This window comes from Anopheles ziemanni, chromosome 3 (assembly GCF_943734765.1).
Source record: "Anopheles ziemanni chromosome 3, idAnoZiCoDA_A2_x.2, whole genome shotgun sequence".
Lineage (NCBI taxonomy): Eukaryota > Metazoa > Arthropoda > Insecta > Diptera > Culicidae > Anopheles > Anopheles ziemanni.
The window spans coordinates 67,743,245-67,815,333 of record NC_080706.1 but is presented as its reverse complement, the minus strand read 5'-3'; the positions used below and the strand labels follow the sequence as shown (position 1 = coordinate 67,815,333).

At 42.9% G+C, this 72,089-nt stretch overlaps 4 protein-coding genes across 4 annotated transcripts in view; 1 reads left to right on the top strand and 3 right to left on the bottom strand.

Annotated features, from left to right (window-relative positions):
• Window positions 1–15,656: 15,656 nt before the first annotated feature.
• LOC131285325 (uncharacterized) lies at window positions 15,657–45,806 on the bottom strand. The gene is made up of 4 exons (XM_058314179.1): window positions 45,710–45,806; window positions 45,517–45,533; window positions 16,235–16,706; window positions 15,657–15,676 (listed from the first exon to the last, which is right to left on the bottom strand). Exons 1-4 carry the CDS (start codon window positions 45,804–45,806, stop codon window positions 15,657–15,659), a joined length of 606 nt encoding a protein of 201 aa, XP_058170162.1.
• A 13,936-nt stretch (window positions 45,807–59,742) lies between these two features.
• Window positions 59,743–61,194, bottom strand: LOC131285324 (zinc finger protein 493-like). The gene has a single exon (XM_058314178.1). The coding sequence runs from the start codon at window positions 61,192–61,194 to the stop codon at window positions 59,911–59,913; it is 1,284 nt and encodes a 427-aa protein (XP_058170161.1). The 3' UTR covers window positions 59,743–59,910.
• Window positions 61,195–64,127: 2,933 nt separating this feature from the next.
• On the bottom strand, window positions 64,128–65,034 carry LOC131285322 (leucine-rich repeat-containing protein 40-like). Its single transcript, XM_058314177.1, has 2 exons — window positions 65,015–65,034; window positions 64,128–64,944 (listed from the first exon to the last, which is right to left on the bottom strand). The coding sequence occupies exons 1-2, from the start codon at window positions 65,032–65,034 to the stop codon at window positions 64,128–64,130; spliced, it is 837 nt and encodes a 278-aa protein (XP_058170160.1).
• Window positions 65,035–71,576: 6,542 nt separating this feature from the next.
• The window catches only part of LOC131286600 (uncharacterized), a 2,324-nt gene continuing 1,811 nt past the window's right edge, over window positions 71,577–72,089 (top strand). The window contains exon 1 of the mRNA XM_058315578.1: window positions 71,577–72,089. This exon is cut by the window's right edge and continues 119 nt beyond it. Within this exon, the coding sequence (XP_058171561.1) occupies window positions 71,889–72,089 (201 nt within the window). The 5' untranslated portion in view covers window positions 71,577–71,888.

Sequence of the window (72,089 nt, the reverse complement as noted above, 5' to 3'; positions counted from 1 at the left end):
GTGAGTGTGTGTGTCAATTCAAACCCGGGAACCCAGGTAGGATGGGTTATTTTATTTTTGGATCGCGTTCAAAAACGGATTTCCGACGTGAGAACGATCCAGAAACCCGTAAAGGGTTTGGGGGTGAGAGCCTTTTTTTTGCCCCGCAAAATGAAAATTGATCCGGGAAAACGCCCGCAGACAGCTGGCTGGACCACGTCAAGGCATCCAGGCATTCGGGTGCCAACAGAACAAATATGCGAGTGTGTGTGTTTCCGTTGAAAGATGTTCCTTTCGATTGCTAATGGCGTATTCTGGCTGGCAGTTGCGCTGGGATTTGTTTTTCTTTCATTCTTACCCGCACTCACACACACAAACACACACACATATCATGGTCTTCATATCAAAAGCATGCAGCAAACGAAAATTCGCCAAATTCGATTAAATGTGTCCATTTGTGGAGTCCGCTTGTCCATGAGATACCGACCAGGCGGGTGCTTTCATAATTCGCCAACAGTGTTGGATGAGCTCTGCATGCATAAAATCCCATCTGCAATGACACACTCCACACACCCGCAACGGGAAGTCCCGTGCAACTAATTCCTCCTCCATGCAGACTATTCGGACACATCCGGTCCGAAGTTTGAAGCGAAAAGGTACAAGGCACACTTTCCCACCTCGAATCGAAATTATGCAATTCTCGCAGGACTTGAGTAGTGGATGGCAAGTGCAACGTTCCCTCAATGAACGTGTCGAAGATGAAATATTAACGAACATCATCTGGAAAGGGAGGGGGGAAACAACGAGTCATGGAGGGAGGGGCCCTAGCCGCCTACAGATACTGTCGCCAGGAATGGCTGCAGCTGGACATTCTACTCGATTCGTTGGCTGAGAAAGAGAAAGGAAAAAAGACAACACAGACATCCCCCCCCCCCCCATTTTCAACCACCGTCCTCCGTTTGGAGAAACACGAAATTGTGTTGTATGCAAATTTAGCAGTCTCCACAAATGGGTCACCCATCCGGCCGGATGTACGTGGCGTGCCGTTTTTCCTCAGATGCTCAGATAGCCCGAAAAATGCTTCCGATGGAACGGTTTTTCCTCGAGCAGAGCATCGCATCAAGGGAAAAACACCGGTTTTTGATCTCGAAGAAATTCGAAAGGAACGCCCAAAAAGCAAGCCTAATGCAAACAGACATCCGGTTTCGGGGCGTGCGTGAGTGGCGAAACAAATTTTCCCAACTCGGAGGACCCGGCGTTTTTTTTGTTGTTATCGGATCGCTTGGGATCGGCACGCGGGCATCGGCGCCAATAATTGTGTCCTTTGGTCTGGTGAAGAGTAATCGGCATGATGACAACCTTTGCCCACGGTCGTCGCCAGCGATAGCGAAACCATCCTGTCCCACAGAGGCAAACGAGGAGTGCGTCACGAAAGCGAAGATAAATACACATTCCAAGTGATCTATCCTCTCCAGTCGGCTCCTCAGAGGGTATCATTTACGAAGTGGAGGGAAAAAGGACCCAAAATGAGTTCCAAAGCCCGCGAACCAGCCACACCACGAACCTGCGCTAGTGATGATGCTAGATTCGGATGATTGTGTGATGGCGTAAATTGAAATTCAAATCAAATTTTCCTTCCATCCAATCCCTTGCTCTCTCTTTTTCTACAGTACCATCCATTCACACGTCGTTTTCCATGGTCGATCGTTTCTTTTTTCCTACCAGCCGACGCCCAGGCGTACTTTAGTGTGAGGAATAGTTATACGCAAACAGCGATCATCGCTAACGAACGGTAAAAACGTGGAACGGAAAATGTGGAAGTTTTCACCCTCACGAAACCGGGGAAAGGATTACGCCAGAAGCTAGACGCTATCATTACAGCGACTGGAAACCGACCAGAAAAAAGGAAGAATAGGATGATCTATTGCAATAATTTGGTTCACGGCGAATTCCAATACTTTTTCTCCAACACACTATCGTATCATCACCAAACGGCGCCGTCTTCGGCTGATAAAATATTGTAGTGGTAATTGGATTGCCGTCGAAGCGTTACCATGGCGCATGTGACAAATTTAAAGGTGATGAAGGAAGTGAGGAGAGGTAATGGGAGTGGGTGGCAAAGGAGAAACAAATTTAAACAGGACATTTCCTGCGATAAATTGCGGTGTGGAAAGTCCTAAAATTTATGAGCTTTGGAATAAATGGATTGCCCTCACAAAAACAGGCCAAATTGTGTGTGGTCATTATTAGCGGGAGTAGAGTGCTTGAAAACTGTTGAAGAAGTCATCGTCGACGCGAATTACTTTTTGTCTTACGAAACATTTCCCAATTCTAAGTATGTCTGTGGTTTTAGGTTAAATAAATTGAAATTCATCCTTATCTATAACGTTTAGCATATAATTTAAAATACTGACAGAACAAACGAGCTATTCCCTCGTGTATTAATAGCTTATCTTGCGCGCTTTGTTGCGCAACCGTATGGGTGTGCCTCCTTATGTTTAACAAAATCTAATTTTTCGATACATTGCCCTACTGTAATAGAATGGCGTTAGAATGGATTAACCATGACATCTTCCGTGGCTCGATTTGTATCGAAAAGAACGAGAAACAAGTCCACTTCGAATAGGAATATCAATCGTAATTCGATTCGCTTCCAATACATATACTCCAGGTGACAGCTGTCAAACTGGCAAAACCATATTTAACTGAGGCGCGACCTAGGAAAGGTCGTTTCAGGTGTGCCTCTTACGGAGGATGGTACCTCCGGGAGCGGGAAGCACAAACGTTCGCCTCCGTAACGCTGCGTTACGGATGAAGAAGGACGAGCCGAAAGCTTACTTTCGCTTCCCCTTGCAAAAGAGGGGAGATGGAGGGGGACCACCATGATGGCACGTGAGCAGAGCATAGCGTACTAGGACACTGGGAAAAGCTTTACGGCTACAGGGAAGCGTTCGTTTCGGTCATAAATTTGAGTTGAGAACGGTCCTGCTCGTGCTGGAGCTGTGGAGTCCGCAGAGGACACACTGAAGGGAACGGCAGTAAAAACAGAGCGAATCCCTCGCCTGTGTGCTGGTGTGCGTTAGTTTGCGCGTGGTGGTGCTGGTGTATTTGTGGGTGCTCGCCATGCTGCCCAAGTTTTAGTACACAACCGAGAGCGTGCAGTTGTGAGCCGTCGTCCTCGATATTGTCTACGCCGGATGCTGAGAGAACGACTTGCCCCCCGGGGGTGTGGAAGCAGATGAACAACGAGATGACAGGCTGGCTGGCAACGACTTCTGGGAGCCACGTTTTTATGGTATTTGTGCACTCTATTACTAGCGCCTATCCGCACTGTCGCAGATGTGACGGATCGCGAGGCAGAAAGAGAGGGCGATAAAAATCCCTCCGCGGACGGCGTTTGTGCGTATCGAACGCTTTTCATGAATATTCTACTATTTACAACTTTGACACCTCCGAAACATGTGAACCGAGGGACGGTATCACAACAATCTCTCTGGGTTTTTTTTTCGATAAGGAACGATTTGCTGGTCCAAAAACGATTGCGTAAAGCACGAGAACAGAGTAACATGGAGAACACATTATCCTATTTAGGGCACGGCACATCACTACCGAAAGTGCTCATCCACATCAGCAAAAATCCTTCGCCAACTGCTGTTGTGGAGAACCCGGCGCTCGAGATATCTAGAGCTAGGCTCTTGCGATAGACCGCGGGATATCTGTGTCAAGTAAACATCCGGGAAGAAACAAAATATTGTCTATTTGACCAGGAGATACCGAACCGTGGGGAACAGAACGAGACAGGCCGGGCAGGGTAGAACGAGCACAACAGAGTGAATCTTTACGAACTGTCAATCGATGTAACACGGTGTAAAGGCGTTCTTGTACACACAACGATTTGACAGTTTTCCACTACACGTACTAGGTAATGTTTTGTCCTTTGGTATTTTGTTATCAACTCCAATTGCTGGAAAACATTCTGCTACTTGCGTGCACGATCACTGTCAATCAACTTGAATGTCCATTTCGTTCGCTAAGAACGGGAGATTTGCTCCAGAGTCCAGAGGAGTTGAGATTACGTACACACCCTATTTAGCCCGTGAATTTCGTGCCTTCATTTTGACAGCTATCCTTCCCAATCATTTTCTGTACACTAAGTTGATGAAATACCACTAGTTCTTAAACTTCTCAGAGTACTTAAGAATAGTTCTGGCATGGACAGGACTTTGAATAAACAGAACCCTTTATCTCCCAAATCAGTTCACATCGCAAGGCAAACCCCGTCACACCTGGGAATTGCAGGGTTTACGGCACAACACCAGACACACGTACAGCACACAGACACGGATGCACACGTACACACGCACACACGCACGCACTGTGATCGCGGACCAGCGAGTGAACCGTTGTAGGCGTAGGCGCCTCCTGAGCCTCTAGCAGCCGGATTTTTCGGGACCCTCCGATGGTGACGTCAGTGCTCCAACTGAGCGGACCTGGACTGATGCGGTTCACCAGAAGCCTACCAGCCGACCAACAGCAGAGGACAGAGACTAGCACAACAGCGCTCGGCAGCTGCGAGCAATGGCACCACGAAAACGGTCGCTACAGCATCCACACAGCATCCACCGCAAAGGTTCGCGAGCGCACAACGACTAGGACAACACAGAAGACTCCGTTCCGGAGATTTGGTGCGAGCTCGAATAGGTGAGAGGGAGCGAGAGTGGGCCATTCGGAAGCGGGTGAAAAGGAGATGGAGCGACTAAGAGATTGAAGGGAGCACTTGGGCTGCGGGATACGAATCCTAGATATCGAGCCGTTTCGTTTTCCGGTCCGGTCCCGGACCTCGGTTTCCCGCGGCACACGTTCCACACGGGATGAGAGCGGTTTGTACACGGGTAGCTGTGTGTGTGTGCACTACGCCAGTCCCCGCGCAAGGAGCTCGTACAGCGTCCGGTGCTTGCCTGGGGATTGCTTCTAGGAACCTCTTCAGCAACATCCGCTGCGCCATGTGGAGTGCTCTTTTGTTGTAGCAGAAGTGGAACGTTTCTAGCACATTGAGAACCCCTCTCTCGGTGCCTTCCACCAGGTCCCACAGACCCTCCTAACCACCAACTCCTGGATAGTCCTCCAGGACCGCGCGGAGAGCAAACCGCCCCAACAGACTCGAGCACGCTCCACACACAGAGAAACCGCCGAGGCTCTGGGATCGATTTCCTCCTCGGGTGCTCGAGCTGAGATATCTCTGCCACCACAAAAGCCAAGCAAACACACACACAAACACGTACACATACACGCGTCGTGGAATGTGAGTTTGGCTGAAGGCAAACCGTAGGTCAACATACAGAAAAAACCCGGCGTGCAAAAGGGAGGCAACGAGCACGATGACACGACGATGACGGTTCGTTGCCTCTCGCTGTCGGATGGTTTCGATCTGTTTACAGTTGCCAAAATAAATTCTGAACCATGGATGGAGGAATGGCGCAAGATTTACGGAGCATTCCTTGAGAGGAGTGTATGAGAGGTGTGGAAGTATTCGAGTTAATCTGGAATTGGGAAGTTCCAGGTGAACATAGGCTTAAGGAACAATAATGCTGATACTGCTGATAGCTCTTTTTTTTTTTTTTTTTTTTAAACAAAACAAATACCTCCAAACATACTATATCTGGAAAACTCTTCAACAGTACTTTTAAAAACGATGTCGCATTGACAAAATTCATCCAATAGATCAATCCATCCCGTGAAGGTGAGAAAGCTGCATGACAAGCATCGGCAGGGAAACCAATGACGTTTCGTTTTCATTGCCGTTCATCAAAGCTCACCGAAGAGCATTGTTGGAAATAAGGTCAAACGCACACACGTGCTTGGTGAAGGGCCGTGGAAAAAGCACCGTTAATTTTCCCCATGCAGGAACATAGAAACGACGGTTTCTCCTCCTGAGCTAAAGCCTCTCCTTCTCATCGAACATCGTGAGATAACTTGCTCGCCTGTTCCCCTCCATCCTGACCCGAGCCGAGGACAAGCGAAAATGTGCCTGTTCGGGTTTTAGCATCGGGCATTCGTTCTACTTCTAACCAGCCGGAAAGCGTACAGATTATGGGTTGCCTTGCGACCCCTGCAGCTTCCATCCGGTCCGGTGAGCGTTGGTCTATCAGATCCACTGGTTGAAGGTCATTCGTTGTTCTAATTATGCAAGCTTTACACAACGTTTAAAAATACCCAGTTGGAGTGATTTCTACAATTCTAATTAAATGTCTTCCAAATGTCTTATTCCATTGGGTTTATTCAAATGAGGATTAATGAGAAGATCTAAAGCTATTCTTTAAAAACCTCCAATTTCTTGTCCAGGGCTTTGAAGAAAACACTCCTTCTATTTTGCGAGATCGGTCTGACCGATAAAAAGAGATCGACCCAATGCCCAACCCTTATTCTTGAGGACGCGTTTCGTATTCCAGTTAATCCTTTCCGCAATCAATCAAACTGCGTGTCCGGGAGATTTTGGAAGGAAGGCTAGAACCCGACCCCACCGTGGGAGGAGGTATTCCGATTGCTTTCCAGAATTCGGCGGCCGGACCGAAATCGACATTCCGCGACGGTCGACCAACAAGAAGAAAGAAAACAATCCCCGAGACCATAAACAAGGATCAAGTCGAGCCAAGCGAAGCGAGCTTATCGTCGAGGGGGAAACGGTGGATGGAGATAAGGATAACTCCCTCTTCCTTTCTCTCTCTCACTCTCTTCACGTCCGGAAGGAACCAACTAAACCCGGGAATGCAAAGCGCGAAACACCGAGTGCCCTTTTTGTGTGGAGCGGATTCGAAACGATCCGTGGCGATGTTCGGGATGGTTCTGCGCAGGTCCGCTGTCAGCAAATCCCACCAGGTAACGCACTGAACGCCAAAAGGGCACGAGCAGGCGAGTGACCTAGAGCACGGTCACGGTGAAACGAGTTGCGTTAGCGCGACGGCTTCCCTGTACTCCGTTGGAACAACAGCGGAAAGTGAAACGGAACGCCAGAGAGTGCTGGCGTTGCGAGGTTGGGAAAAAATGTTGGGCAAGGCCTGGCAAACTTTGGGCGAGCGTGAGCTGTGAGAGTGAGTGAGTTACGAGCGGAGCTTTTTCTCATCACACGAATAAAAATGAGAGACAAACCCCTAGAAAGTGGGGAAAAAACCTAACCATCACACGATGCTTTACCTTTGGGAAGCAAACATGTGATGTGTAAGGTCAACAACAAACCTGTTTTAAGTAAGAAAACATCGAAACCCTTTCGGCGAGCGTTCGGTACCCGGTGGATGAACTTGAGAATGAATTTTTAAAACACTTCAGCCATCTTCCAATGAATCATGCATGAGCTGGCGTGGGGAGGACGATAAGAGATACACCGACCGGGTGTTAGAATGTGCTTTGTCAGGAAAAGTAGATTGAAACGGAACGATTGCACACGAGCGGTGAACGAACGGCGACTGACATTGAATTTTTCGTTCGTAATGAGTGCACTTGCAAACCTCATCCACTCCGGTTGAAGACTTAATGCATGTTTCACAGCATCATTGCATTCTTAGACAAAGGATATTGAAGAGTTAATGTTCCGAATGAGCAAGTGTGATATGATTTTAAATTATTATGCAAATCGATATCGAATTCCCAAAAAGCCGTAAATGAACAAAGTTGTAAAATGGCTTATTTAACACGTTGACTGCCAAGCGTTTTTTTTAGTACAATCGTTTTTAATTTAATTTGTTTATAATATTTATTAAATCAACAATTTTTGGGGGCTAAGCAAAAACTTAGATTCCCAAAGAATTGATATGAAATATTACAATAATTTTTATGTTGCATTTTCATTTATTCATAGGTCGAAAACTTTTTAGAACGGATTTTTGTTGTCACCCACTTTTGGATGACATGGCAGTCAACGTGTTAAAGACATAGTTTGAGTATAAACTTGACACGTTCCGTACCGCATCACCCAAATATGGGTGACACCAGTAACTAGTTCTAAAAACTTTTTGACCCATAAATAAATGAAAATGCAACATAAAAATTATAATTATTTTAAAAACAAGTTATTTAAGAAGCTAAGTTTTTGCTTGGCCTTCGAAAACCATCGGTTTAACAAACATTATAAACAAATTTTAATTGAAAATATTGTACTAAAAATTGTGCTAATAAGCAACGTGTTAATAATATCTCCAGAATATGTTGAGAAAAAGATTTACAAACGTGGTACAAATGTTTCCTCTAAATTACAAGGAGGCAGTCATTTGTCGTATTCAAAGAAAAATTCCTTACGGAGACATCAAAATAATGGAATGGAAGAACGAAGCAAGTGGAAAGATACTCTAACCTCAAACAGATTTGCTCCTCGTAGGGCGGACTTACCCTCTTCAGAGCACTCAATCCGTACCCTTTTGCTTATGACCTTCAGTTGATCACTTTCATCTATTTAACCCCACAGAAGAACATGGTTGTTGGCCACTTTTTCTGCCTTCCTCGCTTCGATGGAGGCGCCTGGTCGTTGGTGCTCGAGATGGAGACGCATGGTACTTCAGGCCCAAGGAACGGGTTCAGAAATCGGCATGACTTTCCTCCCCCACCCCCACCCAACCCCCGACGGCTGACATGCTGCCGTGTGGTAAATTTCGTGAGCAACCAACTTACTACGGGTGGTTGCGTGAGATGGTGCCGTTTCGTGGCCGCAAGAAGTGGGAAAAGCAAATCCAGGCAGGATTTTTATCCGCCCTCCGACTGCGCGGGGGGACACGGGCGGCAGGGGGTAGAGGCAAATAAAAAAGGGACTTCATTGCTGGACTCCGACCATGTAGTATCCCCGGGGTGTATAATTGAGCGAGTGGGATGCGAAGCAGCGGAGAGAAAGCTATAATGAAGTAGCGAGAGCAGCAGCTCACCGGACAACAGCAGGCCTCCGGTTTCACGCCACGCTGCTACTAACGATCTTAAATGAGGCCAGGCGAATGAAACCATCATTGTTTGGCCGAAGAGCTGCGCTCCATCCATAAACGAAGGGCTGGATGAAAGGATAATGTTACCAACGGTTCGAAAAGAAATGACCTACTAACAGGGCTGCTCCGCATTCTGATTGCATCCGAACGAGCAACCGTGCGAAACGAAGCGTTCCGTTGAAGAAAACTCTACCAGAGTATCGTTAAGCTGAGTAATTAATTTTCAGAAGGCCTCAGGTTTTTTTTCGGAGACATTACATGAACCATCAAAATACTAATGAATTATTCGAAGTAATTGCAAGGAAAGCATAAACGGGATACTGAAACAAGCCGTGTTTTTTGCTCAACTCATTTGAACATTAAAGAAACGCTAGCTATTTAAACTTTACAAAATAATGGTATCACTTTTAAATTACTTCCTAAAGCTTATACCTTCCACTATTACGCTCCTCAAATTACAAAGATGAACGCGTTCTCAAGCCAATCTACAGGGTCATTTCAACTAAAACATTGTTAACACAGGCAGTGATATAAATTATATTTTTTAAATAATTATAAAACAACTAAAATAAATGTAGTTATTGCGGATACTTGAAAAGCTAAAATAATGATGTTTGTAGATGTTTTGTAACACTGCATCGTAAATGTAGGGAAGGTAGAAATTAATTTAAATTACAGGGATTTTCAGATGATATCATAACAGTAACTTTATAATATCAACTGCTACGATTCTGCTTTCAAGTGACAAAGTTATAATAAACATGATTGCGTTTTAAAATCAACTGATGCTGTTGGAATATCATGTGCTGCAGTTGGAATAAATACTGCTACTGTTATGATATCATCTGAAAAACCCTGTATTATTCACAAACATGAATACCTTCATTGCAGAACCTGTTGAAAAAGCTATGAAATCCTACAGCTTATAGGATATAGCTTAACCTCTCAGCCCGGATTTTATAAAACTGTTCTGCAGCTGGAGAACGGTTTCATTCCGGTTCGTCAGTCTGAGCTAGGCTTAGTGGCTTAGATATGTTTTCCAGTAGGGAAATTTGGCTTAGGCCGTAAAAAGCCCTGGTAACCATGCGAGTCAATCAAAAAATTAATCTTTTTGCTACGAGAAGTCAGATACGCCCTCATTTAATGCTTGGCTAGAGGGCCAGGGAGTGCAGGGAGGATTAATGCAACGTGCGGAAAAGTGGCACTAAAAATCTCCTCTGTACTCCCACAATGACAACTGGCGGTTACCAACCGGATATTACCGGAACTGACGGGGGGAAGAGGCATAAAACTATTTGGCCCAATGGAAAGGAATTATGATTCGTGCTACATACTGCAACCATATGGAAATGCGACGGCTTCCAATTTCAGAGGCGCAATGAATTCCTTCCTGGCAAACCCACTAACCACCGTGTTACACGAATGGCTGTGCAATTATGCAGATAATGAAAATAAGTTCCGACTGCCCGAGCCACTTTTGCTTTTATGGAACGCTTCAGCACCGAAGGGAAGCACCACAATGGGCTAAGCACTCCGGCTCTGATGCTTACACTGTCGTTGTTAATGCACAAATTTAGACATTTGGAAAACCAGAGGAATTTAATGTTGGCCATTCAGCTTAAGTGGTGGTTGTAAACTATATAGCTTTTTTATAGAGTGTCAAACAATTTATCTCGATTGGTCTGTGAAGGAAGCTCTACAAATGGCAAGTACAATTAGACGGAGATATTTTTTTAAAAATTTCAACTAGTCGTGGGAACAGTTGACTCAAAGAACTTGAAGAAGAAAACAAAATTAAACTAACTTCCCAATACAACCAGAAAAAAGGACATGAAATGGTTGACCATACTTACCCTAGAATAATGAAGAAAAGAAATCAGTTCATGTCTTACCTGAAAATAAATAAAAACAAGTCGTTAGCTAAACTGTTATGACATTTCATATAAAACGTTTTATTGATATTTCTGCAAAATAAAATAATTTTGAGTGGAGTGCAATCATCGTTAAAGTCGTGTACACGACAGCAGCACTTCATTTGTTTGTTTTTTTAATAACTCCAAAGTTCTCTAGAAACAGACGAACAAGTGACTTGTTAACTTCTGTTTTTGACAGTTCGATTACGATAGTGTCGGAAAATGGCGACTAGGAAAACCACACGACCGTCCTGAACCGCTTTCCTTCCTGGGACGAATCAATTCTCTCAAAGGGTCCACCACATGAGGCATAAGCATAACCCGGCAAAAGCATAGCAAAATTCAATCAATCTCGCACGTACGTAGAGTCGCAAACGTGAGTGGAAAAAGAAGTTCAAAACACACCGAATCAGTATTCTAGGTCCGTGCGTTCGTGGTTGCAAAGGCACGGGGGGGCTATTTTTTCCGTTCGCAGCAAAACACTTTCCGGCGGATCGAACCCGAACCCTAGACCGGAGGCGGAAAAGGTATAGAAAAAGGGATAACTAAATTACCTGTAAAAGGCCGCACGGTTAAACGGACCGGCTAATGAATAGGTGATGGGCGCCGGGAGGTCGTTCATCAGCAGGAAAATGGGAAATAAACGCACACCCCAGCCGGACAATTAAAATTTAAATTGAATTTTTCTACCAACCGGATGCGGACGCAATGGGTCCGTTGTTTAGCCCGTGGTTAAGCGCACAAAATGGTAGAAAATAATTTCAACTTCGTAAAGTAAGTGTTTGCAATACGATGGTGAGAGACTTATAATTGGAAAATAAGTTTAATTATTATTTCAAAACAATTTTCATTTTGTATTGAATGTAAAAAATTAGGATGTCATTACTCGAGAACAAAACATAGAACCCCTTGAACATTGAATCCCAACACATTGGAAGGATGAAAGAAAGTAAAAGAAAATAAACTGATCATAAAGTGCATACAATGATTTCACATCAACAAGGCATAAGCTATGCATTAACCCTTTCTCGACCAAGGGAAATATTTTTCCATTCTACAAAACTCGTAACCGTTTGTTCAACTACTATCCAACCGATACTTTTGAAACGAAACATCAAAGAAAACATTATATGAAATGCGGCAAATGTCTTTCTGAACGAATAAACAAAAAAGAACTATCAAAATTTTTTGCTCCAAAACCAAACCATTCGTGCGTTCAACCAACACCAACAACTTAGTATTTGGAAAGTGTTTTAGACTTGATGAATTTATTATTTTTTTATAGAATTGGCTAAAATTTTTTTTTTAGATTTTTGAATATGCAATTTGTATTGAAAAGCAAATAAAAGAAATTCTAATATCATAACTATACTCGTCATTTATTTACTTTTTTGGTTCATAGGGAATAATATTTCCCATAAAATTATAACAAACCAACACAGACTGCTAGGTTTTTCTGGTGATATTCTTTTATTTTACACGCTAAACAGCCAAAATATTGTGTTGTATGACCAATTCTAATCTTGGATAGCTTATGGTCATGAAAGGGTTAAACAAAATGTAATCAATGTCAACAACCGATGCGTAAACCATATGAAATACCTAACTGGACGCATGCTGTAGTACACTAGCAACATATTTGCAACACTACACACATTCACGATTTCTCTGAACAAATTAAAACCACTCATTCCTCTCAACTGGCACCCGTTTATGTATTTCAATGAGATGCAGGCAACAACCCTGCTGATATAGACAGCTAATTAAGAATGCATTATTGGTTTTCCGAATGCATAACACATCGAACAGGAGTTTTACCGAAGGCTAGAGGCTTCAATAAGTCATTCTGTTTTAAATATGACTAGGATAATTGAAACTGTCATTCGAAGATGCAAACAAGATAATACAAATACGACCAAACTAATTTTCGTTTTCAATATACAAAAACTGTATTACACACAGTTCAAAAGAATCGTACAAATATTATTTATTCCAGACGCCATCCAATCTTGGTTTTAATATCATATGGTGGCTAAAGTGGTAGCTATTTTAATGCACCATAAAAAGCCAGCGGTAACGTTGTTTGTCCGGCAGCTCATTTATTAGCTCAACATCAAACAAACAGCCCGATTAATGCTGTCGTCGTGCGACCGAAGTCACGAGTCACCAGAGTGCTTCATCCGTGAGGACGTTTTTGGAAGAATTTACGTAGACCAACGGTTGTCAGTGACCTGAGCTTCCAGATGAGAAAGCTCATCAAAGTCAGAGTGTACCAGGACCTGGCTGCTTTAGTACTCAACCGTTTTGATTGGAACATGAACTATGGCGAGTGTTAGTACCCAGCTAAGAATATAAGAATATGACAAGTTGATGCGGGCTTGAAGATGGAAGAAAGCTGTGCAGCATCTCTCTGGCTACTCTGGCGCAACGAGAAGGGGGTAGGGGGGGATGTTGGTGGATCTGCAAATCTGGAGCGCAACATGAAAAAGGCGAGCATTTGATGTTTGCACAAGGCAGGCAGCAGGGAAGGATTCGGATTTGATGGCCCGTTTGCGATGCATGACTGAAGGCAGACGGACTTCCGCACGGGTACATCATACAGCTGCCCGTCTCTGTCCTCGCTGTGCATCGCGCCACCCAGGATGCACTTGATTCGCTATAAATAACGGAACGCGCGGCGGATGGACGGCCTGGAACATGTTTACCATATTCACCGCCGCATCCCATATTCCTTCAGCGCTTTCAGCTCCAGACACTGCAAGCTCTGTTCGGAGGCGCGAGTTGCAGCCGGTGCCCCCTGGGAAACACCCTCTCCACCGCATCGTGACCGGAAGCGCAAGTCAAAGCCCTGCCCGCCGGTGCAGGGCTGGAAAAGCTGCTCGCTTCGGCAACGGGTACGCCTTGTACATGTCGTGGCGTGGCTGAGTGTTATTTGAATATGCATAATGGATGTATGACGGCATGTTTACAGGAAATTTAACAGAAGATATTTCAGTTCATACCACCCTCCGCCGGGGGGTGTTCGTGTGTGTGTGTGTGTGTGTCTGTGTTCGTGGCACACGAAAAGCGCCCATAAAAGCCAACATTATCCGGGCTCAAACATTTTTCCCCGCCGGTGCACTCGCCTTCATTGAGTATTATTGGAACGGAGCAGTTCGTCCTGATTAGCGTGTGAAAGCCAAAGCAGCGCATCAGGTTCCCACGGAGGCAGGGGATCCCCTGCTCGGTCGGATGGGACTTGTTGGACGTTGTTTAAGGTTAGAACGCGTATAAAACACGTTCCCACACGGGAAACTTAATTCCGTCCGACGTAAGATATATCAATATTTGTGCACTATAGCCTGCATCCTTGCGGGAATGAAAGATAAATTTATATTCTTTAAGCACAAAACGGTACGTTGTCTAACATTGAAAATAAACTTTACGCCAATACACTCCGACAAAATGCATTTTCTTCGAAACATGCTGGAAACGCGGCACACTGCATACGTAACGAGGCGAGTAATCTGATTTAAATTCATCTTCAAACCAGCATGAGCTGCAAGTGAGCGCCAATCGATCTCCCCCGGAGCCCTCGTCGGGGAAAAGGAAAACACGTTGACACATCCATACACTCCCATGGCGCACCAGGACCGATGAGCGTGTAATCCTGCCACTCGGAATGAAATGTATCCTTCGCATCCATGTCAAATGTCCCGAAGTTAGTTCATCCGATAAGTTTGCCGAGACGAGATTGATATAAAGTGCACGGATCAACGATTAAACGACTGGTGCGCGCCGGAGAAAGGCGACAACGAGGACGGCGACGCGGGCGATAAAATTGCAAATGGAGTAGAGGCGTCTTTGGCGCCCGTGGTTGGTTGGGAAACGGTGTCACTGGATGGAAGTTCGATGGATACAGTGAGGGTTGTAAGTGTAAGCTGAGATTGGCGTATGAAGTCATAGCGAATTTATATTTTACAAGAATATTTACTAACATAATATATTTTTAATATAATAGATCCTGCTTTGAAGCAGTTAATGAAAAAAAATGGAAAGCATCATTAAAACTTTAAAGTAAAAAACATTTACACATGTTTAGAGTTTGAGATTGCGTAAGAGCTGATTAGAAAATTTATATTTGAACACTATATGTTGAATAGTATATCGAATGTGTGCCTAGTTAGTTATAAAGTTGGTAAGTGACTTGATCTAGTTGTTGAGATCGACTTTAAAACAGTATAATAAAACATCGTCTGAAGGTGTTCTCCACATACACAAGTAATTGTGTTAATGGTTGGGTTAGGTAATTTTTAAAACTTTTCGCGTGATTATAACTTGACGTCGTTTGATGGAAAGTAAGGTTTTTTCATGTCGTAGAAAGATTAAATTAACTTTATGGATAATTTGAAAAGACATTGAACAGATGACAGAACCAGAATTAGAGCACGAAGATGTTAAGTTAAATTTGATTTAAAATACAAAGGGAACTTTGAAATAAAGGGGAAAATAGACAGTTTGAATGAAAGTAAACACAGAAAAAAATAAACTAAGCTGCTAGATTTAACACTAGAATCCAATCATTTTAATATCTCAAAACGGCTGAAAATAACGCCAATTCCCATAGTGACGTATCCCGCATAACGCATAACGCTTCGAAATGGTCGCGTACGAAATAACGGAACAACGCACAGCACGGAAACAACCTGTGTAAAATTGTAAATTGTAAAAATCCACATCTTCAAGGTCAATTTGGGGCGTCATTTGTTATCTTAAAAATATGAAATTATTTTGTTGGTGACCTAATACATAAGTTGTACATAAGTTATAGCGCATACTTTTTTTCTGAATTTATATGATACATTTTGAAAAAATAAAAGTTGAAAAGGATTAAAATTCGGTTCACATCGAGTGGTACATCAACAAATTAAAAACGCCAAAAGATAGTCAACAAATTTACTAAAAAGTAACAGTCTGAATGTGAACAGTGAAAAATCTTCAAAAATATTGAAGTTACAGGTTTTTTAAAAGACGGGTCAAAATAACCCTTAAAAAGCAACCGGGCTAGATTCCAAAGCAATGTATTCTAGTGTTAAATGATTTGGATTGTTTAGGTCATGTCATGGTAAACAAATTGTTTTCAAAATAATGGCTTTATAAAGATAAGTTTTAAATGGTTCTTATTCGATTCGTTTTATACTTGTCCGAAACTAATAAATAGTGTTCAACAAAAATCCCTCACTGTAAATCGGGATGGAAAAGCAGTAACTCTTGTTGAAGCAGAGTTCCACTACCGTACGTTAACGGGAATTGATTGGCTCGATGTCAGTCGGGAAGTGAGTGAGTGCGTGGTGGTCTGTTAATGCCACATACACACCTCCCGATCCCTCGACCCACACCTACCTTCCGTATCGTAGACGTCCATCTCGATGGACTGTGAATGGCAGTGTTGGTACTGTTGGCGCTGCATGCTGTTGCTGCTGGTGCTGCTGCTGAACAGCTTGCACTTTTCCTTGGCCTTGGCGAGCAGCGGCGAGGTGACGGTCGCCGGAGTGTCCCCGCTCGATCCACCGGATCCCGCCCCCGGATCGCTACTCTCGATGGAAGCCGTCGTGAACCGGGGCGTCGCGCGTCGCCCGATGAAACTATCCCGCGCGGACCGTAGCAGCCCACAGCGCTTCGATGGTTCGCCGCCAGGTGGCGCCTGCGACTCCGACGATGGCGATGATGACGCAAGCGATAATGATGACGCGTTGGAATGGGCGGGGGATGCGGGGTGATGGTGATGGCGATGGCGGAGATGGGGATGGTCCCGGCGGCAGTGGCGTGCCGCCGACGCCGCGGCGGTCCGCTCCCGTTCGCGCTCCTCCTCCTCCTGCCGGCGGGCCAGTTGAAAGAGTAACAAAAGCAAAAGGAGAAACACTAGCACCAGCGGTGGAAGCGGAAGCAACAATACTACTACCTTTACCGCACTGACACACCGCCGATATGTTGTAGTACAAGGAGATTAGGGCTCTGCTGGGGCAAGGGAGGCCAAGGGATGGGCAGGGAGTGGATCTGCAGGGTAACGAGGGGTAATGGTGGTGAAGTCTCCCGGAGACAAAGTCGGCAGTGCTGCTCCGTTCGAGGTACGCGGAACGCCCAGACTTCAGGTGGTCCTCAAGAAGAACTCTGGAAGCAATCGGCAGAGGATGGCTATAAGCCGATTGTTGTGGCTGACAGCGATGCGGGTACTCCACGCACGGCAGGTGATTGAACACGAGCACCACCGGTGCTATATACACTCTCCGGAACCACTACTATTTGTGCACTTGCAATCTGGAATCCTGTAACTCTTCCACAACCAGGGACTATGGTGCTAAACCGAGCCTTCGTTTCCTACCACAATCGTCACGATCGTAACGTATGGTGTTGCACTTGGTATGCACCAGCCTTCCACAACACATGCATGCAGATACACACTTTACGGTACTAGACACACACACAAACAATCGCTCTCGAGGACCACAATATTTCACTTCACCAGGGATTACGGCGGGATTTCCGAACCCCGTGAGCTCCTTTTCCGTATTGTGCCGTACCGATGGTGAACTTCGGTTTTATTCTTTCCGAATGCAATAGACTAACGCATTCCACACAACGCCGATAGTGTTGTCAACTTTCAGACGCTACACTTTTTCTCCACCCGCGCAGCAGGACAAAGCCAATCCTGTCGTTAACTTTTTCGCTCCACTATTTTTTGGTTACGCCTGGAACATGACTGGAACTTTAGGAGAGATTTCATGATTTTTTCTTGTTATTGCACAATTTTTGCTTGCGAGAACTACATCCAGTGCTCGTTATTTCCTTCCTACACGGGTTTCGAACATTTTACAGAACTTTCCACTTTCGGTTCGGATTAAGTTTAACATTGTTCGTCCTATTCAGTGGTATCCCGCGATGAAGAATGCATTTGTACGAGTTTTTTTCGAATCAAAGTTTTGCTCGAGGTTTTGCCAGGCGTCGCGAGACAACTGTCAGCGCCATTTGTGTCTCCATTGAAGTGCTTCATCGATCTTTTACATCATTCTTTCTTTTACATCATCATTTTGGTGCATTTGAAAATCATGTCCGAGATGTTCCACTTGCACTACAAATGTGGAACTTTAACATCGAATTTCGGCTGTTTCCTTAACCGATTTTAAAGTTATTTTATATTCTCTTTTCTCTCTTCACTTTCCAGGAAGGAAGGAAGAAAGGATCAAATCGCTTTACCAAGTCCTATAGACACTATATGAACTTATTCACGATGCTCAGGTTGGGTGCACTCAGAAGTACCAAGAAGTATGATGAACAGTATCTTCGTGGTAGTAGTGATATGCAGATGAGAGGGGACTGCTTTTCAGATTAGATTTCAAAGAAGAAAGGTTCAAACCGTTCAACAAATGTAGTTAAAAAATATACTAAAGTACAATCGTTGGCAATTTTGAACAAAGGTTATGAGCCGTAAAACGTATAAGCGTATCAACTGGTACAAATTTGTTATAATTTTTTTTTTCAGTTAAGAAATAGTGTACACTTATACAACAATCAGTTATAAACAGTTTGTTTCAAATAAAAGCATGGTTATGTTTCCAGTTTAACTAGATTGGAAGGGACAGATGCAACTTCGTTTGTTATCATTCTTTTTTTGTTTCCATGCTTTATATGCTTTTTACATATCAATCAGTCCCACAAGAAAAGTTTGCAAAATTGAACACTCGATTGCAAATATTGTGTGGGTGCATGTAAACGAATGAACCCTATCAGCGGGAGTTTTGATATGAATTGAATCATTCTTTGTTTCAATCCCTCATTTTCAATATGATTATATCATGATTTTCGGTGAAGCTTTTGAACATGCTAAATTCATTCGACGGAAAGCCAAAAAAGTAATAAACGATTGCCATAGTGTTTTTTTTCAAAAATATGTGATGTTTCTTCGTATTTGGCCAGACATGTGCGATAATTAATATTTCAGCAAAATTTTAACGATATTTCACCGTGAAATATTTGCAAAGAGCTCAATATTTCTATGTTTTTGGATAAACTTGACCGTGCACATTCAGGTTCAGCTCACTGCGTCATCCATCCAGTTATTGAACGGTGTCTCAATAAATCCACTTTCTAATGAATAAATTTGTCATCGAACAAACCAACACCCCTTTCCGCAAACCACACAAGTCCGTCTCCTTGCATATTGATTTTCGAAGAGCTGATCAACAAGCACACAAACAACTGGACACACACACGCACAACGCACCGCATTCCACTATGCTAGTTTGTTTTTCTCAGCCGGGTCTGCGAAAAAGCACAAGTTTTCCCTGGCTGGAGTTTCCCATCGAACCGAAAACTAACCGAAACATACCGCAACCAGGCTGGGGAGGGAGAGGAGGGGGGTTCCGCCGGGCGGACCGTATCAAATTGCACATTTTTATTCCATCATCTATCACTATCACGAGCCGCACGGTGAAGGTACGCACGACCCCTGCGGTGTACGAAGCGTGTACCGTTCCCAGGACACACATAATGTATGCAAAGGCATACCTACCTACACACACACACACACAGTCACCGTGCTGCCTCCGGGGTCGGGTCAATGCCAAGAGCGGCGAGCGGGAGAAAATGAACTGTTTTGCTGGCGGCCCGGCAGGAAAAACAACGTTTCACGGGCACCCGGTGCCGGCGGATCACCTATTTGTCCTCCGCAATCGCACATTGTGCCTGTCTCCTGTATCGATTCAACAAAAGACGGCTGCGGGACCAGGCGAAGGTCTTCGGGCGGGCCGGCCTGACTGGCTAGAAAAGGCCATCGCTTGCGCGCTCAATTATGTATTCCTTGCAGGCAAGCTGTTGTTGCTAATATTGCCACATAAAAATAGTCCAACCTCCTACGACTGAAGCGTCTGCTGTGGAGGGAGGGAATACGGGGGAGGGAGTTGCCCAGGAGGACACTTTTTACAAGTTTGTCCAACAAATAAATTCCAAACTAAAACATCAACTCTTCCGTCGTCGCACGGCAGCCGGAAACGGGGCTACGCCTATCCTCCGACACTTCTCTCACACCGAGTTTGTGGAGTTTGTTGGAAGGTAAAGTTACCTGACGAAAACATCACGAAACTCGTTCAAGCCCCGTTCGGTTCTGCCTTCTGCGAGCGGACGATAAGCATCTCGAGCCACGTTCTCGAGCGCGCAATGACCGATTAACGATGTGATTGCTCGAGCAGGTCAAGCTCGAGCTCCTCCAGAGTTCGTTAACGGCTGGGATTTGCAAAGCGGAATACCAACCCGGCCCGAATACGTACGGATCAAGCTAAGACTCGTGGAAGACTGGCTGAATTATTCAGCACGCCACTCACGACATCAAGCGAAGCCGACGGATCCAACGAGGCACTTTTTTGGCTTCAGGTTGAAGGAAGTCGTAGAGAACTTCGGGGGAAGGGTGCGTCTATGGAGGGATACTGACCAGCACGGATTTTATGAGACAATCAACGACTCAACGGAGCCAGAATAGAAAAAGGGAGCTACGGCGTACTAATCATCTCATTTCCGGACCTGATTTTATTCGTTCGGTTCGATATCGACAATGTCTGCCGACAAGTGTTTCAATATAGACCAACTCTCGACAATAGATTGCAAATATCTGAGATGTGCGCACAAGTATGACAGCATGAAATAGTGTGCCGATATCAGGCCAGTGATTCAAGAAATCGACGTCAAGCAATTCATACCAATTAGAACTCCTCGATAAGATCCTGGCGACTTTCAGGACGAGGACTGCATGTCGACTCAGGTTCGTGCCATTCGCCACGATGGAAATGGAACTGTTTCCGGTACCGCCACCATGCAAGCACAGGCACGAACGCGTGTACTACATGCAGTTTCGCAGGCAGCAACCGTCGTCACCCCGGGGCGGCGGCCATCATCTGGTTTCCGCTGCTGAATATTAATGTGCCTGCGAATGGTCCTGCGCTTCGGGCGATGAAATCGTCCGATAATGAAGCGGATTGCCGGAAAGTCCAAGATAGGGTAATGGTTGCTTCATACGGCCCGCTGTAGCCAAGCGTTCGTGCACGCAAACCCGCGCACGGCCTGTGTTAATGAGTTCCGTGTGCTTCCACAAACGCTGCCCCGCTTGGTCTAACCTCGGCCTGTCAACAGGTCCATCGAAAAGGGGTCGGATAGGCAAGGACAAGGATCAAGACGAAACCCCGAGCTCCCAGAGAGGTTCGTCAGTCCGGACGGCGATGGCACGCAACTCGCCCGTCGTCTTCGGTGTTTGACTTTGGAATGATAATATTTTTCACACCGATCGGGGAACTCCAAGACCAAGTCCGGGGAACTCCCACCCAAGTACCGGGCCGGCTTGACTGACGTGGATCTTAATGACCGACACACGCAAAACCAGTTCACGGGCGTGGAAAAAATGGCTCAAGGGTGTTTCGCGGGAACCTTCGCCCATCACAGTTCTCTGAACCGTCGCTTCCGTTCACTCCACTTTAAGAGCTTCGCCAGGAGGAAGTAGAAGTCGAGCGTTGGCGTACGGTTGAGCCAACGAAACAGAGCTTTAAGGCCAGTTTTAGGCCCCCCCCCACAGAAAAATGCAACATTTGGCACTCGGCCCAAAAGCGCGGAGGAGTTCGCGCGTGGTAGTGTTTGTCTACAGGGCTGGTCTTAAGCGGCTGTTCTGGCGATGGAATTTATGACGCAAAATACACGCCGCTGTTGTAGCACCAACAAATTGCTTGTTAATTCGTTGTTAACAGCAGTTTATTAACTTGTTGATGTCACTTGTTGTTTTCGTACGCTTTGATTTACGCTTCCATTCGTTTGTCAACAAATCATCCAGGATCATAACTTAGGCTTAGAACTTTTAAAGAAGCCTAAAAGCAATTCAATCCTCCAAGTCCAAAGAAACCATAGCAAAAAACTTCCACTTTAGAAACTCATGTGAGGCAAAGCCGCGAATGGGAGTCCTTCTAGCCTTGAAGTAATCACTCACCAAGACGCTCATTACTAGCCTTGGTTGAAACAAATAGAAATGAGTTCTCGTATATTCCTTTCGCGGAGCTGATTGCATGCGAATGCCTGATTAGAAGACGATGTTCCGGTAAAAGCCGTCGGCTCTAATCAATATCGAGGACGCCAGGTTTTACCACAGCTCCGTTTCGCTTCGCCGTTCCCCACGTCCCCATACCGTGAAGGTGCGTTTGTTGGTGTAGGACGCTTGTGAAAATAGTTCGAAAGAAGCAGAAAGAAAGTGCTCTAGGAGCTATAGTAACGGCGACGCTAGAAAGTAACGGCGATCCCGGCCAACTTGGTCAGAACTGTGGCCAACTTTCCTTCCTCTCCCGTCCCCCCCGTCCCTCACCCACCGAGCCAACTAAGCCCAAGGTCCAAGTGTTGAATAATTAAATAAGTCAATTAGTATTGAAAATTGATACCACGGTACCCACCGGCTGGCGGGACGGGGTGCGGTCCACGGTGGTGCCACGGACTGCTTTTCCTGTCACTTCGGGTTACGCCAGTGGCATCGGTTCACGAACGGGAACCACTGCTGGGTTTTTTTTTCCTCTTCCTCTGGCCTCTAACGCCCAAAGGCCGCAAGCTGAAGCTTTCCAATCCATGCGCTCGCCGATCCGAACGATAGTGGTTCACTGGTCGGGGGTTCGCCTGGGGCCACCGGGAGGTGTCGGAGAATTCTGGGAAATGCCACAGCACCCCCTCCCCCTCCTCGTCCCTCTTGACCCCACCCGAGGCTAAACCATGGACTGCAAAAGCACAATGTTGTAGTGGGTAAAGCTGGCAAAACCCATTGAATAATGTTTGTTCCCACGTGCAAACGGACGATGGGACGATGCGGAAGGTGGCGGTAGTAAGGGTTAATTTGAGGGACTGACTTCATTTTTTCCTGCTACTGCCATGAGATTGGCGTTGGGGGTAAAAAACGTTTTTTTTTCCTTTCGCTTTTTTCACTTTACACCTGCTGCTCTTCGATTGGTTTACTAACATTGACACAGTGAAATTTAATCCTCTACGAGAAATACTACTTATTGCATGCAAAGTAGCGCCATAAAGCATATTTTCTCCTCTGGAAAAGAATTTTAATTGAAAAAAAAAGTTTGCCTCTTTTATTCGAACAACTAAAAGGAAACTTACTTAAACATTATATGTCCACGATAAACTAAAAAATGCAATGAGAAAAAAATCAGAATAAGAGAAAATTGTTTCCAACCGAATAGAAGTATGCAAAAAGGACAGTATGCAGAAGAAAAAGTATGCAGACAAGACAAATTGTGTACCAAGCAAACACTCGTTGGTATTTTACCGAACCAACCTTCTTTTTTGTTATTCACGAATTACACTAAAACCAACAGTTTAAAGCTCTTCCGCAAGCGATTACATGTTGTGTAGCCATGATTTGGTTTTTTGCATCTCCTCCCCGGGTTCACTTAAAAATAGCGCCAACATTGTCCTTCCGTTATGTTTCTATCATTTGTCCCAACACGAGCGGAAAGTGAAATAAAAAAAAGTAGCAAAACGCCTTCGGAGCGTTGGAACGGAGTTTTCTTACGGACCAACCGGAATGGAATCTGACAGTAACACGTACCGGGCATAAGTCGATGTTCCTTCGTTCTCGCTCGCTGGAATCGCATTTGCCAAATGTTTTGCATAAATTGCACCGGGGTTTTCGCTCGCGCCGAGCACATCCTCCGACGCGAGTGCCGCCGCGTTCTAGATGTTCGCCAGCCAGCCCGGGAATGGCGGAAGTGATATTTTTCGTGATCGTAACATTCTGACGTTTAACGGCCACGTGCCACGAGCGGGGAAGAGATAGTTTTGCAAATTTAAAGAGCAGAAAAAAAAACCCCGTTTGAGTGGGGAAGACAATGTGGCACGAATTTGTTGAATCATTGAGTACCTTTTACGGGCGGTTAGGAAAGTTGATTATTATTCTCTACGATTTTAATGTCATGGAACGAAGCTCCGTAGACAATTGAATTGGTTAAATATTTCAGGCTTGTTTAATGTTATTTTTTAAATGTTTACTTCAGTGGATATCGTTTCATCTTTTGCTACGGCTTATCATTCTTCTTTCACAACTTTCATTCCTACTTAATCCATATGAAATGTTTATTTTACATTTTTGAAACTTGAAAGTAGTTCAAGACCAGTTACCATCTGCCTGTTTCCGCAGACAAACTTTCAAACAAAACCCCCCTGGGGAAAAGTGGTAAATCAAAAGAAAATAACATTTCCATTTTCTATCAAGCAACGGGTCTCAAGTGCCATCGTCTCTGCGCACATTACCAACCGGTTCCATGTTCCCGGCCAAGAAATATTCCACCACTGAGGTGCACAATTTTGGCTTCGTCGGTGCCTGCTCCGCTTGCCAAACGACGCTCGGGGAAGATCGTGTTTTCTTTGAGCACAAAATCATCGCACTCGAGCCCGTAAGGCTGGAATAACAATGCAAACCACCACCACCATCACGACCGCCAACTACTGGTGCACTTGCAACCGAGCTCCGGGTGAAACTAGTTCGCAGATTGTTCGGGCGAATTGAAACCGTTATCGTAACGGAGAAAGGGAAAAACCGGAAACATTTTCCTGCTTAAACAAGCAACACAAAGTTGCACAGAGCGAACGCTTTTATTTGCGAAGGAGAAAAAAAAGTTCGCTTCGCTGGAATCTCTTCTGTTTAATGGATGCTTGATTAATATTTGATGCTGAGATATTAATAAGGGTTGATAGGGGGTGCCGGTGATCCAAGCACTTAGCTGACAGTTTGTAAAACGCACCCGTGGAAAAGGATGCAATCGATAAAAACAATCACAGAAGCTTCGTCCGGCGGGACAAAAATAAACCTACTTCCGATAATGGTTCTCGCCTATTCCTTTATTTTTATCGTTATTGTTATTGGACGCTTTCGATCGATAATTTATCAAAAGAGGTAACCCATCCTCCCAATCCGTCCCATCCACTCACTGGGAGGTGAGGGAAAACTGTGGCATACATAGTGGACGCTGCAAACTTCTCATTTCAGTGCGTTCTCACGGCAGGAACACGGTAATGGGTTTTCGGGAAGCGAGAAAGGTTGTTTCTTTCATCCTTCTGCTTGCCACTCTGGGTCAGTTGTTGTCGAGAATGTGTTCATTTTTCATCCTTTACTTGCGCAACCCACACACATACACACGCGCGCACAATGTTGAGCCATGGCGTCGCAGCGGAAGCAACTCGAGCGATGCCAGGATTTGGTTGCACGGGAAGGTGGCCCCAAAAATAAACTTTCCAAGCTACCGGTGGTTTTCCGCAGCACCGGAAAAGCACCGGCTCCCAGCTCCGGCTCCACGGCGGAAGCTTAACTAGGGACGGGGGGCGGATTCTGTGGGTTGTTTCTTCCCTCCGAACATCCCTTTCGATGAGGAATGAAACATCAAATTAGATTTATTGTAGACTATCAATTTTTTATTCATCCCCGGGATGTAACGGGGCGCTTACAAGGGTTGCTTCCGAGCCGACAACATGGGAGAGCAACTTTCATCAGCCTCGATCGAACAACACACACACACATACACACACCATAGAGCGAATGAGATTTTGCCCCGGTGCTGAAACCTTGTCATGTGTGTTTGACACCTTTGCCCCTCGAGGAGGCCTTTAGCTTTCGACTCTGTTCGAAGGAACGAACAGATAAAACGATGGCTCGATGCCGAGGTTTAGTGGTGTGCGAAGAGCCAGTGTGTCGGATGGCTGCAATGAATTCAATTACAAAAGTTAGTTTAATTACTGCTACGGGGTTTGAAATTGAATATTAATGATGCCCAAGATGGGCCGCAAACTGTTGACGTGTGGCAGCAAGGGGGGGAGGGGGGGAGAAGGATGACGGTGAATTATGGCAATTTTCTTACTTCAAGCCAATAATAAAATCCAGTGATTAAATTATAGAAGTTTATTCTCGGGCAGCAGTAAAATGTGTACCGAGTGCCTATCAATTGGGAAAATAGAAAAGTTTCATTTTAAATTTTCATTTGAAGGAAAAACAAGGTTCCCAATTGCTTTCAAGGTGAAGCAAATACTATCGTGTACATCTCGAGCAGGGAAAATCAAATGAAGCAGCGCAAAGTACACCCTCAAACACATTTATTGGTGACGTTATTTGCATTTCGTCTCGTTGACGTTCGCGACTTTCAACGTCATTTTGTGGAACCACGTCACGAGCCATCTTAAATGGTTCTCTCTTCGGAGAAGGTGCACGGAAAGTGTCCTTGGCAGACGGAAACAAACGTAAGCAAGCGCAAATACCGAAACGGAAGGAGATGAATCGCTGACGGAGCTTCTCCATCGGCCAATACGGCAGGACGAATGTCAGCTTATCCTTTTTTGATGAATTGAAGCTGCTCCTCAGCGGCGCTGCCGTACATCGTACATGGCTTGACCGACATTTGGCAGGTTTTTGGGTTTTCGTTCCCATTTCCGAGGCCAGCTCGTTGATTTGCGTTGAAATGTGACACATCGATGGGAAGGCGAAGTTGTCGCTTAAAGGATATTTAATTGGTATTTTGGTAAAAGAAAACCGAACCTTGAAGAAAACTTACACAAGTTGAAAATGGACCACATTTTTTTGTTCAAAGAATAAAAAGAGAATATGTCTTATGATGTTTTTTTCTTGGCTCTGAAGAAAGCTTAAAAGATGAAACAAAACGCTTCACCATTCAACACAACTTCAGTACCATTTCACAGAGCAATATTTCTGCTTGAATTATGACGCCCGGCGATGTTTTTTTTTCTCCTACCTTGGATACTTGTTTTTTGTCCCGCCAGAAGCGAGACGCCGCGTCCAATCCTCATTAGCTAATTAAAATTCATAGCATCTGCTCGGGAGCAAATGCAACATTCACGTAGCAGTTGGAACCCATCCCCCGGGGAATGCGAAATTCGTCCGGACATGGTGCTGCTTATTGTGTTTTTTTAACGTTGTGAAGGATGGAAAATAGCCACACTTATCGAGGCCATACCCGAGTGGGATGATGAATAAGCAACTGAAAGACATGAGAGACTTTGCTGCTGTTTTGTTATTCACGTTGGATAATATTTTAGAAACAATTCGCTTTGGTTGCCTTTTGATTGTAATTTTTAGAAAATACTTGCAGTAAACATAGCAGTTAGTAAATTGGGTAAGATGTAGACATGACGCAATTACTTCCGCTCCACAAATCTTCACCACAAACTCTAATGAAAATCAAACCCCAATTCGTGTACGGCTTACCGGTGGAGGCATTCGACCTTAACCGCACGCTTGCATAAGCTTTGGTGGTAAGATTTAACGATCGGTTCGCCGCAGAACGCACCCCTTCGAGGCGATCAAGGAAATAACGGACGGCCCCCCCACCCCACCCGGGCGAACGTGCTTCAATTTAATTTAATTAAACGTGACCCTGCTGCAGCAATCGGTAATGCAGCTGAAGACGAGCCGGGCAGCAGTGGCGACATCTCGTCAGTGTGAGAAAACAGGCCCTTGACAAAACGGCATAAAGCGCTCGGGCGAAGTTTTATGCACCATTTGGAAGCCACACCGAGGGAAGCGGAACGTACTGATACCGACAACAATCTAGTGCGAGAATAGTTTGAGCCAACTAATATCAATAAAAACAAACCCTCACACACCCAGGCAACCACAATTACTCCAGTCGAAATGGCGCTCTAAACTCAGCTGATATGCTACAAGCAATCGGATAATGGCGCTAATGAAAAAGCTCGTTGACACTGATCACGTTCGAAAGCCTGTGTCGAGTCCAAGTGCTGCAGTAAAACACTTTACACAAGAAACCATCACATGAAAAAACAAGCAGAAAACAAGAAACAGTTCAACTTTCAAGTAATCAAAGAAATTCAACTTCACATTTACACTTTCAATTAGAAATTGTAGTGCTTTTCTTTGGTCTGTCATTTGACTATAGAGAAACACATTGAAATTATACACACTGTGTTTAGACCAACAAGTTGTAAGACCTATTTCAAACACCATCCACAAAAACTGTTACACCGGAGCGTAGGATCGTATGTCCTGCTTCATCAAGGATGCACATTCAACTGAACTGTGAGGCAAAGAGTGGAGTGATTTGAGTGTATCCTGTTCACTAAATTCCTGGAATCTGTTTTCGCCAGTTCAATGCTTTTGATTTTAATGTTTTGTTAATTATTGTATGAACGGTTGGTTTTTAGATTAAAGTTTGTCGTTCCAAAGCACCAAAACAAAGTAGTACATTAAGGATCGGTTTTTAAAATCCAAACAACTCGTTGCCGCAGATAACTTTAAACAGCTTTTACACTGAATGCATATAGCAACAAGTATTTTAAGCACATTTAACAATGTTTCTACACTGCACAAGAACGGTTTGAACTGCTATCGTCCGTTCACGATCCGACTTTTCAAAAGCAAAACTGCACATTCCTCTGTTTTCCTGTTCGTCGACACTCACGTTTGCAAGCAGTAACTCACGGCGTTCTGGCGTGATAACACACACACACACACCTATTCGAGTGACCGAGAGAACCTTCCGGCGGTTAGGGGACTGCTGCCGTCGACGGAAACTTTCAAACTGACAGCCACTGGCAACGTTTGACGCTGGCGAGGTGACGAGGCGACGATCGTTGTACGGCGCTACGTACTCCGGGAGCAGCAAGGATATTGCCATCCTGACTGTATCGTTGTTGCTTCAACGAGCCACCCCGAACGTTATGCTGCGGCTTCACATAGACACACACACACCTACAGCAATCGGACGGAGCACAAGTGTACAGGTTGTTTGTTTTTTCGTACATTAAATTAACTTCTGCACTAAAGTTTACAGACAGAACCGGGTGGAAGGATGTGATTCCCGGGCAAAGGTGAGAGGTTATTAACAATCGTCAACAGTGTTGGTTTCGTTCGACAGCTTGCATAACATAATATTTTTTTGCCATTCCAAACGTGATCATTTGATAATCGTTACACCACTTTAACATTGACCGGGACATGCATACATTATAGCGGTGTGGTGTGTCAATATCAACAATTGATTAGCAATCAGTGAATTGATGTTTGATTATGCTGTTTTCGCGTTGAAATGGAGAGATAAATTATTCCGCTTATTTCTACTTCGCTTGAAAAAATTCATTTCAATGTGAGCGATAGAAGCCATAGAGGAAAGTGGCAGATTAATTAACAAAATAGGGGTTTAATAACTCCAATGTAAATTTCCAGCTAACAAATAAGTTCCGCTATGCAGCTCAACCTGTTTTTTCAAACTGTTCACGTCTGGACTAAATTATACTCCTTGACATGGATTTGCCGCAAAATGGTACCCTGGAAACAAAAGCGCTTTCGACTTCCGGTTCGCAGGATGTTGAACGACAATCCGCTCTCAAGCGTAGCACCTCCCAGGGGGAGAAAAAGCAAAAACCACCCTCACCAGTCCCTCGAAATGCATTTTACGACAATTGTTTTCCCTCGCACAGCTTTCCAGTTCTCTGATTTTTTTTTTCTCTTCCAGTTTGCAGGATTCTTTCTTCCGAAACCCTTTTCATTAACGCGCAGTTTGTTTGCCCGCAGCGCGTTTATTCTTGCACGGCAAACACTCGGTCGACCGCCCTCTTTGGCGATGATCGTTCCATTGCTGCGGAGATGCAAGTGGAAGTTTTACCTCATCAAGCGGGAAAAAAGTATTACTGCGCTAACCTCAACTACTTTACGTTAAAAGATAAAAGGAAAGTCTCTATTGTTGCCCATCATGAAAAAAATAACAAACCACCGGGCGCCTCCATCGACGGAAAAATATTTATATTTTATATATTTTGATTTTATTTACGAAAGAAAAATTAAATCTACTAATGACATTTCGATTGATGTAATTGAACCTCGGTAGAAAACCCGAAAGGATAATGAACGCGGGAAAGCTACAGCCAATATTGGTCGATGGAGGCGCCTGGTCGTTCTCGTGATCTTTCAAAAGCGCGGAACACACGCACGCTCGTATACAACGGTGCTTTTGCTTCGTGCAACTGGATGATAAATTCACTGACTGATTGCCTTTCAGACCGGTGACAGCCAGCAGTGGCGAGGTGCATTAGCGCGCCTTGGAAGTGCAATGTGTCGCATTGGCGGAACGATGGTTCTAGCGGACGGGGGCAGGAACGAACTCCCCCCCTATTGGAAAAACCGTAGACAGACAGCACACGATATTCCGATTTGCCCGCAGAAAACCGGCACTATCACGGAACGATTAAGCGAAGTCACGAACACGACTGCACGGGAACGAAACCAACCGCCAAAACCCGAACCGAGCAAGCCGCACACACGCCAGCAACCAGTGCTAAACCAGAACTGTGCCTCCAGCGCTGTGGCTCGAGCGCGTTTCTACGGGTTTTCCCACCTTGCGCAAGGCAGGCTATGACGACACTCCTTCGCGCGTTGCCCCATCCGCCGTCCGCCCCGATCCACGTCACGTCGATTCGCGACGTCATCATTCGCTGCCTTTCACCCGCGCTTCTTCGCGAGGAGGGTTGCGTTGTTTTATTTCTGCTATTTACTTTTGCACCTTTAACTTCCAGCTGCGTGGAAGGAAGAAAGGAGCGGTGCGGGGGGGTTGGTCCGCTTGATTATTACGTTTGTGCGATGGAACTGGTCCTGGCGGAATTGGCGAGAACGGATTTGTCGGGGATCGATAGACCACTTTCCGCGGAAAGCGATTGTTCGAAAGCCCCCGCTTAAAAAACCCGCTGGAGAATTTTCTACTCGCTTCGAACCTTCACGTTCTTCCATGGCTGAGTTTGAAGATCAAATTATTTTCCTTTTTCACAAATCAGCATTAGATTTCTCAACAATCACACGTTTTGCGAAAGAAAACCGAAACAGATTTCCATCGCTCACACACTCTTAGCTCTAATGCATCACCGATTTTTCAGAAAACTTCACAATGAAGTGCAAATAAATCCATAATCCACGTCTGATTCAAACACGATGTTCAATAGCGGGAAGCACTCTACTGTAAAGTGAAGTCCTTTCTGACGTAAAGATAATTCCTCGGTGCGGGTTGTCTTTCGCTTGTTGAGTAAGGACAATGTTTATTCATCCAACTTCCAACACCACCCAAAACGCTTTGCCCTTTACCGACTCACGGTGGACACTGATCGACAAAACCGTTCCTTCCGTTTGCCTTGTTTGGCCTTCTCCCCCTCATTCGAAGAAGGATAATCCTTCATTGCTTCACCGCGCCGCAGTTTGTTACCATGTTTGGTGAGACGGGTAATATTCTCTGTCATCAACATAAAATATTTCACATTTATGTAGATTATTATTCGCAACATTTTTCCCGCGCCATAGGACATTGGTCATAGACGCGGTCCAATTTGAATGGAAGGGAGGTGAATTTAGCATCCGGTGGATAAAGGAACGTCCCACAAACGGAAGCGAAAAGACCTCGGTCTTCTTTCATAAGCAATGTCCTTTGCGCTTATGCGGTGACTTATTTGTATATATATCTTTCTTGAGACGACCACTTCGTCACTTTTGACTTTTCAACAGCTTCTTCCTCGACCGCACTCACTTTCCCCTTTCTTACTTGGAATCAACCGAACACTCGTAACGAAAAGCGACTTCGAACCGCACTTCACACCGGTCATAGTACGACTGATGGCCATCGGCGGCGAGGTCGTCAGCGACCAACAACCACCTACAAATTCCAGCTCAAACCGTCCATCAATCGTTCAATCTCGATCCAGTGCGGTCAAGCCAACCGTCGGTGGTTGTCAACGCTTTTTTCCGTTCCATTTTCCATCTCTACACACACCCACGGGCCGGTATTTTTCGCCCTCAATATTTTCCCCTCCCCAGGTGGGGCCGGAAGGTGATGGCGGGGGTTGCAAACGCACCTTTATTATTGGCTTTCCACGCTCGTACGCTTCAAGCTGAAGGTGGGAAAAGCCCGGGAGTGCTAGAGGAAAACCAAAAAGGGATGAATTCCTCGGGGTGAAAATTTATATTGTAAAAAGGACTCCCCAGAAGGAATTTCTTCCCATTTCCATAAACTTCTACTCAGGGGGGCGGAGGGGGGGGGGGGGGGGGTTAGAATAATGAAGGGTTAATAGCAGGGGCATGCCGGTGCCGGTGATTGGAGTTTGATGGGATTTCCCATCCTGCTCTCCGACGTGGGCCGGGATTTAATGGGATGTGATTAGCATGTTTTGAGCCCGACTCCGGAATGCAGTAGCTATTTACTGTAGCCGAAGATTGTTGTATTTGACAAGAGGATAAAGTTGTTTCATGTTAATCTTTCATAAACTGTTCATGCTATACTGATTATAGGTTTATGCTTTGGGTGAACCAAATAAAATATTGAAAAAAATGCATTTAAACCCCTTCACAGTTTCAGTGTTTTTGGAGATTTTTTTATGATTCATGTCAATACTGTGTCAAATTGGGTTTAATTGTATCGATTAGTATCACATAAAGGAATAAAAATGCAACATTAAATGTATTTAACAATCGTTTATTCTACCGTCCTATGGTAATTTTCGATTAAATGGATGCATTTGTCAATAGCTTTCGTAGAAATAAAGGGTCGTTAAAGCAAGACAAACGATCGTTACTCACTCAAACTAATTTCAAGTTTCAAGGTATATGAAAATAAGCAATCGTTTATTTTTAACCATCGTTAAAATTGAACAAATAGCTATGTGATTCCATCTAATGTATTTTTGAAGTAGGTGCAAAACTAGTTGAGGAAGTTCATTTACAAATAATCAAAAACCCAATCACACCTTACATCAGGGATGTCAAACATACGGCCCGCGGGCCACATGCGGCCCGCAAGCACATCGGATCCGGCCCGCGACCCCTTTGAAACAATACATCGAAAGTTTGGATCTTTGAGTATTAGCTATTGTTTGAATAGCAAAATGTTTTTTGTTGAATTGAATAAATTGAAAGAGAATTGAACGAACGTCAATTTCAACAATTTCTATAAGAAAGTGATATACAACTTTGATTCACATCACGCCGATATATTGCGGTTGACAAGCGAAAAGATTTCCCACAGATTTTCGAGACAAGCGAATAAATAGTGTTCCTACAAAACAAACGTCATGAACTACAAGAGCATTCTATATAAAATAACAGATGTGGAACAATAAGTTAGCTGTAGTAATAATGCACATTTACTTTTTTTTTAATCTTTACCAAAATGCACAATACTGTTAAAGAAAATTTTACGGCTTGGCTCGCGAACCTATTTTGGGGCAATATGTGGCCCGCGAGGTCAAACGAGTTTGACATCACTGCCTTACATTATTGAGACTCAAAAATTCGGACTGTGTTAAAACGATTAAAAACAGTAGAACATAGCATCGTTACACAAATACGTACAACTACATTCTAGTTGCCCTTCTTTTGACACAGCAGAGGAAAAGATAACGATTACTTCCTGTTCTTGGTACGAAGTTTACACGCAACCAAATAAACGAGCTCAAAATCCATCTATTGCCAGCCATGATACATGACATAACTGAACCGTTTTTTAAGGGAACGAAAAACTCCTTTTTTTTGTAAGCCACATCGACGAACGTGTCGAGCGTTTCATGCGCACCGAAGGTTAGGCAAAGGGCTTCCCGAAATCATCCAGGCCCGGCGACACATCGGTATTGGGGTCTCTCGTTTCACAACTCTCTGTGGCACGACAATGGGAAAGCAATTTCCCCATAAATGCCTTCCGCTTCGAGCCACGAGAATGAAAGCGTTCTGTTGAAAGGAATATCGCCGGATGGATCATCCAATGCGACTAGGAAAAACCCCGCACCCGAAGGGGATGGTCGAAATCAATTATCAGCACCGCTCGGTGCTCGGCCAAGACACATTCCGACGATCCGAACGTTCGGAAAGAAAATGGGATTCGTGTTGAGAAATGGGGAAGCGGGTCGGGGAGCAGCAATTGTTTGGACCGGCTTTCTCCAGGAGTGATAATTGTTTCCTTTCGCGCGATTGTGTTTGACCAAGCACTCACCCAAGGTGGGGTGTTTGTATTTCTCTAGGTTTGAGAATGCGAGAAGTGCCTGCTCGAGTAGACTCAACGTAATGAAGCAAAGGATGCGATTGCCAATAGCAGTTCCTTTCGAACGCATTATTTCGAGGCTCTGGAGAATGCTAACGAAGGTACCAATCAAGTATACACAGTGTTTGCTGTTGGAATTCTAATAATAAGCACTCAATACAAACAACACTCAAAGACAATAATAAGGTTACCTGTTGCGAGTTACGCATGAGTGGATAACATGTCAGTCTTCTAGAAAAAGATGTGATTCCTTGTCGTTTGCTTACCTGCAAAAGAAAAAAATATCAAATCAATATCTTTATATATAGGGTAAGTGCACCCATAGTGGAGCTAGTACCAATAGTGGTTGTAGTAGAATAAAATCCTAGCTCTACGCAGATATATATACAATGGAGTTATTTGTTCTTCTATGAAATGTTCTTTGATCTTCTGCGGAGTGTTAAAAAGATGAACCATCTCATTCCGTAATATATAAGCTCCAAAATTCATAGTTTCTAAATAGGTTGTACCAACATGCTGCATTCCTTAAGAATCTATAACGAATGTCATGATTTCCTTAAGGCTATAAATCACTACAAAATCATTAAAACCATATGATTTCGCTACTTACATACTCCAATATAATTGATTTATACGAACTTAGTTCATTTTAGCATAATTTTATTGTATTTTCATAGTTTTTACTATAGTGCCACTATAGGCACAAAAACCCAAGTTGTTCCTATAGTAGCCATAGATTTTTTTACAAGTATATTTTAGTTTTATTCCGGTTTTGGCCAATATAATCAGGTAAATTTAGTGATTTTATTCGGTTTCTACAAACTAAACAAAGCTGAACTGGAGAGAAGGCTCAGCAGAAGAAGCAGAGGAAAGAAAAAAGAAAGCGGGCGAAGGATACGCTATAAAGCATATACTATAGTTTTAGCTGCAATATTCATAGCATTTTTTATGAATTAAAATTGGACATATTTCGGTAAAACAATACAGTCTTTTCAATGACAACGCATTGGTCAAGGAGTATTTTACCGTTCTGTTTGAAATATGCTTCAAAAATAAGTTATAGTCAAAATATATTCAAGTTTTTCGTACTACCACCACTATAGGAACACGATACCACAACTATAGGAACCATACCACCATAATAGGAGCAACCGACTAGGAAGAAAAATACGCTTTTTTTCGTGTATTTTGTATGGTTTACGGTGAAAATAGATGTTTTTGAGAAGAAAAGTCATGTTTCGATCATAATTGATTCAAATATGTAGAATGTTGTGTTCTTAACACTCATAAATTACACCTATTTGGTATTTACAGTACTAAGTGCACCACTATTGGTACAGTTACCCTATCTATAAAAATCAATGTTTGTATGTTTGTGAAGGTGAAACTCAAAATCAGCTGGACCAATATTGATGACGTCTTCGTATCAATTCCCAACGAAGACTTCTGATGATTTGTGTCTTTTGACCCTAGGAAGGTTTAGAAATAAGAAAATGTGAAAATTCCAAAGAAAAAGTCGGAAATTTCAAAAAAATATAAAACCGGCTTTTTTCATATAAAAAAATGTCTTTCTTTTTGTTTTCTTTTAACTCAATTAAGAATTTATAAAATGAATTTAAAAAAAATCAAGAAAATGGAAGAAAACCAGAATACTCGAAAAAGCGCTTTTTCCATGATAAAAATCACATAAAACTTAATGTTTCTTTGTTTAGAACGCTAATACTCAAAATAGGTTGAACCAACCTTGAAGTTGTCTTGGAATGATGTTCCTTTTTCCATATAATAAAATCAAATACACAATTTACAACTAAAACTGGGAAACTCAATCTTAACGATGTTGTGGGATCAGTTGTTCCTTTTGGGCTAAACAAAATTTAGGGAAGTTCAAAAATTAGAAATGAAAATCAGAATTGTCTAATTAGATCTGTACTGGATCGTGAATTGTAACGTGAGCGTTCCTGCAACAGAACACCTAGGAATTAGAAATGAACAAATTCCCCCTGTTATTTTGCAATACCCTTCATCCAAAATTGAACTCATTATAATTGTTTATCCGAACTTTGTCGCATAGTATCGAAACTACGATTGGTTAAGTGCACGTGCAATTGTTGCTGCCTTTAAAAAACTGATGCCATTGGACCTTTGCACCCATTTAAATTGTTTGATCGTGTTGTAAGTGGAAAAGTCAAGAATCGTTTAGCTGAACTTTATTACATTCTTTTAATTTGCCTGATATTCCGTGTCTTAAAGATTGATTTGCTATTGATATGTGTCAACATCACCGAACATAAAGTGCTTCCTTTGAGTTCCAACGCTTTGTTATTTCAATAGAAGCGTATTATTAATTTTGAATGAGGCGAAGTTTGTTGGTATACAGTTTAAAATGTCAAATAAAGTGTAAAGCTTTGTTAAATAATCAGAAATTTTTCATTTCCATATCGACCAAGTACAGAAATAAAATATTAAATATTACTGTTTGCAAATATCTTAAAACAATCAGCACCCTGTGTTATAAATACATAGACCGGTGCTGAGCCTAACATACCAGAAGTAATTTAGAACCTGATGCGGGTATGTGCGAAAATTTATTTATTCCGCCCCTTACTCCGTTCAGGTTTCAAAATATTTACTAGCCTTAACCACACCACCCTCCGATTACAACGATCCAAACACTCAAGACAACTCGCCGCTCCGGTGCGAAACATAACAAATCAAAGCTCAACAATACCGATTTGCTATGCCAAGGGGAAGCAAAAGAGAAAAAAAGGTTACTCGCCCTTCACTACTACTCCATCATCATCAACATCATCATCGTCATGAACTGGCGGGGATTTATTTTTCCTTTAAAGAGTTCTCAAAAGAACCTCGCGGTTCGCTTACCCTGGGCAGAGTTGATGTTGGTTGATATGTTCGTAAGATGTGGCAAACAAAGCAAAGTCTGAACTACGAAAAAAAAATCAACTCCTTAACTAAATCAAACCAAGTTGCGAGTTGATGCGAAATGGTCGGGCTGTCGAACATGACGAGGGTGCGCGAGGTGCCATTTTTGTCGGCGAACCAGAACCGACAGCCCGACGGAACCGCCGGTGGTGGTTTTGGGACCTCCCCGGGTACATGACGAAATGGCTGTAACGTCGTAGGTAACGACACGGAGCACGAGCAACAGTGTAGTAAAACAAAACCATAACCGTCAGCCCCGCATGAAGTAGGGAGGGCTTTTCCTGCGGGTTTTCCGTCGATCTCGGCTTCTTTTTCACTTCTTCTCTTCGTTTGGAAATGTGTTTTTTTCCTTCCATCCTTACATTTAACGGGGTATCCTTGATCGGTGGTTCACATCATAAACGAGTTCAGGTCGCGTCCTTGCGCTCTAGCTGAAGGCGTTAAGAAGCCGGCGGAAAGAAGTGTGTATTGCTATGGTTCTTCCACTAAAGGAAAACGAAAAACTCTTAAGCAGATTCTGCCAGCAACGATCGCCTTTCTTCTCGCTGTATCAAGATTGCCGGTTTCATTTGCATCCACACTTTCGTTGCATAAAAAGAAAACTAAAATTTTATGTACAACACAAGACATGTTGTTGAATCTCATTACCACAAAATATTTAAGAATGCAGGATTTCCACCTGTGCCTTGCGCTTTTTATGACCAATGTTCGCAATGTGGAGCATTCAGAATACTTTGCTTTCAATTTGTATAAACTTGCAAAGTACTTAAAATTTTAAAAAATTCTAGTATTAGTTCATTGTGGTAATCATTTTAGGCAAAATTTTATTCATTTTACCCTCACCGTATCTGCAAAAAAAGCACTTAAAAGGATTTTAACTTGATAAAATATGACTGTGGTCATTCATTTTGGTCATTATTTTACGATGAAAATGGTTAAATGAACCTTCAACATGTTTTTCAAAAACTGCAAAACTCATAACGAATGCGGCTTGATTAAATATAACGTTATTGATGGTTTTCCTTTGGTCATTAGCGAAAAGAATAAAGCCTTCCTACTCAATATTGTAGCTTACATGAAAAGGTCATAATAAAAATCGCAGACACAACAGGGGAAAATCCCAAAAGAAGAAGTAAATAAATTATCTACCCCCTTTTGTGAAAACGAAAACAATATTTATGCTCCAAACAGGATAATCATATAATGTCGTTTAATCCGGAAATGGATTTTTTAACATGAAAACCCGACTTTAATGCAACCGTGCTTCAGGCAGAACCAACGCGAATGAAACGACGTTTTTTTTATGCCCTACAGCAGAACGCGCTTCTGTCGATGGATGAAAAGGAGCAAAGTATACAGTGTAACCAAAAAACAACACGAAAAAAAAAATTCCACCAGGCAAGAAAGCAACAACGATGTTGTTCGCTGATGAATTTTCAATTTCCGACAAATGCACGCTGCGTTACCGAGCGCTGCGAAAGCAATCGAAAATGGGAAATGTGATAAACTGCTCTATACGAACGAAAAACAAACGAAAAGTACATTACACAGCTGGTATTGCGTATGCACGAAAGCCTCTTGGACAGAAGGGTTGTCAATCGAGCAAAACCGTATCCCTTGCGGTAGATTGTAAATAAAGTACGTTTTGATTGACCTGCAGAAAATTACCTTTAAATAGTTATACTTATCATTTCGATGTGCAATTTGCATTGAAAATCGCAGTAATCGAAGTGAACGTGTCACGGTATTCGTTTAAAAATAGACTCGATACATTTCTCGCTTCCACCAGGAAGAAACACCATGTTTCCTATCCTTTAGTAGTTTTTTCTTTCTCTTACCGGACCGAGGGCACTCACCCTGCGATAACTACCACGTGGCGCTTTTTCGTGACGCTATGCCGTTTCGTGACCAACTGCATCGCCGAGCCGCATAATTAGCACGAAAAACTTTTCCAGCAACTGCATCAATGCACGGGGTTTTTTTTCCATTTGTCTCCCCAGTCTATTGCTTGGTTGGAGCAGCCTAATTGAAGCTTTTCCAGCTCCAAAGAAATCGCTCGAAAAAGTAAATCATAGCGAGGAAAGCGATACTTTTGAAAAGGACAGTAAGCTTTCTCAAACAATTTCCAACTACGTCGGTTGGTCTCCAAACTCGTGATTCAAGTAAACGGAGGAGGGAAAACGCAACAGGTTGCAACAAAAAGCTTATCACGCGCCATAAAACCCGGACCTCGGAAAGGCAAACTCGTAGTCGAGTTGCCATAAAATGAAGCTTTTCCAGTAGTGATGAGAATAACAACTCTTTTTAGAGATTTGAATCAGAGTGAATAATCATCACGATGATTTAAATCTTTAAGTCACTCTTTTGTGATTTAAAACGTGTAAAATGATTTATTAACCTTGGAGGTGATTTGAATCCTTAACTGGGATTCGAATCTCAAAAGAATGAACGAGTTGGTAAAAGCGTCGCTAGTCGCCCATGTAGTGATTACCAAACTGGGATTCGAATCACAACTTGGGATTCGAATCTCTATGGCGACTAGCGACTCTTTTACCAACTCGTTCATTCTTTTGGGATTCGAATCCCAGTTGAGGATTCAAATCAAAGGGAGTCACAAAAACTATCTGTTAGGATTTAAATCGTTTATTCAATATTAAGATTCGAATCACTCACTCATTCTCACTCAGAGCGCACATCACTATTTTCCAGGAGCCCTATGCTCATCTCTTTCTATTTTCCAAAGGACGAATTATACCGGCCACTAGAGGGCTCTACTTTACCAGTTATTAGAGCTATATTTCACCAATAGCTAGGAACATAACGACCCTTACCGACGGTGAAGTGACTCGTCGTTTCTTTCGCCGAACGCATCAGCTGTCGATCGATGCCAACAACAGGCAGTGGTCGTCGTGCCTTCTTGGTTTTCCTCCGACACCGTCAGTCACGCCGCTAATTGCTACTGGCATTGACCCAGTTTTTCCTAGCGGTGTTGTTCGATTTTTCTTTCGTCAGCCTACACAGCCCCTTTCCACCCAGTCCCAGATGCCACTGCATACAACTCTCGTAGCTGCTGCCAAGTTCGAGGCAATAGCTAACCGGGCGAGGAGTTCACCGTGTCGATAGCACAAATGCGTTGCCCCATGGCTGGGCCTAAACAAATCGCTTACTTTTGGCACAGTGCGGATACACTTGGGCGTATTTTTAGCAGCAGCAACACAGCGTGAAATATGTTTGACGAATGTTTGCCACTCAATTAATTATGATTTATGAATTGCATCGTCGGAAAGCGATCGGGATTCAAGTGATACCAATTTATCTTTCTAAAATTTTCCCCGGTTAGCGCATGAGACATGAAAATAGATAAGTTTATCAAGTAAAAAAGATAATTAAATTTTGCTAACTTGGTAAATGCAGAAAAGCACACTTTTGAGCCGGGAAAAACTGTGCAACCATGACCTGCCCTTCAAACAGCCATAATAAACAAAGGTGTCCGGTAGTCGTAACAAACCCGATTAGCACCTGGAACGTGTTTTCCCTTTACATAACGCTGCCACTGTCGGACGTTGCCTCTCTAGGGTTGTTGAACATCGCTTAAAAATAAACTATCGAACGAAGGCAACACTCCGAAGGCAGGGTGCGTCCATCGTACTGCTTCTTGGGAGTGGTCGTCGGTTTCCGCGGACAAGTGGCAAACCAACAACCGAACCTATCCAATGTCAACCGAGATGGGATATGTTCGCGGTCAGTGTATACATATTTTTTAAAGGTACATGTAATGTCCGAAAAGACATCTATACCAACTAACGTCATTACCTTAGCGGCCTGGGGCAGTTTTTCGCCAATCTCAAACATCGCCCTGACAGGAGGTAAACACTCTGATTTATTTTTGGGTTTGGTTTGGGAAAAAGACTCGGAGTGTGAGAAACAATCAAATTAATTTAAAAAATGGAATACTATCAACATTTGATTTATCGGCTCCTGCACGATCAAAGTTGAATATGAATTTGCAATTATTTGCGAAAACAGACACATGCATGACTTAATAATCGTTAGATAATCCCCTACCTTTGACGTATGTTTTCTCATTCTATGTATACACAAACGTGACTGTTTACAGTTTCAGAATCAGAATGAATTTTCAAACAAAATGCACGGCTCAGCGTAAACAGTCGTTTTATCGTTCCAAACATCTCACGGCAACATTGTATACATTAATCTCAGGCACATGATGGCATCATCATTATGGATCAGGAAAAAGAAACATTCACACCTTAGTAAATACAAGAATATGAGCAACATAACAAAGTAGAAATAGCTTAAGGAAAAGGGACAGGAGAAGTTATCAGATGTTTCAAATTGTTTAACGGCAAATTTTAAAAATCTATCATCAGTTCATTGAACATCATTGAACAGGAAAGGAGCCCAATGGTCGTTTACTTTCTAACTTTTTTTACCAGTCAAGTCTCACAAATACCTTTTAACCTATCAAATCCATTTGTTCAACAATTTGGTTTGGCATAATTTGGCCCATTTGGAACCGCGTGTCAACAGGTAGAAGCAGTATGCAAATTTGAAGGCAAAAGTAGACCACTTTGCACACGCGAATAAAAAGTATCGATGCACAAAAACCAGTCTCGCGACGGGGTCGTTATGTTTGTTTTGCAGCTTTATTTTTAACCGAAACGTTGCAACGGTTCAGCTACAAGTTGGGTTCGCGTGTGGTCAAAAATTGGGAGCAATGTTTTACCACTTGAAACAGCAACAAATGGTGGAAACCTGTCTAGAGGGGAAAAAAATCCTATAGAATATTTTGTTTGGTGATTATTCCTTTTCATGACATATTTTGATTTACACTGTAAATGTAAATGTTAATTACTGGATAAAAAAAAAGATTAAACTAAAGCTTGCTGTCAAGTTTTATATCAAGGAATGAACAGAACGTTTTTTATATATTTTTCATCCTTATCCTTGTTTTTAAAAGAATAAGAAATTGAAATAAAACAATTTGCAAATGGACTGGAAAAGTGGTAAAGGCAATAGCTGAACGTAAAAACATTTAAGACATTACTGAGGATGCGAAAAAAATGACTAGATACAAATAATAACCGAAATAAAGATTGCTGTTAAGTTTTATACCAAGGAATGAACAGAACGATTGTTTATATATTTTTCATGCTTAACCTTGTTGTTAAAAGATAAAAAAATTGAAATAAAACAAGCTGCAAATGGATTAAAAAGTAGTAAAGGCAATAGCTAGACGAAAAAACAATTAAGGCATTACAGAAGATGCGAAAAAAATGACTGGATACAAATAATAACCGAAATATAGATTAAAACAAAGCTTGCTGTTAAATTTTATATCAAAGAATGGACAGAACGATTGTTTACATATTTTTCATTCTTATCCTTGTTGTTAAAAGATAAATAAATTGAAATAAAATAATTCGCAAATGTATTCAAATGTGGTAAAGGCAATAGCTGGACGAAAAAACAATTAAGACATTACTGTCTACAAGGTTTTACACAGAGAGGATGTCGAACAACCTCATTTAAAACGACTTTTCCACCCTTACAGTTGGGTGTGGGGTGCCAAAGCCTCGAAAAAGCAACGATGCGAATCAATAAAGCAAACGTGGTCGAACCAAACCGTCCTCCAAGAGCGAAAGCAGCCTCACCCATGTTTCGTTTGATGGCGTGCGGTGGCCGTAAGTTTATTTTTATTAACCTCACTCCCCACCCGGCCCAATCCTTCCTATCCCCCTCCTCTGCCATTAAACGTCGAGAGTGGTGAATGAAGTTGTAGCCCTTCCGACGGCTCTTTGCCGACGTCGATGAAGACGGATCCTTCATTGAACAGGGAACGCAACCAATCTACTACTCAATCAGCATATTTTTAGCTCCCCTCGTCCGATGGAAGGCTTGCACTGGGCGAATCGGCGTCCCGCATCAATTACAATCAACTACAACGTTTTGCGACGCACTGCATCGATTTCATTCGAAACGCTGGTTTTTATCTTCGCACTTTATAAATGCGACGGAGAAAGTGTCCGTGTGAGGCCATCATCCACGTACACGTTTGATCACAAAAAACGAACAGCAACGAACTGGCTCGAACGGCTTACGGCGTGATGAAACTACTTCTTGCTGGAGAGCGGATGATTAAGTTTACCATCAAACTAACTCCCGCCATAAATCACCCCTTGCACTGTCGTCGGTCAATAACGGTGACAAATGGAACCCGAAATGGAACAATCTTTGATGATTAGATTGATATCTTGATCCAGCGGAATTAATTCTTCGCCATCGTCCTGGGAATGCCACGGTCGATGTATATTAATTGGCGGCATGTTTGCTTTGCCATCAAACCGAACGCGGACCAGAGCGATGATGGTGTGAAGGACGTATTCCATGAAATCCACACATCGTTTCGAAACATACACAACGCCTTTGAGACAACCAACTTGCCGACTCGGGCCGCACACCGAAGCTATTTAATTAACAATAATGAAATAACCGTCAGCCAACGCCAGAGCGACTCCGATGGGTGGGTCGACGATGTGACAGGATGACGACACAGTTAATTTCTGCCAGGGGGGAAATAAACCACAAGTGGTTGGAATTACTGTAACTTAAGTGAAACAAGCGATGAAAGTTTTCAATGCGATAAAAGTTTTCACATTAAAATTGTGAACATTAAGTCATTTTGATATACTCGCCATTTGAAAAAGGTAAGTTTTTAGATAAAAACGAAAACGTAAAGTAGTAGTAAAAAACGACGATCCAATAAAACAAGTAAAAACTACGATCCAATAAAACAAGTAAAAAAACTACGAACCGATAAAACAAGTAAAAAACGACCTTCCGATAAAACAAGTAAAAAACGACAATCCGATAAAACAAGTAAAAAACAACGATCCGATGAAACAAGTAAAAAACTACGATCCGATAAAACAAGTAAAAAACTATGAACCGATAAAACAAGTAAAAAACGACCATCTGATAAAACAAGTAAAAAAAGACGATCCGAACTGAACAATGAATACAAAAATAAATATGGCGACTCATAACAGTGTGCTGGAATAAACCATAATTTCATATTTCAATTTCTTCATACAAGAAAATGGAATTTATTGCTTTACTAGACTTGTAAGCACGTTACAATGCGTCCTTTAATCTTTAATTTCAAAATTGAACTATTTTTCATCAATCTATACAATCGATGAACCAATTGCAATTCAATTTTTAAACTATGTGTTGTTTTTATACTAGCTTTGTTACGTTTTATTGCTTAGTATCAACTGCATTTTACATTTGTTATCTATTAGTTATAATTGATATGACATTCAATTGATGTACCACTATAGATTTTAAATATTTCCTCAAACAAATAATATACGATTCGCAGAAACGTTAAATGCATGACACTCCTTTCAATGGAAACATCAAACACTTGAGACGTCTCTATCGAACCGCTGACTGATTTCGAAATCAAATTGAGCAAACAACGACTCATCAGCCTCGTCGGTCTATTTCTGGCCAATGGACCGCTTCCAAGAATATCGGCGACGATAAACACTGACCGAACGCAAACGGGACCGGCTTTAACCGTAACCAGCATAAATGCAGCGAGGCGAACAATCAACTCAACCCGACCCGATGTAATCGCTTCATCCGAGATGATACGGAACCGTCTTCATTGAGGCTAATTAAGTGGCGTTTGCCGACAGCACATCGTTTCGCCTCCAGCAATTCGCTTATGTTTGGCTTAAACAGAACAAAATCGTCTATATTCGTCCCATTTCATCAACGGCTCAACGTAAGGGACTCATCGACTGACATGCACATGGCACGCATGTGTGTTGATCGATGAGTCCCTTACGTTGAGGTTCAACTAGCAAATTATTCTCATCGCACGGAAGTGGTACATTTTTCCATTAGCAATAAGCAAACAAACTATTAAAACGCTTACTTTCTTCCCTCACTCGTGAAATGGAAACCATCGGGCAACGAGTCTTCCAAGAACAGAGGAACAGGATCCGGCCGGAACATGCCGAACGAATGGCCGCCCGGTACGACGAATACGCAAATAATGAGTGTGTTTGTGTCGGTAAGGCGGAAAATAAAGTGCACGTTGAATTATTCATGATACTGCCTGTGGCCAGGTAGAATAATTAAATGGACAGTTTATTGCACAGATCGCTCGTAAAATGGCCGGCCACGGTACTTTTATGTCACATGAAGACTAGCCAAACGTACCATAGTAATATATTGTTTGAAAAAAAATATTGCAAAAATGTATTACGTCGGTTATGGCATCGAAAAGTTTAAAAATCATTACTAAAAACATGTTAAATTGGTTTTTTTCATGGAATCGTTGAACCGACAAGAAAAAAGCTTAAAATAATGTCATTCGAGACATAAAACGAAATTTATGCAATGTAAATTAGACTACATTAAACAAGTAGAAAATATAATTTTTGATATTTTGACACCTGGCCAGTAAAAATGAATAATTCAAAGGACTCAAGAAAATGTGAATTTCCCTACCCATGGAGTAAAACTACCATGGTATCAAAATAATATAATAGCGTTAATGAAATGTTTGAAGGCACGCTTTCCCAGACGAGTGTATTATTTTACCTTCGTATCGCAGTGAGCTGTGACCAGCCAACAATAACGATACACAAATCAAATCGCACAAGAACGCAACGCAAGGATAAGAATCCTAAACTACCCGTAAAAAAACGCGTCGAGAACATTCCGGGCCACGAGTCCAGTTCAATAAAATATATTTAGTTTTTCCTTCTTTCACCAACGGCAACGAGCTGCTTACCTTGGTGCTTTTCGTTCGACAGTAGTTTTCCCGTGACGGCCGTCTCTTCGTCGCGGACCTCCTGGTCCGCCTTCGTGACCTTGAACCGTTCCGCCATCGTCCTGGCTGTCGTTGGCGTTATTTATGGACCACCTCGACTGGAAAGCACACCACACCGGCAATGGAACACGACCGGCCGGCGAAGGTGAGTTGGAAAGGACTTGCGAGGGAACCCGCACACAGAAACACAAATATACACTAGAACCTTGCGTCGTAATGGAGGCAAACACTTGCCGACACTTTCTTCCAGAAGTTATGAACACTTTCTTGCGATAAACTACCGGCAGCGAGCAGCGTAAAACTTAATTCTTTGTCGCACTTCAGTTTACCGTTCCCCGGCTTCCACGCTGTTGAGCACACACTTTGAAACTACACTCACATCACGGCACACCATCCGTGGCGGGTGTGGATTTCCATCGATATTGTTCGTTCGTTCGGGCGAAGAGTTACACGGTTGCTTGGATCGGCTCCTTTTCAGAACGTTCCGCCTACTTCAGGATAGCGCGCACAGTCTACGTCGATGGGCGAAGAAATCGAACATCGATCTTGTCCCACATTCGGCTGGCCGGTGGGCCTGGTGGGGTGGGTGAAGGAACGAAACGACCCGGTCGTCGGAAGGAAGTGGTACCAGGCCAGGCCTTCACGCGGCACGGAAGAACGTCGTCTGTGAAAGAGGGAACCAGAAAAGCACAAACATGTTTGTTACTCGACAGTCACTCCGGGAAAAAGTAAGCGCGTTTCTTTGCCCCATGGTTACTGCATATAGAACATCCCTCATGGCATTCGTTGGGAGAAGGAAGAGGATTTGTTTTTTTTTGCTGCGATATATGACCGACATGCATGCCCGACTACCGCAATGATATGGTAATGGAGCGACATGTGACCGAGTTTCTTTAACGATGATTTGTTGGGCGATTCACTGTGCTGAACGTTTGCTGCATTGCGGCGTGGGTTATTACGTTAAACAATCGTCAAACGCAATAATGTAGATGAATATGGGCTCATCGCAAATTAATTTGTGAACAACAATACAATTTAAATGACTTTCAATTCTCTACCTGCCTAGCAAAATCGTTAAATCAAACGGTGCAAAACTGCTTAAATTTAGAGCTTGATAAAACCGCTAAGATTTCAATTTGTTTTGAATATATTCGGAAACAGTATTTCAAAGACGTGATCATAAACATTCAATTGATCTACGTTGGATTGGTTTGTCTACTTTTACCTTGCCTTAACAGTTTCATCCATTTGATGAAGAAAACGATTTGAAAATAGGACCAATACTAAAACTAATACAAAAACTATGGGAAGCTATAATAAAATCTAAGATCTAAATTTTTAAGATACAATGCAATACGTTTTGCTATAAAATATATCTCAAAATGGATTTAAAAGTATGATGAACTTCTATTTATATTAAACATTGTCAGAAGCAGTATTTCAAAGACATGATCATAAACATTCAATTGATCTACGTTGCATTTGTTTGTCTACTGTTACCTCACCTTAACAGTTTCATTGATTGGATGAAGAAAACGGTTTTAAAGTAGTACAAATACTAAAACTAATACAAAAACTATGAGAGGCTATAATAAAAACTAAGATCCAAGTTTTTAAAAGACAATGCAACACGTTTTGTTATAAAATTGCATCTCAAAGTGGATTTGAAAGTACGATGAGCTTCTATTTATGTTAAAAATTATTAAGAAGTAGTATTCCGAATAAATGGTCATAGATTTTAAATAACTCTGCGTTGATTTTGTTTGTCTACTTTTATAAAGCGATTTGAAAATAGGACCAATACTAAAGCTAATACAAAAACTATAGAAAGCTACAACAAAAACAACAATTTAAATGTTTAAGAGACTCTCCAATATGTTTTGCTATGAAAAAGCATCTCAAAGTGGATTTAAAAGTACTGGAGTTCGAAAATACGTTAAGTGTTTAGCTTCTTAGTTGGTTGAACAATCATTTTTGAAGATGCACAAATTCGTGATCGAATTGTGATTCCAATTTTCATCGATTTGAAATGATTCTTATAAGTTCCAAGAGCTTTAGTAATTTAGAACTTTTATTATTATTTTTTATTACTCTTGATCAAAAATATAAAAAAATGTATACGTGGTTTAAAAATCTGTTAGCTCTCGATATTAGGTGATTTTCTTAAATTTTTAATATTAAAAGAGATTGTTATAACTTGATTACTGTAATTTCCTGAATTCTAGATATTAAATTAATTAAAGTGTAAAATTAATACTCAAGTAGTTTCAGCGTTTCCCTCTACCATAGAACAGTATCCATGCAGCAAGGTTTCTGGAAAGTTTACCGATTTTGAGTCATTCTAAAATGACTCGCACATCGAGATAACCATTTTAAATTTGTCCAGCATGATTCAGCTTTCTTTCGCGTGTGAACAAAGCATAAGAATGAAACATCCCGTACGATCTGCATTCGAACTGGTTCAAACTGGAATGCACTCTCCACGGCGGGACGGTTAGTTCATTTTCGCCCCGTGCTTTGCTACTCCCGACTGAATCGATACGGCTTTCCCGGGGTCCAATCTCGGTGCTGCATAATCCGGGCGGATTAAACGCAAACCAGTACCTTGGCAGGGAACAGCTTTAATCCCCGTCCTGCGTGCGATGGGATTGAAAAGGGATTTTCGTTGGCTCCACATCAGCACGGTTTGTTGAGAGTTTGCAATGAGAAGTACCAGTGATAATGTTGCGTAACTAACAACCGGGCATAATGTCACTGAACGATAAATTTTGCCCTTTGTTGTACACTTGGTCATTCAACGTTTCATTTCATCGTTTTCCGTGTTCAAAAACGCTTGATTGACACGCTTAGGTTATTTTAAAATATGAGGAGAGATTTTCAAACAAATTTTGGTCACAAAATCGATCAAAAGTTACGGTACTAGCGAGCTTTAAGAAATGCAATATTTTACCGAATTAAATCACCACACTCGATGGACTTCCCCGAGATGATTTAGCACACACACAGAACGACCTGTGTCGTCGTGGACCGCCAGAATAGACTAAACCTGTCGAAACGCTTCGACAGCCGACCGACGTCCCGGCCTGGCAGCTGATTTTCGGCGATAACACGGACGCGACTTTCAGATGTTTGTGACTAATAATCGCGACGCGCGCCACCAGAAAGAGCCAACAAGAGCACGGAACACGGCTGCCCCAGAGGGAGAAAAGTATAGGCTGGAGTGTGTAAGACGTTATCAGAGATAGCACGGGGCCGGGCCCGGGCGTGTAAGGCGGTTTCCTTCAACCCGTGGTTATAGATACGGTCTGCAGATTCGTAAAAATGCTCCAATTTAGGCCAATGCAGCACCGTGGAGAAGGAGATAAGGGGACGCAGCACGCACACAGCAAGGCCACCAGCAGGGTGCAAAACAACCCACCCAAAAGGGGTGGCAAGGCGGTACCGGAGCCAGGGGCAAGACAACACTCTGATGAGCTGAGGAGGGAACACTAATCCCGGACCTAGTGGACCGGTAGAAAACGTGACTTTTGGGCAGAATCGGACGATTTTTGATTTTTGTTGGGATAGGCTGATAAGAACCTTCAGCCCTGCCCCAAAAATTCACCTGCTCCCCGGGGCGTACGAAGGTTGGCGGTGGCTTTAAAACCGATGGCAGTAGACGCAACCGGCTTAGGAGCGGATTTTCGCTCGCCCTACCCAGAGATATCTGACTATTTTTATGTGTTTTTATCATTTCACAATTATGCAACGCGGAAGGTTTTTGTCAATTAACAGAAGAGAGTTCTAGGCATCTGGATTCCCGAGCGATATTGGATTGAATTTCACAATTTTGCCGAAAATTGCATACATTCCGATCGTTGGTTAAGGTATAGACATCGGGAAGGCATAAGAAGCCTTTCCGATACCAATTTTCATCACTTGCAGTCTTATGCAGATCCTTGAAGCACACGGACTTTATATATATATATTGTTATAACTAACAATAAGGTAGTTACTTTCAATTAAATGTAAAAAAAATTGTTTTGCTGTTATTAGTGATACAAAATACATGATTGGTTGATCACAACTATTGTATTGTAACATAAACATTTCGCTGAGAATGATATTTTATATAAAATACACGTTTTTAATACTAAAATGGTGAAAATAAACTAGATGGGACACGATATGCGGGTACTTTCGAAGGCGAAAGCAAAAGAACTTGCATATCAGTCCCATCTTATAGCATACTTTGTTTACCTTGCCCGTCAAAACGCCGATGTTCGGGTTTTCATTCCATACGGATATTTGCACTTTAATAGTGTGTAATTCGTTAAAAACAGTTGAATTACATCCATTTGTTGATTATTTTAATTGCTTTATATTACACAATTGTCCAAGTTTCAATAACTAGGACTTTTCTTTAATTTAAGCAAAGTAATCATATATGGGACTGTTATGCGGGTACTTTCAATATGGGACGCAGTCAATTGGATATTTTTCTCACATTAAGCATGCACTAAATGGCCACTTTGAGATTTTTTTTGGAAAATATGTTGAAAATGAACATTAGTCATGGGGCTAACTCAAAAGTGATGAATAGTCAAATGGGACTGATATGCCAGTAGGTAGTAAAGCTCCCGCTGTATTCTTCGAGATTCAGTATAGCTCCCGCCCTATTCTATAAACTTTACAACGTAAGAGTCGTAAATCGTAAGAGATTTGGTTTCAGTGAACTATACTTCTCAAAAAGTCGATAAATTAGCCATCAAATTATAATTTATAGAACTGATATAAGTATTGAAGATTAGAAAGATGTGCAGAACCAAAAGTAATTTTAAGATCATATGAATATTGTGTTTGTTGAAACGAAGACAACGAATGATTTAAATCGCTCAACCTTGTAGTTCTTAGCCCTTCGATAAAGAAACTAAGTAGGTTACATCTCAAGTTCCATGGCTATTCTGCAATCCGATATGTTCTTTTTTATGTAGTGAGCTTTCACCATTTCTCTTGTTTAAAAATGTTTAGTAGATATAAACAGAGTGAAGCCATGTCGAAGGATAACAGTAGGATAATAGTATATAGGATAACAAAATATTCAAACGATCTGATGGAACTGAGGCTATGAAAACGACAAGAATATCTCCAATACGCTATATTTTTTTTAGCTATATTGGAAGACAATCATAAACTCCATTACTTATTTAGATCATGTATAATTTTGCAAGTGCTTAAAGGCAAATATTTATGATCCAGAGCTTCTTGCAGACCCAAACACCACTTGGCCTTCAGCTATATTGATCCGTTCGCTATCTATTCAAAAATTGAACCAACCTCATGAAAACCCGAGCAGCCTCCCCACACACACCCACCGCCACAATCTATTTCCACTCCCCATGCGTCCCAAAACGTAAACCATCAATTTAACCGCCCGGTCTCGGTGTGCAAGCCACAACCTTTACGATCGATCCCAATTGGCAATTTGGATCAACTGGCAATTGAATTGGGGTGGCCGACTCTATCGCCGATCGAGATGCCGATTGTCACCAGCCGATAGGGGTAGTCCCCGCGGATTGATTGAGTGGCAAAACGGCTCCGATCGGTTACCGATTATTATTGGATGCAGGTGCAGGGTGGAGAGTAAGAGGGAGAGAGATGGAGGAGGGTGGGGAACTAGAGAGTAGCAGATTTTTATGACATCAATTGAAGTGCGAACGATTTTTGGATAGGCAACAAATACTCCAGCCGTACGCAACCGGAAAAAGGGGATGATTTAAAACGCATTTGGGAAGGGGTAAAGGGGGGGCTGGATGAAGGTGCGTCGTAAGTGAACAACAACATCCTATACCGCGGCCTAATGTGCCGCCAGTAATGATGTGTCTCGTTATTAAATCCACATCTGGTGCTTTGTGCTGGAGGTACTTGCCGCAACAAGTGTTGACCTCGTGTTATCACCGACGACACGTGTGACGACACACAACAACATGCGAATGTTGAACGAAAGTGAAAATGAAATTGTTATCAACCGCTCGTTAAAATTCCAACGGTTCGAAAGTTTTACGACCGCGATGTCCTTTGGCCTGAGTGGAATTAATAAATTCCTCATTTGTTCGAGCAGACATATTACGGCGGTAACAGGTTGGCAACAAAGAGTAACCGAAGTGATGCGTGATGGCGGTTATTACCGAGATGTGTCGTTCAGTCTCACCATCGTCTGATGTACTGGATCAATTAGAGTAATACGCACATGAATAATGTAACAACGGCACTAAGAATACTTAAGATTGATGTTTACGATTACGGACCCTTGGTGAAGCTTCACTCGAAATGGACGCAAATATTTACTCTTCTCACCGGTTTGTCTGTTTCCCTGACCTCCTGCCTAACTGCAAACAGACACGCACCCCTTCCAACCTCAAGCAGTATGATGTTTACCGGTTAATGATTCGAACCATAAAGTGAAGTCACATGACTCAGGGTGCCGAAAAACAACCATTGGTCTTGGCCCCGGCAACCCGGAACCCTGGGCGGTTTCGACAATCTCGCAGTGTGTGATAAAACGAGCTCGATAAGAGAAGCCGTAAGCGAACTATAAAAAGCATGTGACGTTGAGTTGCCTTTTCTTTATTTGATTAAGTAGAGTATGAGCAGATTTGAATTCGTTGCATTGATGCATTAGGTTTATGTACAGAATACCGTATTTTTGGGTGTATAACTTCATTAATGCCCAGTAGTTTTAACAAGTTTTGCTTAAAAACAGAGTATCTTATTCAATAGAACAAATAGATTAATGTACAGAACGGATTTGATAAAGAAAAGATGATGCTAAATAATAATAATAACTATCGTAGCTAAGCTTACATTAATATTTTTATATTTTTGATAATACTTTGAAATTTTAAAAATACGACCTGTTGCATTAATACAATAAAGAAAAACGGGTACAGCGTCTATAAGCGTCTATAAGATAAGTTTGAACTAACAAGATCACAGATATTGGCTAAAAAATTAACAGTTTTACGAAAAATTGTAAAAACTGAATTTTCAAAGCAGCAATAGAGGTTGAAAAAAAAGTAAGTAAACAGAAACAAATAAAAAGAGAGTAAACAGAGTAGAAAGTTTCAAAAACTGAGTTAAAATAACAGTTACTGATCCTTGCCACGTGGTTTCACCACGTGCTGGCATCTTTTGAGTTTCACTCACTCCCTGGCACAGAGCCAAACAAACATCACTTCCACCTCGAACGAAAAGAAAACATGTTTTTAACAAGGTAATCACACGTCGATCAAGGCAGCAGCTTTATCGGAAGTTGTCGGCAACCAGCCGAACACACAAGGAGCAGATAGGTAAATTCCCTTTGATTTATGTCCCATTAACAGCCCATCAAAAAGGTGGGACTGTAAAGATAAGAAGCGGTTGAAATAATAAAACAGGTTACGTCTTCATATTATTTGCTTGCTCTTCAGTATGAGATTCATATTTGTATGAATGTACTCTTCGGCTCTTTGGTAAAGTCGAAACCGGAGATTGTTTACTTTCCGTTATTTAAAACAAAACCGTTGTTTACAGCTGCTTCTGTTCGAAGAACTGTTTGCGTGCATTTGAATGAGGAGAAAAAAAGCTACTAAAGTGCATTGGCCTAAGCAAACCAATTGTGTAAACTTGTTTTGACTTGATTGTGAAGAATTAAACGAAAGAAGATGATACCGATGATTCATAAATTAATTTAAGGAATTAAAATACTGCTATACAAAAAAACTTCTATTTCTACTACTTTCTATAGCTTATACAATTCCAATACAAATTACGGCACAGTTTAAAATTTTAATAAAATCATTTTTTGCGCCTCATCTTTCCGCTAATAGGCTAGAATGATTTTACTAATTTTGATATCCATTCTCCTAATTTTCATTTTCAATTCGATTTCAGCTAAGCTGCAAACGTTCAATTATGTTTTTGAAATAAATATAGCCATTTGTGCTTGTTGTGTTACTGCAGTGAATATTTTCAATTTGCGCTAAAGTTTCTTATTATTCAGGATTGACTTGAAGTTAAAATGCAACCTGCTTGAAGGTAAATTAAAATCATCTCCAATAAATTCGTCTTGTGTTGCATTTTCCACTTAAAACCAAATAACATTCTAGCTTTCCCCACCAATGACAAGTTAGAGCGCCTTGGTGGACAAAAGCCAATATATCGACAAATCCTAAAACGGTTCAACCCTTGGCTTGAAAGTTTAAATATTGAATGTATATCAAATTTGAATGCACGGATAAGCACTAGATATCTTTCCGTCGCATGCCGGATCGTTTGGGGCCAAGTGCAGCGTGCCAGGGTCAGCGCCTTGCAAGCGGATGCAATCGTCAAATACCTCCCCCCCCCCACCGATTCCCCCCACGTCTTGTTCCCCCCAACGTACCACGCGGGGCAGTATATTTACCTTGTTCAGGCACACACAGCCACACACAATCGCACCAAAATCGAACGAGAGCACCTTGAACGGAACCGATCTGTATCGAATGCAGTTTTTCGATGCACTCTGGTTGTTTTCCGCTGGTTGACCACCATCACACAACACACACCCCGCACCAAAAGCGTCAGCGTCACCACTGCAGCTGCCCCCTTCCCTTCCCAAAACACCGCACACTTCAAGAAACCGCACTTGCACGCGTGTCTGCAGCACACGAAAAACCGTCACGGTGGGGTCGTCTCGGGTGAGTGTATCGATCGGTTTACATTTTAGCCCAATTGTAAACGCGAAGGGGCGGCCGTGCACTTGACGCTATAAACGCTCGGTGGCGGTACGAAATGGCTTCACGACCCCGGAGAAGACGATGGAACGAACGATCAATTTTCACTTCACCGTACGTGCGTCACGGTGCAAGCAGACACCCGATTTTGCGGGGAAATGTGTGTATAATAAACTATTGCCACTTGTGGCCGCTCCTGCTTTCAATCACTTTCTAATGATTTGTCAAGAATTTGCTGCACGGAGAACGTAGCTGCTTCAAATGGATTCACTGTAAAAGGAAGTAAAATCACATTCACTGTAACATGATAGCTTTGAGCAAGCAAATTAATTATTTTTCTACACTATCCTCCGACCAAAGAGCGGCTCACATATCGATCCATCTAGCAGACAGCACAACACACTACTGATCGGCTGCTTGGAGCTCGGACGGCTCGCATAGCGCTTGGTGGCAAATTAGTTTCAATTAATTGTCGTTAAACCGCGGTCAATAGCTCCTCGGCACGCAAACCTACACTCTAGGCAAAGGCACAATTGGATTCATTTTTCTCGATTCGACCGTATAACTGTGCTGCGTCGATGATGCATGTACGCCTTCGCCGATGCGTAACGATCGAGCGCACCGTTACGAAGCGTTACGCCGCGGGGAGCGATCGCTATACGGCGTTCGAATTGTCCGTGACAATGGCTGGTATCGCGAACGGTTTCGATTTCGATCGACTGCATGAACCTGTCGAAAAGTGTTCATTTTTGGTTCATTTGCTTCATCGGAATGACAAAGACCTATCGCGAACGAAACGTAGAAGCAAACGATCTATAAATTTTCAAGCAGTAAACAGTTGACTCGATTTCGATCGAGAATTCCTATCGCATACGCGTTTTCTCGATCGAAATGATTTAGACAGGTCGAGAGCTATCGAGAGCGGTCGCATAAGCATTTGCAAACATGTTTCTTTTAAATAAACAGATTCAACGAAGGCGTATTAAAGTGATTTTTGATGTTTTTATAAATTGGGTTCGATTATTCGGATTCATAAAAATTCTTGGTACCCTATGTGATCCGAAATATACTGAGAAAATTGAGCTGGGTGCGACGATGGCTAATACCCCATGACCGGTGCAGCTGCGTGGTGCACAACAAATTCGTAAAAAAATTATTGATACCCTATACTTTTCAAAATCTATGCCCGATCCCAGCTGCGTGGTGCACAACAAATCGCTTACGCTCGCTTGCTGCTCGACTTTACGAACGCCCATAGTTCATCGATCGAAACAGAAACCCCGTTGCCGATAGCTATTTCGAGTAGATTTAGATTTCGTTCGACTAATTCTTTTGATCGAAATCGTCTCGATCGATTCGTTCGCGATACCAGCCAATGTTCGAGCCGCATGGCGTGCGTTTCCGATGACATTATCTCGCGGTTGCATTATAATGTGGCATGGTTGTTGTGTTTGAGTACGCGATAACCGATGGGAAGAATATTCCACACAGCCGGGTCGACCGACAAACACACACTTATGATCAAAACAGAATCACACCAAAAATGATTCAAACGGCCTGGCGGGTTGACCTAGGAACAGCGATAACAAACTGGCGTCATTTTTTTACCGTCGCTGTGTAGGTTGGTTGAATTCGGAAAGTTATCGATGTTGCTTGCAAGTGATCGAGTTTGGTATTTCTCATCCTATCGCCCACAATTCGTGTCCACACAGATGGCGTGTTCGGAGGGAGGAAACAATCAACCACACGCACCTGTGGCGTCCCTGGCACGTGTTTATTTAACTATGGTTCGAAAGAACATATTAGAAAACCAGTGTGAAGGAGAGGGAGAGAAAAAAACAATCAATCAGCTCCGAATTCCTCCCCTCGTCCTCGATTGCTCCTCGGAGGTCATCGCGAGACGGTAAGGATATTCATTATCTCGCCCAACCCCAAACCCCCACCGAAAACACGATGCCGGCCTTGTTCGGCCTTTACCATGCAATGGTAAAAAATCGATTTTCTCCCTTTTCAGGGGCGATTCTATGTTCCAGTGAACGACAAGAAGTAATTTCCCAACCATCCCTAACTAACTTTCTTAGAAGGAAAAGAGGAAATTAATTAAACATGAAAAAACATCCAGCTCCAGGGTCATTAGATGCAATTATTGATGCAAATGTCTTGCGACGGATATTTTTGTGCCACACTGTATCCAAAATTAAATTCATGTCTTGCTGATATATTGAACTCAGTGAAAGGGGTAATCAAAATGGCCGCAAATGGTTCGTATGCCGAACATCCCCCCGGTCTGAATCATGACCACAGACTTTTCGGCACGTATAAACCCGGCACACACCACTTGCTGAGTAAACGCACCGAGGGAAATGGCAAACACACCCGATGGGGAAAAAAAACAATTCGGCGCGGGAAATAACCAGATGCTATTACAGACGGAGAGAGAGAAAACCCGTAACGCACAACAACTCGGAGGAAGCGAAAGATCCAGACTGGCGCGCGAACTCGCACGGACGAAATGGTCAACCAAAGCAGCCAGCCGTCGACGACGACGACGACGATGGCGACGACGGCCAACAACACCAGCTGTACCAACCGAGGCCGAAGCGCTTCAACTGCACATGACCGCTTCCACCGGGTGCCTCCACCCGTCCGCTTCCGGCGCTCGCCACAAGCCCCAAAGTTGGGGTGATTCATGTGCACGACTCACACAGCAAAGGCATAAATCGAAGTCTGGAGGAACGGGCTGGCCGCCATCGCAGAGGAGCCGCACAGTTGACGCGGTTCGCGACGTCACAACATAGATTCCCTCCACCGCCACACAGCTTCCTCTCCGTTACAACTTCTCTCGGTCAAAGTAAACATTTCCTCCGGCATGATAGAGAGCAAGTGAGATGGAACGCTTGTAAATTGTACAAGCAGGAGCAAAGATGGTGTGCTGAGAGAAGGAGAAGAGACAAACTCATCATCAATTAACCCGTGGATTTTCCGACACGGACATGGGGAGAAACATATTTTGGAGAATGAGCGGGAGAAAAATGGTTCCAAGGATACGTTGGGAGAACTGCATCAGTTCCAGTTCGGCGTCGCATCAGAGCGGATGGTTAGCAGTGCACGAGGTTCCTGAAAAGGGTTAGCTGAAAAGTAAGGTTATCTTAGGCACGGCCGCGTGGTGTCGCCGAGCTGGAGCTCAAGTCAGAGAAATCCTAGCCGACGCACATCTCGTGCTGTTTGAGTAATCAAGCGGATCACGAGTTTCGTGCGATCTGACAAACGGAAGGAAATATTCCTTTCGTTACGGCGGGTGAACAGCCGCATTTTGACTGCGCACTAGCGTGGTTGGCTAGCAGTGCTCCTGGCCGCATGGTGGCAGTCAAAAGGCGACGCCTACAGAAAATCGAAAACCACAGAAAATCAGGACATATGGCCTTTAGTTGCCAGTCCTTAACCTAAAGAGGTCTATGTCTCCAGGTTAGCTTGCGAAGGCCCAGGAAGCTGGATTCAATAGCCGTACTGGAGTAAATCCTCGCCGAATTGAAGAAGAAGAAGAAGGGAGAACTGCATGGAAAACAGGATGAGTGAAAGGGAAGATTTCCGGAGGAGAGACGCGACAAAATCGCGTCAAAACAGAGAATTTGGTGGCGATGAGAGAAGGAAAATATACTTCTCTTTCTCTCTCATTCTCTCGAGCATCCTGCTAGTGGAAAAGGGGGAAAATATAATCCGATGGAAAAACCGGTCTAAATCATCTGAATGGCTGTGGATGATGCGCTGGAAGTGTAAACAAAAAATCAAATCAAATATAAGAACCGAACGAAATTAACTACGCATACAATGGCATTGGCTCCATATTGTATACGCCATCATTGGAACGATTAATAATTTTACTTAGTCAAGGATACTTTTGTTTGTTGTACAACTGTTGTCAACTACATTACATTCCTCACTGTGCAGAATCGAATAAACGATGATTATGATTAATTATTAATATACAATTGGACGGCCTTTAATTGTGATGTTGGAACAACTAACTACTAATAAGCTTGTAAAAAACATTAAGTAACCATATTATTGAACGATTCTTTACAGTCATTCTAAAACAATCTGAGGTGACTATTTCAATCCCTCAACTTTTGTGTTCACTTTTATCGTGTCAATTCCAACCGAATCATTTTCCCTTTGATTGATACATATATGATGAACTTGATTAATCTACGTTTATTTGCAGGAATCCAGTTTTTGAAATTGTGCACTAACAAACCTTCAAAAAGGATAATAATAGTTAAATTTTGACAAAAAAGACAAGAAAAAACACACTTTAACAAAAACAATTATAAAAAAAGGAATATTTTACATTACTGTGGATGAGTGAATGGAACAACTTCAAAAACTCTGATCCAAAATATTCCTTAAGATCAGTGAAAGATGAAAAGGTAAACGCGAAGTTGTTTTTCTTTCCCATCAACTAACGCCTGACTTCGTTACCAAGAGACTGAAAGAGCCAAAAACGCCGCTCCTGCCAAAATATATGTAGGTCACGAGTTTTCTCACTGCTCGACAAACAAACCACCCCCAATTGCTGGCGATAGCAAAACCGTTCCCAGTATCTCGTATGTTTACTCAGAGTCACCTACTTTTATCAACGCTTATTGCCGACGCACGGTTTCGATGGTTACGAGATTTTTTCCCGATAATATTACCAGGCGCATGGTTTGCATCAACGGAATACGATAGGATGAATTAAATGGATGTGTCATAATGAAAATATTCGGATGTATAATGTCTGTAGTGTAAGATTTTTGTTGTTAAAAGACTGTACATTTATTTTATTTAACACCCTGAAATACTTGGTAAAAATCCTTTACGTACCGAAATATTATCAGTAGCGCACTGAAATACTAACAGTATTTTTATATTCTAGTAACTGTATTCAATTTCTAATTGAACCTTATAAAGTGCCCGCCAAACTTAAAAAGAAACGTGACAAATTTTTACGTCATCTATTAACTGACTAAACCTCTTTAACCACGCAAAACCATAGGTTTAGTGTCTAATTTAGACGATGTCGAAATATTGAATGGGTGGTATGCAATGTATGCTCGTTTCTGGAGAATCGACTGAGCATTTAAGACGTTCTCGAAGACGAAAAAAGGATAGGTAAAATCGTTTGAAAAACAGGCTGCAAAGATTTACTGAACCCTATTTGCGTGATTGAGGTATATGTAGCTATTCTATGATCGGTAGAAATTGATTTCCTACGCATGGATTTGGAATAAATGGCAACTATCGATATCATCCATAAAAATGGGCAGCGTTGGCCAGAAAAAATAATACCGGAAAAATAGGAAAAAAAAGTACCAGCCTCTAGTGTTGATACTTTTTATCAAATACTACGATCACCTTTGGTACAGTTCGTTCAATCTTCCGCTAAAACCTTCACACATCCTCCTCGCTGCAACCATCCCTTGTGGTTCGAAACGTGTGCCGTTTGACGTGACTGGAGAGGTGATCGCTTCTCATGAACGCCTGCTGGCAGATGTGGCACACAAACTTCCGCTCGCCTGTATGCTTTCGTCGGTGGCGGGACAACTCGAACGATCGCGCAAATGCAGCATTGCACGTTTCCCACGGGCATCGAAAGGGCAATGCTCCGTTGTGCAGCAGTTCATGTGCCCTCAAATGGCACATGCGTGTGTATGTTTTTTCACAGTCAACAAAACTACACCTGAAGTTTCGTGGACGCTCCTGGACCGAACCGGACTGCTTCAGTTTAGCAGCACTAGAGCGTTGTTTCTTCTTTTCTTCGGTTGCCGCTTGTGCAGTTGAGCGTTTAGTTGCATTTGGAATCTTTCCATCTTCTTGCGGCCGATGTTCGCTGCCCGGCAGGTTGTGCTTTCGAATGTGCGCCACTAGGTGATCTCGTCGAAAGAACTGTTTAACGCACCAACGGCAGCTGTAGTTGCGTATCAGAGTGTGGGTAACTCGATGGCGGTTTAGCGTTTCGGAGCGGGTAAATCCTAACTTACAGCCCGGCCAATCACATGGGTACGGGAGCTCCCCGGTATGCGTTCGCAGGTGCACCTTCAAATGAGATGACCTCACGTATGTGTTCATACATCCTGGCCACTGGCAGGCATGCTTTCGTTCCTTGGAGGAATAGATAAGTTGTCTACATTCTTCGCCGGAGTTGGAGCTGCTAATACCTGCAACCTGATAGCTACCATCATCGGGAGGTTCATCGTCAGGAGAATCTTCTTCACTGATGAGCTCATCCTTTATTCCAACCGGAATTTCCAAAACATGCTTTTCATCCACATCTTCAATCTCCTCCATGGGTTCCTGCTTAACAGTTACATTCATCCTAGGGTCCTCTTCATACAGATATTCTACCTGTTCGTTTTGCAACAGAAACTGCATCAGATTTCTGGGATTTGCCGCTTCGGTGGAATCTGGTTTTTCTTCTATCCGTCCGCAACCGTCTCTGGCGTGGAACTTTTCGTGTGCCTTGAGATGTTCTTCGTTGAAATACTGCTTTTTGCATCCAGGTGCCGGACAAGAATACAGCTGCACCAACGATTTTTTATTGCTGGTTTTCGATGAGCTGCGATCGTCTTCAACAGCGACGGTGGAATCGTTTTGCAGCAAATACTGGAGAACTGTTACACCCGATGTGGACGACGATACACCGTTAAGGCCATCGCTTTCCCTTGCACGTTCCATCATCGCAACACTTTTTAATACTCTACTGTTGATGTAGAGATACGTTTTTCATCGTAGAAAACGTTTTGAAAATGGTACGAAGTTTTCACTGTTTACAAAATGTTAATATTTACGTCTTGATCCAAGTTTATACAGAGCCAAGGTTTAGGCCAACCTGTCCAGAGAATGACGTAATAGAGCTTAAGCTCTGTTTGGTAGATAAACATCTAATTTAAAATTTAAATGGGTAAGAAAATCAACTAATAAATCAAACCAGTTGAATGGAAGACTATTCGTTTAGCCTTTTAAAGTTTGTGAGCATTTTCGAGGCATCACTTTGATTTTACCTTCTTTCTGTACTAACCGCAGATAGTTGCATGGACCTGCTTTATGTGCAAACTTTGGTTTGCTGTCAGTTCAAGCGTACCCATCAGCTAGCAGCACTGATATTATAAGCTTTGTGCATTTAAATTAACCGTTGGTTTAGCACATCAATCAAAATCAACTGTCACTAAATCGATAATTTTTAACATGACGAGCTCAAACTTCGATGGACAGGTTAAACAACGATAATAAATAAAACAAAAACGTGAGACCTTACAATAGTTGTAATTCAAATGCCGGAAGGTAACGAATTGATGAGCACTCCTTAACACTCCCAGATGAAAACATTTTGAATAATCTGCTAACATAACAAGCAGTTTAAGCTAATAAGCATGTTTACGTCACAATTTTTTCTGAGCGTGGGTGAAAGCGATTCCCTGTTGGGTAAACGAGCCAAGATTGATATTTTATCAGGCAAAAAGCATGCACCGTTCATAACGATTGCATGCAGCCTTTCATCTAAATTGAATACACATTGGACCAGAAAACACCCCAACCTAGAAGATTGCGTCATTTCTCGCAACAACAGAGTCCTCGTTTATAAAGACTACCCACACTTCAGTTGATAACGTCTGTCTCCGTTGCTAATCATCGGTAGTCAAAGTGTGTGTTTATTTTTAACCGCAAAAGGTTAACTTTTATTCTCTTTTCACTCCTCTGGAGCACCACGCTGACGGACATACGTACGTGGACGGATGACTAACAAAACGTGCTTCCCCGTTGGCATTTACTAGCGCATGCTCGCAGCACGAGGCGACCTTTCAAAATTTATCACATTCCTTTCGCTAGGTAACAAGCATCAGCATCTCTACGATATGCTCATTTTCCCCATAACGCCCCGTTGTCAAAGGGAGATAGAGAATCGTCGACGACGGACGAGTTTTCCCGGCCGCAGAGAAAGAGCGTGAGAAAGTGCTTGAAACAAGTGGATCCAATTTTCCGACCTCCGAGACCATCGCAGGAAAAGTCGCTCGACGGAAAATTTAGTTTCTCTCAGGCAGTCACGCCAGCAGGGGGCGTCTTGCCAGTGGACCGTTCAGAGTTGTATTGTAGATTCAAAAGCCAAATACCACAAGCCAACCACCAGGGGCAGAAAGTTAAAGAAGGGAAGCAGTTTTTGTTTTTCCCTTCAACACAAACGCCATTATACCACCTAATTTGTTCTTTCTTCGATTGGTTTTCTGTACTACGTTGGCATTGTAATTTGGAGAGTAAAAGTTGTCCCTCACGGATTGAGTTTTCTGTCACCTAAAATTCCTAGACAACCTCCGTCGACCAATAAGAGCAAAAAGCTCGCCCAAATTCAATATTACCAACCTGTTCCCGTTGGCTGGTTCCATAAAATGGAATAAAAAAACGCGAAAGTGTGTTTGTGTGCATGGCAGTGAAAAGAAAAGGATAATAAAACAGTGTCCCCATTAGTGAACTTTTCGTCCATTCCACATTCGAAGGAAATGGTGTCAGCGAAGATGGTTGAACCATTGATAGTACTCCTGGTTTATTTAAATTGTGACTTAATATTTTACGTTAAAAATATCAATAAACATTAAGGTGCGATATCGTGTCAACTGTTCCCCATTTTTAATCCTACCGTTTCGAGTGTCGAACTGTGAACGATTACAACTTTTTGTTGAACAACCTGAGAAAGTTACTCATCGACGGACTGTTGGAAGTCATCGAACCAAAAGGAGAACAACCGAATAGCGTCGCTTTCAAGCTCCTGTGAGAGGTAAATAAAATAGAAATAAACTTCTAATGTCCTTAGAGCAAATATCGGTTGACAATTCGTTTCGATCGATCATTTGGTATTTTATTCAGTTTTCCCATTCCTTGAAGTCTACTAAGCGTACGTCATGGAAGTCATTAACCTTCGTGCCAGATTGCACCATAATTGCGACTGGCAAAATGCACTGCAGGGAATGCCGTCCCATTTATCGATCGAAATGCAGTCCCGGCTTGCTGTCGTTTGCACACATGCAGCATATTCGTTGCAGTATTATGTCGCAGGATTCGTCCTTCCGTGCCATTTTTTCCCCTTTCATTTTTGGTCTTTCCATTATTGTTTGGTTTTTTTCCACAATTTTCCTGAAGGTTTTCTTGCCGACAAAAGAAAACTCGCCAAAGGGATGCGAAGGCTCGAAACAAAACAGTCGCAATTGTGTGTGTTTATTTTTAGAGCAACGTGCTGCTTGAATAAAAAAACACAAGTATCGTTGTCCTGGCAAGTACTAGACATTTGCTTGGGAGGACTATATTTAGTTATTTATAGGGACAAACAAACCATGTCATGTACAGCAGGTTCAAGAGACTTGAGTTGTTGGATCGATAATCAACCTAGAGGTTTTTTTTTCGCTTTAGCAAAGTTACGAAATCCGTGGTTGAGTTTTGAGTTATTTATTGCGTATTAGAGAAAATATTTGTATAAACTAAAACCTGTACGAAGTAGAGGAAACAATTCGATTGAAGCGAGGTCTGCACGTGATCCTTTTTCTACCTAGTTCTACAGAGGGTATATTAAGGGTTAATAGTCATGGTTTGTTGAGTAAAGAACCATCCTCCATTTCCACATTCTACTGCACCGACTTTAGCCACGTTTGGTTCCAGTTGTTCGTCCCGGTGGGATCGAATCCCTTCACCAGCGGAAATCGAACCCGTGACCAACCTGCAATCGTGGCGAGGTGTCTATTGTGGTCCACGTGGAACGTCTCAAGCCGCGGTAGGTTCCAGAGCGTCGCGTCGAGCGTTCTTAAGCGATTGTTCGAAAGATCGAGCTTATGGAGCGAATCCAACACGATCAGTTCCGCCGTAAGAAAACTCTCCAGCCGATTGTGACTCAAAAGGAGCTGCTTGATACCGGTGGCTTTCGATAGCTGGTTCAAGTTGAAGCTCTCCAGCAGGTTGTAGCTGAGGTCCAGCTTTCGAAGGGCCGTCAAACGTTCGAGTCCTAACGGTACCACCGTTAGCCGATTGCGTGGGACAGATAGATCGGCCAGGCGACAGTCATTCTCCAGTGTCGGGAACGAGATTTCCAGCTTCTCCAGCCCAGCATTATCCAGCGTAAGGCGGACCAATTTATTCGCCTCAATTGTGCACTCGTTGTGCAGATTTTGGTTGTCCGAGTTGCTGCTGAACATAAATAGAACCGTGGAGGATTGATTGAAGCGCAAGATGCGCTGTAGCTCGGCCGCGGTCCCGTTCCCCAGCTCGTGGACTTTGTTCGAGGTAGCCTTCGGAGGACGGTAGCCCTCGTTCCAACACTTCCAACGCTGATCCTCCTCCTGGATCCGGCTGTACTCGTAATGGTATAAGGGGCCACTTTTAGCAGCTCCCTGGACGGCGGCTACATCGTCACCGAAAGTGCAGAAGGTGACACCGACGATCACAACGCTAACAACGGGAAACGGAGATCCATTTTAACACTTGAGCCGGATTAATGGGGGCACTCAAAAATACTCACATCCACCACGCAACTGACATCATGCGGCTGATGCTGTTTGCCCGAGCGATTAGCGATCACTGCTTACGACCGACGAAGGTAGCACTTATCAGCTCGTGCTAAGAAGACGACCTACAGTCCTCCAGAGTGATTCTGGGGAAACTAATTCAGTTCACTTATAGTCGGTGACGTAGATATGGCATAAGAGGCGTGATGGCACATCAGCTGATCGAGTTCAGAGACAATGTTCGAAATAGTAAATTGATACAGAAAGTACCTATTTTTAGTAGGAACATCTTTGAAAACTTACGGGAGATTCTCTTTCAAAATAAAAATCTTCCAGTTGACGAACCCTGATCTAAATCAATCCCGCTACAAAAAACACACACATACAACCTTATTGATATGGTTGTTATTTTGAAGTGTTTTTTAGCGTCCAAAGATAACACTTACGGATGCCTTCACAGCTTTCTTTATTACGAACAGACTGTTTGATAAGCAGAGAGACCGTAAACACGACGCAAATGAAGTAGACGTGCCCGTTTTTTTGAATGACCCGTAGAAGTATGCTTATTTTTAGAAATGTGGACTTTTTTAAAAATTGGTTCTTAAAACTGTCATGAAATGGACCGCATATTTGCATGGGTTTGAATATTAAACGTAGACATGTGCTCTTAAAATGAATCACAATGATTTGGGAAGATAGTTCTTTTACAACATTGGTTTGACCAATATTTAAATAGAATTAAAAACAATGGGATTTAAAAACAAGAAGTGTTGGATGTTAAGACAACCAATATTTAAAAATGTAAAATCATAGCGCCAATCAATAAATGAGAGATCCGCACGCCCTACGCAGAAGTGAAAACGGTATCACTCACTGAAGCCACAGATTATTTTGCTGATCGAAGCGTGTAATGGAGAAATGATTGCCATTTTTGTTATCATATCTCGTTTGATGCGACACGAATGGTGCTAATGGGTTGCCAACGGGGTCGCGAAGTGAAATGTTTTCCTAAAATTTGATCATTCCCATCGATTTGGATGCGTTTTGGTTCACATCTATCGCTCTCTCGTGCTGGCTTAGTGCGTTGACAGTTGAATGAAGAAGATAACGGAAGCACTATGCGCGCACGTCGATGCGAATGGAAATTTTCAGAAATCAGATAATCAATGAAGAGGGCAGAATTTTCCGGATTCTTCTGGAAAAATTTCCGATGCATGATAAATTTTAAATTATTTTGAAGCGGTTTTAATAAAAGTTTACAAAAGGAATAAATGGTGGAAAATATCAAATTAAAATATATTTTTAAAAATCATGTAAATATAAGATGTTTAGAATTACAGTTTACACAATACAACTGATTGTCCGTTAGACTGTTATCATTGTCGCAACCGGAAGAATTCTCGTACACTCGACTCCAAACTAAATCAACAAGATTCAAAGCATACCCTCCCATGTTCACGTGAAGCAGATGGTCCATAAATTCCAGTGTGCAAATAAATAGCTGCATTCAACAACCACTACTTCGAGCATGAACTTAGCGTGTGAAGCAAAGTATGGTGGGAAAAAAAAGAATGAAGAAAGTCCAGCCGGTCATAAGAATCCGCGAGCCGTTTTGACCTTGGAGTCCATATGACCGAGGCACGTGTGCACACTCTGGATAGGCCCTTTCACAAAGATGTGGACGAAAGAATTGCATAAATTATGTAAACGTGTGCTGGGAAGATTGTTTTGACGGACAATGTGTTCGTTATATCGACTTGGTGAATGTGTCCACGGGTAATTTTTGCTTAGAAAAATAAAGGGCCCACACCCGATGGCCCACTAAACCGGGTCCGCAGTCACTTGCCCGACAATCTTATCAATCTCCCCAGCTCAACCGACACACAATCGAGAGAGAGACACCGTGTGTCTTTAGGTCGGACGAATGGAATTTTCCACGGATTTAACCGTGTCCGGTTACACCCAGTGCAGCTGGATCACGTTTTCCCTTTGCGAAGCTTCGGAATCCGGATTGACAGGAATTCGAATGATTTAATCCACGTGAGCTCGTGCCAATGTTGATCGAGGTCTGTCAAAACTATAATTCTTAAGACCGTTTTACATATGGGACACGAGGCACGAGACGGCATCCATACAATTTAATGCAAACGGGGTCACGCCATTTCTCTACCATTTGCTGATGCGCAATTTTGGGTAAATGGCGAGGATAATAAAAGTCGCAGAAAAACAACCGCCATGTTCGCTGTGCAGATATAAAAACACAAGCAGCTGTGTACACATACACGAGGGATGTGCGTTGGTTGGCTATTGTTTTGAGCAAGGATGTTCGCAACAGTTTCAGCTGTTTGCTTAAGTTCTTTTTCATTTTGTTTTGCTTCAATTATTACTGTTGCGGTTTGCCAAAACATGGTCGTGCCCTCTTTTAAAAACGCAATAAATTGCATTGTACAACATTGCCAAATCGTGACATTGTCGGGAGGGTAGACGATCGCAGACATTTTGAATACATTTTTAATGGCGGTGTCATTCGATGTGATTTATTTTGTTTACACTCAAGACGATCTTAAACTAAATACAATACTTTTTCTGCAGTACCGTAAAAGGAGCGAAACATGGCGATGCACTGACCTTCGTAACTTGGCTTGCCTATAGTAAAGGGACAGACCATTAGTCAGATTAGGAGGAATTGGGGAATTACGCAACCCCCGAGATAGTACCGGCTAGCTCTATTTCAGTACGATTGGGAAATGTCAAAGTTGCGAAATTGTTTACGGCGATGCCTTCTACCCAGTTATTTTCAAAACTTTTTTTACTCAAGACTAGTATAGGATACATATGAAAAAATTAAAAAAAATGCATCATACATATTATTTGAAAACTTTGAAAAATTATTTGACATATTTTTTCACTTGATCCACGAGCAATTTACGAAAAATGTTGGATTGGAAAAATACATTATTTTAGTGCGTATTGCCCTGATTTACCCTATTTCTTGAACTTGTTGCTGTGGAACCAGCTGATCGTTGAAACTGGTTTGTTGCTCCGATTAATTACTACCATCGTACGATTCGTAATGAAGGTGAAGATTGGAATTTTCTTTCATTATCAACTACTAATGGGAGCACACGTTGCGCGTGTTATTTCCCTGCTTGTCGTTTTTGTCTTCAATTCCAACGAACGATCAGCATCTCACTTTGTTTATTTCATCTCACTGATCATGCTGCATACATCACAGGATGTGATGAGATAAAATTGTACGTCATCTCATAATGAAAGGCTTGCTTTGTTTTGTTAGCAACCTACCCTCCTCCTAGCAACCTACCATCTTATGTTTTGGTTTCTTACATTCTTTTATATTGCTTTTCTGTTTACATGCTCTACTCTCTCCTTTACTCAACGCTGTTTTTTCTCTTTTCAGCTACAAACCATTCGAAAACCCGTTCCCGGACGAGTGTGCGTGAGATGCGATCATTCTGTCTCGCTCCGATAAAAGTGACTTAACTTAAGCCAGCTCACCTAGCGTTCTCACATAAGTACGCTAGAGTAAGAGCGAGCCGACCGTACGCCATCTCGCTCGTGTACGTTTGAACTCGGGTGCACCTCGCTTTATAAATTGCGGTCCATCCGCCAGACGAAAACAAAGCAGTCGCGAGTCAGCGATTGAACTGATCGGAAGTCCTGCAAGTGAGAAGTACAACAAGTGTAAAACCGCGGAATCGCAAAGTGTCCCTTTGAGGAGGAAGAAGTGTAGTTTCTTTTTTGTTACCCCTTGGAAGCTCAACTCGGTTTGAGCGACCAACAGACGCCTCAATGAGTGCAATAATATGGACTAAACGCGCTTAAAACGCATCCAGGAAGAAAAAAGTAGAGAAAGTGTGAGGTTTTTACCCAAAGTACCGTCGCTTTATGTTTTACCAGTTTTTTAATCGTGTCATTTTGACGAGGAAGAGGAAGCCCAAATTATAAGCAAAACGAGAGAAACCCGCAGATAATCAGCACCTATTCGTAGGCGAAACGCCCATTTCGTCCTTTTCCTAAGTTTAGACTTTGTGCGGGCAAGTGTGCGCGGGTGTATTAGCAAGTGGTGTGGCGTTGTGTTCGTGTGATAGACTTTCATCGCACAGGTAATCAAAGGACGAATCATACGCAGAGGCCTGTTTCGTGTCGGGTGTTTCTGTACCAACCGAACTAAACCAACCAACCTAAAGGAGCATTAAGTCGGAGCAGTATTTCTTTCGTGCGGAAGGTGGCCGAAAGGAAAATTTTTCTCACTGGGGCTTAGGCCGTTGTATGGGTAAGTAAAGTTGTTTAGCCATTTTTCATACAGTGCAAACTGGGACGTATTGTTGGGAAAAAGAGAACGCAACCAGCCAAGGTTAGAAATGGGTTACTTTGTTACTCAGACGTTTCGGTGATCGTGCAATCGATCGGACAACCATTGGGGGACTTCGAACTGATCGTAGTAAGGAAACACTTTTTTAATCGACTGTAGGAAAGTTTTTCGACCGCAATAAATGAATCATACATTCAGGGTGTAGATAGTTAGGTTGAAGTTATTTGACCATAATTGGATTAAGCAGCAATGGTAGGAGTAATTGAATTAATCGTAATCGCCTTGGAATTGGATTGTCCTGAGTTGACCCGAGGATTTCGTTTGCTACAAGTGGCATTCAAGGACGGACACACAGACAAAATATGTCAAATTCTCGTTAGCTAAACACGAACGATCTAACATAAGCAAGGAGAAGCCAAAAATAACCCGTGATCAGATAAGTAGGTTACTGGAGTCCATTGGAGTCCATACAAACACACCGATATCTTTCACACTTCACGCGATTGTTGCTCAAATCGTTCCGACTAAACCATCTGTGTTGCCAAGAGCTCAATGATCATGTTTACGTGGAGTGTTTTTTATTGTCCCTCCCGCGAATTATTATCGCGAGAACCGCGAATGATGTCACTGACTTCGACTTTAGAGGCGGGACGCAGACGAGCATAAACTCCACGGGGAAATAACGTGATGCAGAGTCGAGCTGATTCATGCGCTGGAAGAAAAATGTATATCACACCACCACCATCTCGTGTTCGTTGGAATGGCAAGATGGCGCATGGTTTAGGACTTTGACCGCCATGTAAATTGTTTCTCAAGGGGAATGTGGGGTGGAGCAAAATTTCACACCAGAGCCGGAAGTTGCTTACTCCTACCGACTTCCCGGTTCCTGTTGGATGGCAGTACATGAGAAGGCATCAGGTTAATTATGGAGTAAATAAAGCAAGATTTCATGCAAGTTAATCTCATGAGCATTTGCTCCATACTCGTTGTGTTCCGTTAAATGAAAGGAGGGTACCTTTTCCATCGGCCCAAATACCAGTGTAATTGGTTTAAACGGACAAATGGAATGCCTTCATACGGGTGAGCTGTTAATTTACGTCTGACTCTTCGGCTTCGACTTTCTTGTGTACATTTGTTCGACCCGACTGCCAGCCAGTACCACGCGGAGTATAATTATCTTCTAACGATCCACGCCATTGCGCACTAAACAGCACGCCATGCCATGTGAAGTTGGTTACAAAGCAAGGCAAACATGACGATCATACGCGAACGGAAGGCAAGTCCCGGGAGGGCGTGGGAAGGGGCACCTAGCTGGGGAATTTATGACACGTGACAACATGGCATTCAATGTCAGCAAATTGACGGCGGGTGACTAGGACGATTCCTTTTTCTATTTTCTTATCAACATGATGTGGGCCGATAAATAGGCCGCCATCATGCCATAATAACACCTCCACCTCGTGGCATCTGTGCATAGAACGTCCAACAAACAGCGATGTGCCTCGTGGCAGATAAAAATGGGAACAAACCCCACAAATAATCCATCGACGTCATTTGAACGAGCTGGAAACGAGGTTTGTTTGGTAACAGATGGTGGTTGTTTTGATTTTTTTAAATACCCAGCCGAAGTGAGTAAATCGAGCGATGAGATATTTTTCTCACGTTCCACGTGACAGTGGTGAAAAAGAGAAAGAGAAAGTAGCATACAAGCGTTATGAGCCTCTCGCTTTGTTGCATGGGAAATAATGTAAACAAAGGGAAACGATGAGAGAAATTTTCTTTTCGTGAATCGAGAGAGCAGGAGAGAAAATGACAGCTCTCATCTGCCAAACGATTTAAATCCCGATTTTAACCGTTAAAAGTGCGTGATGCTCGAATCAGGATCAAACAATTTAAAATGCGTTTCATACATGATAAAAGATTTAAATAACCTCATCTGGGAAATTAAATTATTGTAAGCTTAATTAAGGTTGATTTGAAACAACTGTTCACTTGCGTAACGATTGTTCAGGGGGTTTGTCTTGTGTTTTATAACCCATTTTAAATCGTATGTTTTCTCTTATTTTCTAGAGCGTGAAAAACAAACGTTTATAAAAGGGGACGAACCGGGCCTGGCTGGCAAGCAGGGCCGGAGCGATCTTATCTGTGCAAACGCGATTTCAATTACAAGCGTCGAACGTCAGGATGGCGCGTACGTACCAACCGTCGGCCGCTGGGGCAACGAGTGGCCAAGCTGACTCGGAACCGAGCGCCACGCATTGCTGCCCGTGGTACGGGAGGACCACGGGCTCGGTCGATCTACCCGACGATTGACCGAACCGGACAGTCACAACTACGATGTGACGACCAACGACGATGAGCCTGCACCGCCGTCGCGGCCAGGGCCACCGGTCGAGCCGACCGTCGCCGCCACCGCCCCCGGTGGCGCGATCGGACCGGACGAGACCGAACTGGCCGCCGCCGCCGCCGTTGCCACCGCTACAGCCGCCAGCATCATCAAGGGTGTTGGTGGTGGTAGTGGTCGCTGGATCGCGGACGACGGTGACAGCTACAACATGGCCACGTTCGGCCAGACGAACGGGGTATGGCCGATCCGGCAGCCACTCCCGCTGCCCAAGTGGTCCAGCAGCCCCGTGGCGCCGTACGTGGTCGACAAGCTGTGGCAGTACGAGGATCTGGTCGGCCTGATTGAAACGAAGCTGCAACGCATGCTCGAGGAGACGCACTACAACACGGCGAACAACTTTGTGGACTTC

What these genes read in the sequence shown, in the direction of transcription:
- LOC131285325 (XM_058314179.1), bottom strand. Translation starts at nt 45,806, where the DNA reads ATGGCGGAACGGTTCAAGGTCACGAAGGCGGACCAGGAGGTCCGCGAC. An exon ending in GGACGTCTACGATACGGAAG is followed by an intron (nt 15,677 to 16,234) that starts GTAGGTGTGGGT and finishes ATATAAATTCAG; the next exon opens with AAAAAAAGTATGCGCTATAA.
- LOC131285324 (XM_058314178.1), bottom strand. Translation starts at nt 61,194, where the DNA reads ATGGAACGTGCAAGGGAAAGCGATGGCCTTAACGGTGTATCGTCGTCC.
- LOC131285322 (XM_058314177.1), bottom strand. Translation starts at nt 65,034, where the DNA reads ATGTCAGTTGCGTGGTGGAT. An exon ending in ATGTCAGTTGCGTGGTGGAT is followed by an intron (nt 64,945 to 65,014) that starts GTGAGTATTTTT and finishes TCCCGTTGTTAG; the next exon opens with CGTTGTGATCGTCGGTGTCA.